We start from the raw sequence: 71,323 nt of genomic DNA on the forward strand, positions 1-71,323 counted from the left end.
ATAAGAGCATCGGCCGTATCAACCCACTTCGACAGTAACCTGGTCAAACTTAGGCCCTCCGACTTAATCTGGAGGGGGGTAGGCTTCGGGAAGGAGGTGACGACGATGGTATCTTGACCACTTGTCTGCAAAGTCTTCCTCTCAGCACGCCGTTCAACATTGTGTCCGGTGGACGGCAGCGGCTGATCTAGAAAAAATTCAATTAAAGCATCCGTGTCAACATACATGGACATACCAGAGAGCTCACATCGGAACGCCTAATGAACCGGCTAAGTCTGAGCCACAGGATAAATCTGTACCATGCTTGGCCTTCTTGGGCGGAGGACGCATTTCCTTGCCGGCAGCAGTAGAAGCAGTAGCGGCAGTAGCAGTCGAAGCATTAGCGGCAGGGGTAGGCTCTTTACTCTTACGGACAAGAGGAGATCCCTCCGCATCGGAGTCCCCCCCATTGGTAATGTCAACGATCACCACCGTCTCCTTTTGGGCTAAGGGGATGGGAGGTGGAGCTGATGTCGACGCCGTCGCCGCCGAAGACTTTATTTTCCGCGTTCGGCGCGGCATGTTACTAGCAACCTTCGCCTGGGCCGCCTCCACATTTAAGCCTTTCAGCTGCTGATCCATGAGATCGTTCGGCGACGTTCTGCGGTCACGGGCTAGAGCCTTAAGATGTAAATCAGCAACGGTCTTGTCCTTGGCAAGCCCCATTCTCCGGAGGATATCCTCAGACAGGTCCGGTCGAAAGTGGCCTGCAGAGAAAGCAAAGCAAGAGTTAAGTAGAAGAAATAAATCAAAGTTCAAGAAACAGAAACATTGAGAGCAGAGATGGGCCTCACACCAACCCCACTCACCCTGTGCCAGGCCCGGTATGAGGTCGACATGGCAGAGCAGCTCATCCTGAAGAATGATCTGCGTCGGGGGAATCCATCTCTTCGGCACCCCATTCTTCTCCGCCTCAAAAGCCTCATCGCCGACTTCTCATCCGCATTAAGAGGGACCTTGCTCAAGGCGTCCATCTTAAGCTTACTCCGGGTGACCCATTTCTCACGCTCTGCCTTACTCTCGCACCGCAAATTAACTTGGTGCTGGAAGGACCGGGGCAGCGGATAGTCATCCGGCACCTCAACGTACACCCACCGATCTTTCCAGGTCCTTGCGGGAGAGAAAGCATATCAACGGAGACGTAATCCGGCTCCATTTGCACGCTGTACCATCCGACGCGACCAGAAATGACGGCGAAGGTGGTGAAGCCGACGGAATAAATTAACCGTTGGGACCTCCCCCTTAAAGAGACAGAGCCGGACAAAGCCGACTATGGTCCTAATAGCCAACGGGTGCAGCTGGGCCACAGCGACGTTCATGGCTCTAATGATGGCCATAACGTAATCATTCAGCGGAAACCGGAGCCCGTACTCCAGGTGCCGGATGTATACGCCGGTGCAACCCGGTGGAGGGCAACAGACGGCCGACCCTCCTCGGGGATAACAATTTTGTACCCCCTACTGCCGAAGTAGAAATGGCCCTCGAAAAATGTTTCACGGAATAATGGCGAACTTATGGGTCCAAGCACGGTCAGGGCAGACCTTACAAGCGTCGCCGTGATCCATGATGTACTGCCTCCCCTCATTAGGACGAGTCCTTCCAACATCATCACCGTCATCATCAACATCATCATCATCCTCCCAATCCTCCAAAGCTTTTGGATCAACTTCGGGAGAAGGAGACCTAGGGCCCCCAGACCTTATCGGGATGGCGTCTAGTATCTCCTCCTCATCAAGACGCGACGGGAACCCCCGCGCACGGTTACTAGGTCCGGCATCGCGAGAAGACATGGTAGCAACAATTACTTAACAAAATAAGAGATTGAGAAAAATTTGTTTGTTTACCTTGAAAAAAAAGCACTAGCCGAAGTAACGACTCTGAAGATTAGAAGAGAAAGAAGCCCTTGAAAGTTTAGAGAGAAGAAAATTTTAGAGAAAATGAAATTGTTGGCCAATTTCAGGGACTAACTACCCTATTTATAGGGGAAAGCCCACGAAGAAGGACCAATCGGGCACACCCGTGAAACGTCGACCAATCAATGAAAGCGGACACGTGTCAGGCATGCAACCACGGAATGTCAATCGTTGCAACAGTTGAACGTCAATCAATGCAACAATGACCAAGCGTCTTCAACACGCCCCTTCATATCTCTCTGCCTATTCATCTCCCTCAACAAAATTCCTAAAGTATTTGTTCTCCGCCGGCCACATGATCAACCAAGCTAGGTAGCACCGTACGGGGCAATCAAAAACAACCTACTCTCAACCTGTGTCGGCCAGCGTCACTTTCTTTTCCACATCGGATGCCCTTTACACATCCATGTGGAGGGGGATATGGTACGGCCTAAGCGAACCAAGCCGAGGTAGAAGAAGCCGGGGCAGAAAAATTTTGTCTTACGCAGAATATACGCTCAACACACATCGTAGCCCATACCACGGCATAGACTACGCTGAGGGCAAATTGATGGGGCATATTCTGCACCTGGCCACCTGCTGACCGAGTCAACATATTGAGCAAGGTCAAAGATATCCACAAGCAAGTCAACGACTTAGACAGCCTAACCGACGCAAAGATGTCGGCTGTCTCTCTGGGTCCCAGTGGGCAACTAGCTAGCCGGGGCACACATCCGCGAACTCGTATTCAAGACCCCTCGGCGGCGAGTCAACAGGGCCCGCCGGCCTGCCATGGGTCCCTCGGCCGAGGGTAGATCAGTCTTTCCACCTGCTAGCCACTTGGCCACTTGGCCACTACGTGACAAAAGGTGAAAGTCTATAAATACTCCTCAACTCTCATTGAGGAGAGGATCCACAATTTAACCTAAGAATCACTATTCATCTGGTAATATATTCCTTATCTCTCTACAAAATATACTTCACCAAGTAACAACAACTTATCTCTTAAGTTTACTGACTTGAGCGTCGGAGTGAGTTCGCTCGGTGCAAAGCCGAGCCCTCGGTTTGTTCATTGTTTCAGGAGGCCGAGAGGAGGATTCAACCGAGGACGTCATTCTACAAGTACGGGTGGTAACAAATAACTGCTCTGGAATTATACCCGGAACACTTTCAAACCAATTCCAATTTCCAAACCCACTCGAGTTCGAGCTCAAATTGACTTGATTACACCCCTACCTACAACGATCTTCTTTTAATATTTTTGTATGAAAAATGGTCGTTGTATGAAATGGAAGGAGACAACTAGTAGACATTATAAGTTTAGCATAAGTGATTCGAAATGTCAACGTCCATATTTGGTGGTGGTGTTCCATGAACAAATAAAACTTGGTCAGACCGGCCGTACATGCACCCATGTCTTAAAAACGTCAATCTAAAATGTGCTATGCACGTATTTAACCATACTACTAAGCACATCGTCTATACACTCTTTGCTATAAAAGAATTTGTGTATCCAAACAACAATCAAACAAAAAAAAATCAACTCTAATCTTCCAAAAAGAAAAAAAAAATATCAATTTTGATCATGGTTTCTCTGGCATCATCCGTCTTGCCTCTTTTTGCATTATTTGGGCTAAGCTTAATCTCAACGGCTTTCGCCTATGGTGGCTTAAGCTACAATTACTATGATAACAAGTGCGATGATTTTGAAGATATAGTTGCAAGGATGGTTAGGAAAACATTTGAGAAGGACTTTACCATTGCTGCTAGCCTTTTAAGGTTACACTTTCATGACTGTTCTGTTCGGGTATGTTTTCAACAACTACACTTATATTTATTTTCTAAAATTTGTAATTCAGTCAGGTCGTATTGTGTTCATATTGATTTCAAAAGATTAACCTAACATTGAACATTTCGAATGTAGGGATGTGATGCATCAATCCTACTAGATTACCCTGAAAGCGAGATGAAAGCGAAGCCAAGCAAGACATTGAGAGGATTCAATGTGATTAACAAGATAAAGAGAGCCGTTGAGAAGAAATGCCCGCGAACTGTGTCCTGTGCTGACATTCTTACAGCAGCCGCTAGAGACTCCACTTACTTGGTCGGAGGACCGTACTGGTCAAACTACTACGGTAGGAAAGACGGTCTCTACTCCATTCGCCAAGAAGCCGAAGGTGCTCCCAATAGTCAAGAAAGTGTTACTTCCCTCATCGAGTTTTACCAATCCTTGGGCTTGTCCACCCTCGATCTTGTTATTCTTTCAGGTATTATATCAAACGCTGGTACTAAAATCCTGTGTCTGCCACTGTAATTAAACGTGTCTAATTATTCTTGTGTTTTTCTTATAGGGGCACACACCATAGGTAAAAGTTCATGTGGTTCATTCCTACCAAGGCTATACAACTTCAAAGGAACTGGACGACCCGACCCATCAATTTCTCCCAAATACTTGAATTACCTAAAAAGGAAATGTGGTAACCAAACCGTATATGCCGATCTTGACCCGATTACACCAAATGCTTTTGACAACACCTACTACAAGAACCTTCAAAAGAACATGGGCCTATTGTACACTGACCAAATTTTAAACAGCGACCATAGGACAGCCCGTTTGGTCGATACATTCGCGACACAACCCGAAACCTTCCCTAATTTGTTCGCTTCTTCAATGGTTAAGCTCGGCGGAGTTTTGGGTGATGCAGAAGAAGATGGTGAAATTCGTTACCATTGTAGCCGTATCAACGCACACAAAACTTCTAAACATTACTAAGAGGATAAAAATTCGTGTTATTAATTTGTTTGAATTGACTTGTTTTTCAATTTTTCATTTGAATTTATTGTTGTTATTTAAAATTCTAAGTGATGTTGATGAAGAGGGCCAAAGAAATTTTGTTGACCTCAAGTTGTTGTAATTGCAACATTTACTATCATTTATATGAAAACATTTTGATAACATTGTTGTCCTCGGAATGAAATCTCATTAGATATATACATAATGTGACCCTACATTTCCTTATGTCAATGATGGGCTTAAGTCTTAACTATGAGCTGGCCGTAGATGTCAACTAGCATAGTTGGTAAAGTCATGAGTGATGGTATTCATGACCTGAATTTGAAAGTCGTCAGCATCAAAATCGCCCCCGTGACTCCCTTTGGACTAAAAAAAAATGAGCAGGCTTAACAACAACATAAGCCCCAAGAGTAAAATATTTGAAGCCATTAGTATTATTACCGAGTAACACACGCATTTTCCTTCGAAATCATACCCGAGAATGAAGACTACTATCATCCATTTTGAGCCGCAAGCAATAATAAAAGGGGTACGAAAAAAATACATAAAGAGGTACGACAAAGCTGTATCTCAATAACTTATGAGAAACAGTCTATATAGTGTTTTTGTGTAGTCCAATATGCAAAGAAGTTACCCATCTTTATCTTAGTTTCATTTCATAATTAGTCAAAACCCAAAAACATAATCCACCTACAAAACAAAGTCACATTAAGACATTAACCTATATTGATAAGCATTCTAATCACGTATACAATTTTCCCAAAATTACACATTTTAATACTTAGATTAATAAATATTGAGTTGATCTTTAAACAACTTTCTCCAACAAGCCAATTATCCATGTAACACAAAACGTAACAATGAAGAATTTTTAACAAGTATTTTCCCATGCAACTTGTTCCATAATTGACCCAATATCACCATATAATGACTCAGGTACATCAGTAGAACAGTAATTATCCTCGAAGCAGTAATCAAAATCTGAGTTGTTAAAACAAGTCTCGAAACCCTGGTGGCAAACAATTTCTTCCTGTGTCGTTCCAATTTTATCAAATGTCCCTGACAAGTGCTGTTCTTCAAGCACTTGTACATTTCTTAAGGTTTCATTATTCCACAAGGAGTTTTCGTCGACAATTACATCACTCAAATTATTATTATTCGACTCAAAGCATTGAGTCGAGAACCCTGAAATTGGATCAACATTTTGTGTATTTGTCGAATTTATATTACAACTGAAGCTTATATTAGGTAAGTCGATATCATTGTCGGGTACAAAGCTTGATTGGTTAACCCTACTGATACCAGTGTCGCGAGTTTTGAACTGATTATCGACTGAGAAAGCTAATGAACTAGAAATAGTACCACTTTTGGGAACTTTATTAGTAATATTATTATTAATTTTGGATTTTTTAAGAGTAGAGGACAAGAGATTATGAGTGTTGGGATCTAAACCTTGAGCAAGAAGTTTTTTCTTAATGCAAGAATTCCAAAAGTTTTTAACTTCATTATCAGTTCTACCAGGAAGATGTTTAGCAATTTGGGCCCACCTGTTTCCAAGTATTCTATGTACTTCAATAATAGTTCTTTCTTCATCTTCAGTAAATGATCCTCTTCTTAGATCTGGTCTTAAATAATTTATCCATCTTAATCTGCAGCTTTTTCCACACCTTTGTAACCCTACAACATAGACAGCGCTATCAGATGGTAATACTGAGTCTCGATATCACCCTCTCATATATAACATGTAGGGTTTATGAAAATGATAAGACTCCACGTAAGGGCGTGCGGGAAAATGGTACAAATCTCAGTATTACCTGGTGGCACCCTATCATTGACAAGTATAATACTCCGTATTTCACAAGATTTTTGCCTAAATGATAATGCGCTCTAATTAAGGTTGAAGTAGCTAGCTATGTTACTCTGACACTTCACTTAACTGTCGTATCACATGTCTGACATGATACTTCGATACTTTAGTTTAGACCACAAAATAGAAAATTCCACACAAATTAAAGTAGTAGTATCCAACACTTCCAGGGTCAGACAAGACACAGTGTCGGAGGGTCTGAGTAACACAGGTAGCGTTAGTGATTATTTACAATTCGATACATATTTAACATCTAATTTTGTACTTGTTTTTTCATCTAATTTACAATTTTGTTCATCAACTACGATCGTAAATCATTAATAAAAAGGAAGAAGTAAAATAAGAAAATGGATAAATTACCGGCGAGCTTGGGAACAGAACTCCAAGAGCCATGGCCATGAGAAGTAATATGATTAACAAGTTTGTCATCTTCTTCAGGAGACCATAAACCTCTCTTTACTTTCTGTTTACTACAACAATGATGCCCCATTGCATTAATTCTTCGATCACTTAGTCTTTTTCCAACATAAATATATATAATTAATTATATAACTCAAAACTAATTTACATACAAAATAATCATGTCTCATCATTTATATATGCATATCATAGTCTGATCATTCGAGAAAACGACTTTCTACTATAGCATTATTTATTTAATTATATTTATTAGGGTACGTATTACGTAATCTACTTACTCCAATCTATATTATAATCAACATTTAGTACGTAGGTATGTTAATGTACCATGCAGTTGATCAAGTGTATAGTACAATACTCCTTCAGTCCCAGTCTACAGTCTCGCTCATTTTTTTACCTATTCCATTTTTTGATGTCTCATTCGATTATTTACCTTTTGAATTTAGGAATGTTTTTCATTTGATTATTTAATTATCCACCTTTTGATCCACTTATCATCCAACAACAACGATATCTATAAATGATTTTATCCTGTTTCCTTGATTTCTCTGCCAGATTTAAAGGTAAACAAATGACCGTAACAGAGTAAGTATAAACTGTTTAGGATAGATAATCCATGATATTGAAATAATGAGCTGGAAATTAACTTGGCGTTTACTCATAAAAAGACTATACACATACAAAATTAAGCATGGTGGTAACTTAATGATTACTCTTTTTATTTTTCTGGTTTCGTTTGATATACATTTTAATTGTATACAAGTTTTCACAAGGATACGAGATGCATGATAATATGATATGACTGTTATTTTTGTATGGACCAACGTGTTACGTTGTGCTAATTACTACCTCTGCAATCATATTGTTAAAATCACATTAAAAAATTAGTTTGTGTTTTTTGGGGTTGATTAGGACTTCAAACTTGGGGTAACATTTTAGAAAACTTATTTTTATAAAAATGGATTATAGTATGACGATAGTGGGAAGATTGAAAGACAATTTTAGTTTACTGGTAAATCATGTAAACGGGTCTGCATCACTCAATTTTAGGTAGTCTCTTATTCTATCAAAGTCGAACGGTTACATGTGAGAAACTGAGAATACATGGGTTTCTTCATTGGAATTGTTAATCAGATCAATCGTTAATCAATAGGCTCGATTGGCGGTGAGGATTTTGTTCAACCCGAGTGTAATTAGCTTTGCAACTAATTTGTACTTTGGACTTGGTTAGATTTTCATCTAAACAAATTTGAGTTTTGCATAAAGTAAAATTAGATTTAAGTTATATAGTTTATATCTTTATTGAGTGGAAATGTGTTGGCTGGCATTGGAGGACAAGTTAGTGGCTGATGGATACCGGTAGTGGTGGACGACATTGTGGCTTATGTATAGTGGTAGTAGCCGCCAGCCGGCACAAGGCTAAGGTGGCAGTTCACGACTTCACGCGTCCATCACCGTCCAATGATATCTGATGGTGGCCGGCAGTTATAATGGTGGTCACGTTTATGACCAACAACGATGGCCCGAGACGAGAAAATCAATAGAAAGAGTTAAACAAGGCTAGAAGTTAGAACCCTTGGTTTAAGTTTTTTTTTTTTTGAAGACAAAGGTCCTTAGTTTAAGTTTGAAATGTTCCAACATTACTGTATGTAATGAACATAAGAGTATAAAATAATCTATACCTTGCTCCGATTTGAATCCAGCACCCAAACAGTACACATTCTTAACAGGAAAAAAAAAAAAAAAAAAAAGACGAGAAGACGCGCAACTAAATTCACAAATCAAAGTACATTATTGTCCACATAGTAATCGGAGTACACGAGTGTGTATACACAGTAAGTGAAAACTAGAAGAGATGTTGGGCGTACAAGTTAAGATCACTTCTTCCCCGCCAAGTACCGTGGATATGTCTGAACAAATTCACCACAGCGAATGGCGCTTCACTTTGCCACATTTACACTAATTCAGTGGATCACTGCAAAAACATTGTTACCACTGACAACAATACAGTTAATTAACCTGATCGAAATAAGCAGCAAAAGGGTCAGACAGTAAATTACACCCTAAAACATTACCCAAGTTTGTCGGAATCCTGTACAATGTTAACCCTCTATTTTGCGTCTTCTGCTCCAAGGGTTCCAATTTCCAAAAAGGCACCAAAAATTAGGCCTCCCGGACATGAGGGAAACATCAAAATAGTTTTCGGTCACGTGAACTTTGAACTATACACAAACCGTTCATCAGAATACGAACTAGTTGAGACTTCCCATGATCATCAATCTTGAACTTAGAGGTACACCTTCATTCCTTAAAAACCCAGAAGGTAACCACTAGACCTAACACAACTGACCCCGGCCAGAAAAAATCCAACTCGTCTCGTACCCAAGAGATCCGAACCCAGTTCTTCTGGCCCCAGACTGACCCTTAAAAAAATCCACAATGCGACACCTGAAACATACCCATCACAAAAAAACCTTACCCGAATGCTAACATACCCGAAATGACCCAAGACTTGAATTAACGTTGATCTGCCATACCCAACCCGAGTGACACGCTTGTTAGGTCTGGCAACTACCATGAGATGAAAAGGCCATTATCAATTAACTTCTGACTGATTCTGAGGCAATTAGGCCATCGCCATCATCATCACAATGATTTAAACCAGTGGCGGGAAAAGGAATAGAGTATTGAGCAAATTCCATCAACATTCTCCGTTGGTGCTCATCTGTGTGAGGAAGACTGGCACGCAATAGCTCAACTGGCATTTCCCCACGTATAGCCCTTGCCGTTTCTGATCTCGTTATTTCTGAATTAGTCTGTGCCTGGTTTACTACAGACTGCATGATTGTGTCATATTTACTCACACAGTACTTCGTAAGTAGAGTAAAGAAAGCAGTGAATGACGCCTTCCAGAAGCTAAGAGAGGCCTGAGGATTAGAGTCGTATAGTAGTTCGGTTGCTCTATCTAGCAAAGACTTCAAGATGACAGAAGCGTGATCCCCAGCAGTGCTTCCAAGTGGGCGTAGTGGTGGCTGTTCTGTAGAACAGACAACAGCAGCGAGACAAGCACTTAGACCACGAAGATCCATGGCATTGACACAAGTTAAAACTACCTTAGCAAGCTTTGCTGTGGCCTCAGTAGCTTCAGGCTTTGTTGGAGGACCACCAAACAGAAACCTAAGATGGCGGAAAACAGCCATGCAAGCTACTCGAACTAACTCACTTGCAGCTCTGGGGGTAACCACCACCAGCTCAAGATACTTTGAGAGAAGTTTGCATCCCTTGGGAAGAGAAACGAGGCGCATGAATACAATATCGTCCCCTGGATCCACTGTACTCCCGCCAGTGCCTAAAGGATCAACAAGCTGAAGGGCCGCAGCCAAAGCTTCAAGCAAAACCTGTCTTTTGCGCCGTAGCTGGGACCCACCATCTTGGGGTGGATTATGTCGAAGAACACGGTCAATGTCATCTACATCCAGAATAAGAGTAAAAGCGTCTTCAACAGCAATTCTAGCAGAAAACATTGGTTCTTGCTCCAGAGACCTGTGTTCATTGCTACTGTCATTGCATCCTGGGGATGGAGGTTCGATTTCAAGAAGTGGGCGAGGCCTACGAATGGAAGACAAGGCAAGCCTTCTTAGAGTATCGACCGACTGGTGGCCGTGCTGATCAGAACCACTATTACGTACACGAGAAGGTACGTCCCGCAAATGCATTGGGGCAAAGTGAGGCTTAACCCTTGATCCTGAGGATTTTTTGGCAGCTGAGGCTTGATGGTAGTAGTCATCTATGTAGGGGTCATTGCTGTGAGAAGTATGTTGCAACTTCAATATACTATCTATCTCCTCTGAAGTCATATACTTGGACCTAAACTGAATGCATTCACTCTTCTGGGCAGAGTCAGACCCTTGTTGACTGAAACGATTATGTTTACCGCGCATTGACTTAGGTCTTTGGTGATCCCTCATCTCAGCTATACCATACATTGTGTCGTACTTTCTCAAAACATGTGAAGGCGCCGATGCGTGGCTGCCAATGAGCTGGGACTGCAGGAATGAAAAATGATCTAATGGCGATATCGGCTGACGGATTGCCTGTTGCAATAGGTGTTGAGTTAAATGTTGTTGAATTACACTATCGAGCATCCTAGAATGATCACCATGCAATAAACCCGCTTGGTTGCTCCACTGGTTTCGAGGTTGGTTACTCAACCCGTGGACCGGTGAGACACCGGGCATACTTCCACTGTAACGTAATCCATGAGCAGGGGAAATTCCTGGAAAATAATTACAGGAATCTGCGGCGACATTCATGGAAGGAATATTCAAAGGAAGGGAATGGCGATGTGACAAAGGTTGTCGGGCTCCATCACCGGGAAGAGGGAAAGAGGTGAAAGATGATAACTGTGGAGTTGATAATGTCTCACTTGGGAAGTGTTGCTGAAGATACTGCTGCTGTTGTAGTTGCTGATCAGGGTAGGACACTGCTCTGGGCAAAGGTTTATAATCCCCAGGAAGACTGGACGAATGAGGATGAGATGACCACACAGTAGATTCTGATGCACTATTCACATCCGATATAGTGTGGTCTAACAAGCCATCCCGCGACCATTCTGCAACAGATGAACCTGAATACAGGAAAGATAATGAGAAGCCAATAAACAAGGTTTGACAGCAGTATGACGTCAGCATGACCACTATTAAGGACAAAGTTAAACCAAGGGCAGACAAGTTTTCATAGCAGTGAAAACTAAAAAGATACAACAGATGCTCAAGTGAGAAGTTTACATAACACAAAATGTTAAAGCACGAAGGCATGGGTTTAAAAAGTTGGAAAATGTGACTATGAATGCCCAAGTTCTTCAAATTATTCTCAATGTTGCTACAGATGGGAAACCCACAGATTTAGAAATAGCTTGAATTACTATTCAGATGTTAGAGTGATTTAGTGAGATGCACTTTTAGGTGGCGGGCAATTTCATCGCTGCCTTTTGTTTTTGAGGAAAATGTAATGCAAATAACTTCCAAACTACTGTCACATAGTGTATCTATGCAAGGGTTCTCCTATTAAATTTGCTGTCATAGACGTACCGAAAACACACAAAAGTATACATCTCTCTCTATCATTTTCAATTACCAATCCCAACATAAGAGCATAATTTAGACCATGACAACACCATCCACAACATTAATATCATTGAAGCCACAACAATGGCAGAGAAAGCAGACCTCAAGGAGAAAAGGTTGGATTAGAATAGGACATATATTCAGGTGGGCATGGGAGACAAAACACTTGCGATGACACAAGGATCACTGTGAAATTGTGTAATGATCTGGGTTACATCCATTACACATAGAAAATACGTCATTTGAAAAATTATAAACTATTGTGATCAATTATTACTCCATCTCATTTCAATCGTCATTTGAATTGACTAGAAGTACTATTGACGATTTAGTGATAAAATATCATTATTACCCTTTGACTTATATCATGTGCATGGAGAGGTACCACATTGCCCTTACCGTGATGTTACTTAACTAGGGATAGTATAAGAAGTTCACTATTCACCTTTTTATTTTACCACGGTTTTTATTGCCAAACAATACTTAACATTACACATATTGCAAAGAACTACCCAAAGTTTGAAATTTTATCACATTACTTGATATTTATCAACGTTTGTCTTAATCTACTGAATAACCTTTTTCATAGAAGAGTAAGTCACTTCTGCTTCCTTGATTCACTTGGCCATGTGACTTATAAATGAGAGTGGAAAGTAAAAAAGAAAAAGGATAAATCAGGTTGGCTTAAGATAGTCATGTGCACAGGTTAAGTCACTGAACTAACAATTCTCTTCTTTAAGCCTAAAGATGGGCTTGGTACCTTTAGATAAAGTGTTGACAAATGTTACGGTGGTGTTCGACAAAAAAAAAATTGAACTACATATACAAAATGGCCAACCATTATGGGATGGACCAAAAGGGAAACGAGAATCCTATAAATGGGGTAGGAGTACTATTTTATACAAGTGGGTGATTTGGACGAGGAAAAACATTATGTATGAAATGATGGATTTTGATGGTTGGCCATCAAAACTTGAAGCTGAGCATGTTGAACAATAGTTGTACCCACTGCAATGAACGCGTAATATTGGAGATGAGATGAAATGCAGATCTAAACGATTCTGAACTTAAGGCACAGCTGGGTTTGAATCTTGTTAGTATCAAAACTGAGCTTCTGACTCACTTTACACATACAAAAATTGTGTCGTTGCATCTTAGTTATCATTAAAAAGGACTATAAAATCGGAGGGTTGTGTATACCTGGTCGTGGTGCTTCTAGCTTAATGGTGGTTGTCAAAGGTAGTATGACTTCTACACTGAACCAAGTCAGAAAAGAATTAACCCTACTATTACCTCCCTCACAAAAAATTGGTCCATTTGTCTTAAATGGTTAACCAATGTTATCCATAACTGTTAATTTATCCTAATATAGTAATATGTGTATAGATACAATTTAGTGATGTTCTATTATCAAAACACGGATTTTTCATATGTTCATTTTTAAAGGGTTAACTATGGTATATTGTGAAAAAAAATATTGGTCAAATTCAACATAGTTTCACCATCAAAGTCAAATTGGGACAACATAGATGGTACAGAGGGAGTACAACGCAAGAAACAATAACAGAATAGACCATGCAACATAAATTAAAAATAAACGGTAACCTCATGCAGCAATTCACGGAGCCTTAAGAACTACACAGGAATATTTTCAGACCTAAGTTGTACAAGCCTTACTTTCTCGTGACAATGAACCAGACCCTCTATCACCAATGACGCCTGGATTCCTTGGTCCTGTCACAACTCTGTTCAACTGTAAACAGAAAACTTTTTCTTGTAAATAGAAGGCATTTGATTATAAGTAACGAAATATATCCCCAAAATAGACGAAAGTATCAATACAATACACAACACAAGCACAGACAGAATTATCTATTAGGGATTTGATTACATCGAACAGCACTAGAGAATCAACTTCCTCCAACACCACTCCACATCCTTCATCAAAATAAATTGGTATTCCAGCTTATTTTTAAAACTTTTGTTCCATGTCCCTAATAGAATACACTCAAGACACGAATAACAAGAACAATCTCTAGTGTCTCAAACTCTCGCCTATGGCGGGGTAAGCACTATAAGAGCTGCGCAATCTTACCCGTGCAAGAAGTGCAAATAGAGAAGTGCTTTCAAAATTGTATTTACTGGTCTCAAGATATAAGAACCTCAAATAATTTTGTGAGTCAGTTTGCTTTAATCTTCAGATCATAAAGCCAAAGAATAAGTTTTTAGCCTCATACGGGAAGGCAATATACCATACCGCTATGAGATTGTGTTCCAAACTTATAACGTTCAAGAATCTAAGGGATTAATACTCAATAAGTGTAAGCGTCACAAGATGTTTACCTTCGAGAATGTTGTTTCCAAATCATCCATATCAGACAAAGATACCACACCTACATCCTGCCCCTGAAAAATCAAATTAATAAAGGAATTAGAAAGAATATTTGAACAAGGAAAATTGAATCACTACTGGTGGAAGTGGAACCAACTAATTAAACAACTTCAAATGTAAGCATGAGTGGTATATATGAAAAACGTGAACAAGGCTAGAAATTTTCACCACACATCAAATTTAACAAATCAATCATTGTAATTGCCAAAATTAATTTTCGTGTTACCTAAATTGGCCAATCTCGTAACATGCGTGTGCATCACCAGTACGAAATTTATCAATATTTAGAAACTTAGCCATCACCAATTCACCGTATTACAAAATATCAATTCCGGTCGATGTAACAGCTTTATTTCAATATTGTCTTAAAACTCAGTACAATGCAGTAGGGGTAAACATCAAAACCTTTATAACTTGGTCGCATATCGGTGTTACTGCTGATATTTAAAATTATCACCATCATGACCAAATTATACCAACAGTTCCAGTCTTCCAAAGGTGTCTAGGTCATTTAGTAGATCTTATATCCATGGGCCCACCTAAACGTAACATGTAGACTGAGATAGCACGCTATTCAGGTACCCATAACTTTCCCAATGATAATGAGTTCATCCAATATCAGAATCCCAGATCTATAAACCGACACTGTCTAATCCTATGACGCTCAAACTCGGATACAAGGATCTGATACGGGTACGGATCTGAATGTTGGATCTTTAAAATTTTAAAATCAAGGACTTGGGGACACGTTTTCAAAGGTCCAGGGTGTAAATTTGTACACGGTTATATTGTTTTCTCTTTCTTTCTTTTCTTTTCTCTGTTTTTTGTTCTGGTCCTTCCTCTTCTTCTTCCTTCTTCATCTGGTGACTCCAATCTACTGCCCTTTCCACGTTCTCGTCTTACGATTGAATAAATCTGAAAGTTTTTTATTTTTCGCACTGTATATGTCCTTTATATCACTCAAGTGCTCCGCAACGTCCGCCACCGTCACTGAAAGGTTCACTGGGCCACATCCGATTTAGCTAGGCCGTGTCTAGCCGATATTCCATGCCCGCACCAGGTCGAGTCGTGAGGACGCGGATAAGGCAGGGTGGTTAAACGAGTTGAGTATTACCGATCTAAAATGAAGTACACACGAATACTACTACATTATACAAGTACGACCACCTCCAACAGAATCTTAGTGATTTAAATGATTGAGTATACCCTTTTTTTTTGCTTAATTATTGACTTTAATTGTTTATTTGCTTGCTCGTAAATTAATCAGGTTTAAATAGTTGCTAAAATAGAAAGCAGCGTAAACTACGATTAACTAAACTAGTATAAATAAGATTAACCAGTTGACCGTCTTTAAGGATCGACTTTCAAGTGTGCAACAACAAACTTGGTCAATCGTAGGTACTATTAAAACTCACTTCACTGTATTACTTGCGCACTTCACATTCACATGGGTCATAATTGGGCCCAGCATGACCCTCGAGGACATATTTATGGAATGTGTACCCTTCTTCACAATTAAAAAAAAAAAAAAGGAAGGTCCACATGACAAGAGCAAGTGAGAGACAGGAGTTATGAAGCATGTGGATTTAAAAAATTTTACACCTTACGATTCAAACATCTCTTAATCTCACTTTTTGAAACAAAAAACTCTAAAGTTAGAGCATCCAAATAGAAACTCTTCATTGCCCAGGGGAGCTTCAATCCAGAACAAACTTTAAAACACGCAACTAGTTAGTATTGTCCAGTGGAACATTTTGCATATATTCAGCACAGTTACCAATAAAAATAAAAAATATGTCATCTTGATCACACATGTGCTACTATCATGGATTGGGCTAAGCAACACAGTGGCAGATAGTTAGTATTGTCAAGTGGTGACTAGAAACAGAAGAATACAAGGAGTTTCGAAGATTACTCTATTTCTGGATTAGTCAATGTATCAAAGAAAAGCTTGTTTGCGATACATTTTCTAACCGGATTAGTGATAGGAACTGCATAATACAGCACAACCTGGCAAAACTAACGGGATCATCACTGATAATATCAAAGCTGTTCAGATATCAGAAGATACATGGCACTAAACATACATGCATAGATGGAGTGTCACTGGGAACCATACAACTCAGAAATGCCGTTATGAATGCAATTTATGACACAATTGTAACATATTTTCTTCAACATTACAGAAATTTGTCTACCAAACAAATCCAGCCATCGTAAATAAATAGCAATCAATACTAGGAGTGATTCAGACTCTAATCTCCACCACCAGGTCCACCCAGGGAATTAAGCAGCCGAAAAGTCACGTTATCATTTTTTATACACGAGGAAGAACAATAACGCTATAAGATGAGTTCAAAGAATGAGCATAAATGCTAGACGGACACATACCCCATCTTTGTCAAACAAATGATATTCATCACTAGGCAATCCAGCTGAAGAAAGGTTATCTTCTTCGTCTTCTAACCCTCCTAACTCGACCTCCTCAGCCACATGTTTACCGAAAAACGCATATTGAGATGCATCAAAAAATGAATTATCTGCAATCATAACATTAAAATATAAACATCGCCCTCTCACATAATAAACAACTGTCAGCACATGTAATTTATCCAAGTCAACCATCATGTAATCGCTTTAACGTCACAATAACAAAACAACTGTCAGCACATGTAATTTATCCGAAAAAGATTACATTTTCTCGCGAGATTCGCAACAGATTCATTACACTTATTATAACCTGATTAATCAAAATCAACTTCTTTTGTATATAAACAAATTAATCAAAATCAAATCAACAAGCTCAATGTTTACTTAACAGCTACTCATCAGTAATCACACAAAGTTCAATCAATCAATCAATCAAACAGTCGATACGATGTGAAGTTAGGTTGAATCAGATTACAAAACAGAATAAAACATAAAATGAAGTAAATCAATCAAAATGAATTTGAATTATTAGGGTTTGAGTAGAAAACACTAGATCTAATAAAAAGAGAGAGAATGAAGAAAGAAACCTATGGAGTGTTGAGGGTGGAAGGAAGGTGAATCAATGGCGGAAAGTAGAGAAGAAGAAGATCCGGAGGATAATGGAGGTCGGCCATGGTGACGAATCCGAGCAGTCTCCATTTTTTTAATTTTATTTTATTTTTATTTATTTCTGGTTTTATTTATGTGTTTGGTGTTGCTATATTGAAGGTGGAGTAGGGGACATTGTTACGCTACTTCACACTTGAGCTTCAATTTGACTATTTTAAACACATGGCAATTTGCCGTGTTAGCTTATCAACTACTCTTTTGCTTAAAACCCAATAAATAGGTGAACCGGGTTTAATTTGGATCGGTTCTAGGAATGGCAATGAAATCCAACTCCTGACCAGATTCTGGGATCCAGATCCTACGGACCGAATATGGATCGCAATATTTAAGATCCAGTGGATAAGGATTTGGATATGGATCGTATGGTCGAGATCCAAATCCTACTCTTAGATTCATTTTTATTTCATTTTCTTAAAAAATGAGTTAAGTTAAACAAATAGTAAAGCTATATGCTTTGTTTTTTTTAATGTTCACAAATCAAACAATGATTTTTTCTGATTTTAACATTTTTCTGTTATAAAAAATACTTTTTAGTGTTATTGTAATTTCATATGACTTTATTTTTATGTTTTTAAGTTTTAGCTTTATTATTTGTATCTAATAGAAAAATATTATGTTACGTCACATTAAAATCCAAATATTAATATTTTCATATTTTAAAAAGGATTTTTCTTTTACTATAAAAAAGAATATGGATAGATCCTGATCCAGTCCAGATCCTGCGGATCCGGATATGGATATGGGAATTTCAGATCCTGTAAATATGGACCGGATCTGGATCTTATAGGATCCTATCCATTGTCATCCCTGATCGGTTCCGTTTGTGCTCGTCATTTCAAGTTTATAATATGACGCTTTTATCCAATGATGAAACTGGAGTTATAATAAATAGGTTAACCGAGTTTGATTTGGATCAGTTCTGTTCACGTTGGTCGAATATGACGTTTATCAAATGGTGAAAGTAAAGTTATGACTCGAGTTTTACAAGGCTTGATTGTGTTATGCGGTTTAAATTTGAGTAGGTAATTTGGTATACTAGTAAACTACTGTAATACTCATCTTTTGCAAATAGTTAGGAGGGTGAGAGTATATAATAAAATCATGGATTGTGGCTTGTCTTATGACCTGGTTTCTTCGATTTTAGATGAATTATAATGTATGGAGATGGAGATTAGTTTGTCAATGTAAATGGCTTTTTTCTATAATTGATGATGTATTCTTGCTTAGGAAGGTATCATTGATTTATTGATTTCTAATGAGCTAGTGAATTTGTACTACATATGTTAATTTTAAATTGGGGTTGGATTTCGTAATGCGAGTATTAATTACCAATAGCCGATAAAGAGGCTAAGTGGTTAGGAAAATTGATCTATGAGCTTCTTTAAGTTTTTGACCAATATCACTCACGTTTATGTCGGTAATGCTAATTTGACTAAGTTTAGAGACAAGTGTTTACCGTGATCGAAATACGAAGTTGTTATAAATAACACAGTTTATCTATATCTATCTATATAACATTATTAAAAGGCTAGTCTAAAAAAAGCCACGTAGACAATGCCACATGGGATGAAAAAAAGCCACGTATGCAATAACAATGTGACTTGGCAAACTAATATGACATGGATTATCAATTTATTATTATATTGCATTAATTTAATTCACTTATTTCCTTTACAAATCCATCCATATTCCATTAGCTTTAAACTTAATTAACTAAAAAAAACTACAATAAAAAAATACGCATTAAATATAAGTTAATAATTTCAAGATATTTCATATGGAGTAGTATTATATGTATTTGAAATAAAAACGAATACATGAAATTAAAAACGAAGAAGAATAAATGAAGTTGAAAAAAAAAAAAATTGTACCTATACAATATAGTTAAAAGGCTACTAAAAACATTTAATTTTAATTCACATGCCGATTTTTTTATTGGTAAATACTAATTCATCTATATTGATTACTTGATTATTTATTTATACAATATTATAAAAGTCTAGATTATGTTAGAAAGTTATCTTTAAAATTGTCACATGCTTATAAGTAAAAAAAAAAAAAAAAAAAAATATTAATTGCAAACACAAAAAATAAATTAATACAAACTCTTTATTTTCCTCTCATAAATTTGGTTATTAATCTACTTATTTATTTAACCTTTAATTTTTTTTATTTAATAGGATGGTTTTCTGGTTTTCTCTCACCATCATTATAATTTGTAGTTATCATAATTTTTTTTATCTTCCATTTAATTCACAAAATCGTTCCTCTTCTCTCGAATAAATTGAATAAATTGTTGAATTTAATCAATAATTAATAACAAAAAGTTTCCTATATAACTATTATAACAATCCTAATTTTCATTTTTATTCAAAAAGTTGGAAGGTAAAGTATACATACAGATAATTAAATGAATTCTTTCGCTTTTTATCCTTATTATGTTTTAAATTTATTAATAGTAAGAATGTTATTTAGTTATTGTTTTTGTGTTTGTATTTGTATTGAAATTTCAGGAAGATGACATACTCAGTTATCAATAACATTGCATGAAATTTATACTATCTAATTAAAAGGGTAGCTTAGAACATTCAATTTCATTTCACATGACATTTTCACACCCCATTAATTCTTATTCATTTTAATTGATTATTTAATTATATTGACAATATAACATGCATGGAATAATATTTGAATTTATAAAACTATAATCTATAGTTAAAAAGTAAGCCAAACTATCTACCATCATCTGAATGTCATATTTTAAATTTCATAAGATAATTTCTAAACCACTCTTATGCAAAGTAGATTTTGTAAAAAACAAAAAAAAAATAAGAATATGAATAAAGCAAATCTTTTATGTAACACCCCGTATTTTATTAAGTTGGATAAAATTCTTTTAATTGCTATTTTGAATTTAATTACATCATTTAACGATTTATATATATATGCTTAGCTAATTAATTAATTTCATCATAATTCGATACGTTAATTTTAATAATCATTAATAAGTTTATTTAAAGTTAGTTCGAGTTTATTGAAATTAGTTCGAGTTTATTTATTTAATAATTTCCGTTTCTTTACGAGTCCTTATGAAAGTTGTTTTAAGTAAACCCGAGATGGATTTTGGGAACAAAACCGTCCAATTAGCTATTTTGAGCTTATTTCACTAAATTAGCAATTTTTATTAATATCCGTTAGTTTTGTAAAAATCGCTAATAATTCTGATTCAAGCTGATATTGTATTATTTACGTTAACTAGCTGAGTTTATTTTATTTTCACTCATTAAATTTATTTATTATTGATTCCGTTTTATTACTGAAACTTTTACTTAAATCGGTTAAATTTAACTCGAAACGGTTTTAATAACGATCGAAGTTTCTTAACGACGAAGAAACGTATGTATAATAAATAGCAGGCTGGCAGGCTGCTGCCTCATTTCTTCATCCCTTCACGTCTTCTTCTTCCCTTCTTTGTTCTTCTTTTCCTTCGTTTTAATTTTGAACTTCAAAATTGATACTCGATGTCTCGTTTGTCATCCGTTTTCAACTATTTTTGTTCCATAGCGCTCCTTTCGTCGTTCTCGTCAATCCGTTGTAAGTAAAATTCATTTTCGCCATGTATTTTTACAAACCCATTTATATTTTCAGCTTTATTTATGATAAGACGGTTGTATGTACTAAAATAGACGGTCTGGTAGAAGATTAAAAAGGTAACGATAACGGATTACTCGATATTACTTGTAAAATATGTTTATTTCGAATGCTGGTTAGTCTGTTTTATAATTGAGACGATGTATAATTATATATAGGGATCCTTATGGATGTTCATTAGTCAGTTGTATAGTTGAGACGGTGTATACTGATATGTGGAGATGATTGAGACGGTGTATACTGACCTCTAAGGATCATTTGGGATGCTAGCTAGTAAGTGGTATATTTAAGACGGTGTATGCTGACATGTATGGATTGTTTTGGGTGATAATTGGTGTGTTTTATAGTTGAGACGGTGTATACTGACATGTAGGGATTGTTTTGGACTAATTTGGACTCTGTATTGGGGCGATTTTTGTAGTCTTTAGGGTCTGTTTTTGAGTTGCTTTATACTTGTGGATTTCCGCTCTAAAACCGTTTTAAATGCTGACTTAGTTGGCTCAGCTAGGACTGTTTTTAGGCGCGAGAATGGAGTCTTAAGGGGACGATTGGTACTGTTTTTTGGGCGGGGACGAGAGCTGTCATCGTGGGTTTTCACTTTGCATTTGAGGACTGGAGTTGGGGTCGAACTTAGGCATCTTTTGGGTTCTGTTTTGGACTGATTTTTGGGTCAGGTTATGAAGTAGGGTGAAGGGTGGCTATGGGTAGTCGGGTGGTGGTCGTGTCGGACTCCCCGTGGCCTAGGCCGTGGCCCCGGCCGTGGCCTTTGCTAAGTCACGAGTTTGAGGCGATGTGTAGTTGGTGGTTAGGCCGAGTTTGAGGTTGTCATAATAACTTTTGAGCCGTGTCCATAAATTGTTTTGACGCTAGTTTGGTTTATTTAAAATATAATTAAATTAATTTCCGTCTCATATTTTATATAACGATAATTCGTTAATATCGTCCTTTCACATAATTATTTTAGGTGACTCATATGTGGTTGAAGATGAAGAGTAATTTTGGATTTTAGAAGCTTTCTCAAGTTATTACTTGTCTCTTTGCTAGCGTAAGGTAACTATTCCGAGTTACTCGACGAATTAATGTCACATTAGTAGTTGATGTTGTGTTTGGTGTTTGTTAAGTGTTTAGGTGATTGATAATGTGTTACTTTCGTTTTTCACATGATAGAAATTGGAAATAGCATGAGAATGACATTGTGATACATTTTGTAATTTGGGTCAAAGTAGGCCAAGACTACGAAATTGGGCCGTTGACCGAACGAGTTTGGTCAAACTAGGTTTAAACCAAAAATACCTCGATTTGACCGATGACCCGTTGCGGGACTCGGGTCGAGGGTTTGTCTTTGAGGTGAGATTGGTTGTTATTGGAGGTTTTATGTTATGCCTTGATATTTGTAATTATCATTTCACATGTTGGTTGTTGGATGCTTTGGATGCCTTATGCTTGAGTCTTGTTGCCTCTTTGCCATTTTAGCTTGTTCTCATGAATTATGAGATTTAACGGTTAGCTGGAATTTGGATTATTATTGATATTGGAGATATTGTTGGATTGTCAGCTGAATATGCTCTTGCGTAACCTTTCATATACTAGGGTGTGTATGATCTTTTGTGTGTACAAGTTTGGACTCTTTGTCCCTTTTATGGTTAATTGGGTATCCTACTTGTCTTGTGTGGTGTGGGCTAAAGTATTCAAGCTGAGACTAGCTGGGACTAGGTCCTAGGTGAGTATTTCGGCCTTCATCATAGATAGGTCATTATAGTCTTTGACGAGTGTATGTTCACTGCTTAATAGCCTCTGTGTTCCTGACTTGGTGGGTTTATATCCAAGTTGGGGCATGACCTCGTTACTTATTTTGAGAGTAAGTGGTCAGCTTAAGTACTAGCCAACCCTTTGGTGGACTCCTTAGGGTACTCACTTTGTTTTAGAAAAATTGTGGGTCTTGGGTGCGGTGGTGTGTATCCGCATGTCTAGGTCTGCTTGTGATTTTAGGCTAGGGTTGTGTTGTGTCTTGGCCATGTTTTGATAGAACCTCGAGCCAAGATACCGGTTCGATTACCTTCCCTACCTCGTGGTATAGACTCGAGTTCTGAGTGACTATTGACGGGACTAAGAACTTATGCCTGTCTTTGATATATTGCCCTTTCTTGTTTGATGATTCTATGAATCATAGAAGGTGAGATGCAAGCCGACTATGGTTGATAGAGTTTGGATTCCTGGATGTTATGTGATTCACATGATAGTGTAGTATGAGTCGGTCTAGTATTCACATGCTAGGACTATGTGTTGTTATATTGTTGTTCACATGATAAGCACGATTGTCTAGCATCTATATGCTAAGGCATTGTGTGATTCGTATTCATATTCTTATGTTTACATGTTATATTAATTATGACATTTCGTACCGGGAGAACTCGGAGTTACTCCCCACTCGACCGTGGCTTTCGTATTTGTATAAAATGCGAATGACAGGTAGGTGATGCATATATGGGGTACATGGACGAGCTAGCGAGCAAAGTAACCTTGGAACCTAGATTAACTTTATTATATTGTGACCCTTAAATATTTTTATGTCACATACATTTTAGGGACATATGTCTCCCTCTTTACATTTGGTTGTATAATTTGCTATTCGCGACTTTAGCGATGGTTATGTTATGAAACTTCTAGTTAGTGTAACACCCCGTATTTTATTAAGTTGGATAAAATTCTTTTAAATGCTATTTTGAATTAAATTACATCATTTAACGATTTATATATATATGCTTAGCTAATTAATTAATTTCATCATAATTCGATACGTTAATTTTAATAATCATTAATAAGTTTATTTAAAGTTAGTTCGAGTTTATTTATTTAATAATTTCCGTTTCTTTACGAGTCCTTATGAAAGTTGTTTTAAATGAACCCGAGATAGATTTTGGGAACAAAACCGTCCAATTAGCTATTTTGAGCTTATTTCACTAAATTAGCAAAGTGAAATAAGCTCAAAATAGCTAATTGGACGGTTTTGTTCCCAAAATCTATCTCGGGTTCATTTAAAATAACTTTCATAAGGACTCGTAAAGAAACGGAAATTATTAAATAAATAAACTCGAACTAACTTTAAATAAACTTATTAATGATTATTAAAATTAACGTATCGAATTATGATGAAATTAATTTGTTCCGGGTGTAATTCCAGAGCAGATATTCGTTACCACCCTTGGCTTGTAGAATAATGTCTTTGGTTGGATTCTTCTTTTCTTTACCGTTCCTCTCGGCCTCTCCTGCAACAACGAACGAACTGAGGGCTTGGCTTTGCGCCAAGCGTACTCACTCCGACGCTCAAGTCAGTAAACTTAAAGGGGATAGACACTAGAAGCTAGTCACATTCATTCCCAAACAAAAAAAAAAAAAACCCAACAAAAAACCCACCCAAAAAGCTAAGAAAATGTCGAAACAACAAGATGCAGTCGTAACCGACGAAACTGCATTTTACCAAGATGATACTTTCAACAATTCTGGAGTCATACAGCCCTCCACCGGCGGTGTAGTCCAACCGGAGTTCGGGATGCCATCGATACCCGACACGCCGCTGCCAGCCAACCAGGTCACCATCATGGGACATGTGGTTGACATAGCAAAACTGAAAATGCTCCTAGACCTAATTAGTAGTACGCCTGCTCACACTGTCACATCGACAAGAGCGGCGGAAACTGTCCGGGAGACCAGGGCCCAAAATGTGACTCCGAGAAATTTGGACGGAGCACTAGGAGAAGCTGACCCAGCCAAGCCGCCAGGGGAGCCCAAAGTGGGCGCGGTAGACCTAAGTCCTTCCCGCACTCGTGGGAGGACAGCGTCCCCGCCGCACGAACGAGGCTCACCCCGAAGAAGCCAGAGGAGTCCGACTCAGCAAAGTTGGAGAAGAAGTCCAAGTCGAAGAAGGAGCCCCTCCCGCTACGGGGGGAGGAGCCAGGTTAGGGACCCACGGAGCCGATCGCCGCGTGCCGTTCGACACGTGGTTAGGCAACCCCTCAACGCCTACGTCCTCGAAGTCCCGGTGCCGAATAAACTCAAGCTGCCACCTCTGTCATACAAGGGAGATGGTGATCCAGTCGACCACGCTGAGGCCTTCGAGTCTTACATGTCGGTATGGGAGCAGCCCGATGAGGTCTGGTGCCGAATTTTCCCAACAACCTTGCATGGGATGGCTCAGAGCTGGTACAAAGGGCTTCCTGATGGCTCGGTGTACTATTACGCCGACCTGAAGGGCGCTTTCCTAGCCCAATACTCCTGCAATAAGAGAAGGGCCGTAGAGACATCTGACCTCCTGACTATCAGACAGGAGGGGGGCGAGTCTCTCCGGAGCTATGTAAAGAGGTTCGATGGAAAGGTCCAGCAGATTCGAGAAATTAACCCCGAGCCGGCGGCGCTTCGCATCGATGAAGGGCCTCCCAAGGGGAGCCTTAAAAACGAGCTCATCAAGAGCGGAGGCCTGGGCCTCGGACGCCGCCGAAAGTTGGCCGACCAAGCCATCAAGGTGGAAGATTACCACAAGACCTGGCGGATCCCCGCGAAGCCGAGCAATCGAAAAAGAAGAGTCACAGCGGACGACGTCGGGACGAAGGACGCCGCGACAACAACGGCTCGCGGTCCGACGGTCGACGCCGTGAGAATAACGATCACGATCGGACAGATCCGACCGGAAGCAAGACTCAAAGCAGTGCCGGGTGGAATTCGAGAACGTACCACCGCAGGCGGTATAGTGAAAAACCCCTCTCGTCGTATCGCCCGCCGAAGTCTTCGCCCGAGCAAAAGCGAGGGCCAGAAGTGGGAGAGACCCCCCAAGCCCAAAAGTGACGGTGATACGAGCCAGTACTGTGAGTACCACGGCCACACCGGCCATTTAACCAACGACTGCCGCCACCTGAAGAATGCTATAGAGGAGCTGATCCGGAAGGGAAGCCTCGGCAAGTACGTTGCAAAAGGCCAAAAGACTGACGCCAGCAATTCAGATAGGAAGTCCGTCTTCGAGCGGATAGGCGTGATTCATGTTGTCATCGGGGGCAACGAGAACGGAGGGTCCGCTCATGGGCACAAGCGGCACCTAAACGAGCTATATCAGGCCATCAACTTTGTGCCCAACTCGAGGATCCCCTCTGCAAGCATCCCCGATATAACTATCGGAAGAAAGGACTACGAAGGGGTCATCGCCCCTCACAGCGACCCGCTTGTAGTCAATTTGGACATATCCAACCACCTGGTCAAGAGGTGCCTGATTGACACAGGCGCATACACGAACATCATGTTTAGAGAGTGCTTTCTCGGCCTCGGCCTGAAGATCAAGGATTTAAGCCCCTGCACCAACCCCCTATACAGCTTCTCTGGGGCCGGGCTGGTACCGCTGGGATCAATTAAACTCCCGGTGACGTTCGGCGAGAAGAACGCGGCTAAAAATATCCTAGCTGCGTTCGTCGTCATTGACGGCTCGTCCGCCTACAACGTTCTCATAGGCCGAGTCACCCTGAGCGAGGCTGACGCAGTGATGTCCATCCGGGCCCTAACACTGATGTATGTCTCGGACCGGGGGGAAGCGCATAAGCTCGTCTCCAAAGACGAGAAGGATGAGGTGGTCAACGTCCAGATAGCTGCCCGAGGCTGCAACATGCAATCCCTCAAAGAGGCGAAGAAGTCCGAAAAAGGAAAAAGCCCGTCCTTACAGCAGGGAGGCGACCTCATGGATACGACTAGTGGCTGATTGGGGGGGGATGTGCCTGCGATGAGCCGTTAGGGCATTGGTAATCTTGTAAAATTTATGTAGCTACGGAGGTGTCCAAAATAGTCAGGGACACCCCAACGCATGTTTTTACCTAGTGAAAAACCACCCGCGCTTCCATCAAAACAAAATTTTCCCATCGCTATTTATCAAGAAATAGACGCCGGCTCACACTGTCATACCGACAAGAGCGGCGGTCTATATCAAGAAACAGACGCTCTCACACACATCATACCGACAAGAGCGGCGGTCTCTATCAAGAAACATGACGCCACATCACATACCGACAAGAGCGGCGGTCTCTATCAAGAAACAGACGCCGCACATCACATACCGACAAGAGCGGCGGTCTCTATCAAGAAACAGACGCCGGCTCACACTGTCATACCGACAAGAGCGGCGGTCTATATCAAGAAACAGACGCCGCTCACATCACATCATACCGACAAGAGCGGCGGTCTCTATCAAGAAATGTACGCCGCTCACACTCGTCATACCGACAAGAGCGGCGGTCTATATCAAGAAATGACGCTCACACTGTCATACCGACAAGAGCGGCGGTCTCTATCAAGAAACAGACGCCGCTCACACTCGTCATACCGACAAGAGCGGCGGTCTCTATCAAGAAATGACGCCGCCACACCGTCATACCGACAAGAGCGGCATTCTCTGTCAAGAAATTAGCGCTGTCGCAGTCACCCCAAGTAGTAGACGCCACGGCAGTCACCCCAAGAGGTTTGATGCCGTCGCAGTACCCAAGTGGTAGACGCCACGTAACACGCTATCAAGAAACAGACGCCGGCTCACACCGTCATACCGACAAGAGCGGCATTCTCTCAAAGAAATTAGCGCTGTCGCGCAGCACCCCAAGTAGTAGACGCCACGGCAGCCACCTCAAGAGGTTTGATGCCGTCGCAGTACCCAAGTGGTAGACGCCACGTAACACGCTATCAAGAAACAGACGCCGCTCACACTGTCATACCGACAAGAGCGGCATTCTCTCGTCAAGAAATTAGCGCCGTCGCAGCCACCCCAAGTAGTAGACGCCACTAGCTCACCTCAAGAGGTTTGATGCCGTCGCAGTCACTCCAAGTGGTAGACGCCACGTAACACGCTATCAAGAAACAGACGCCGCTCACACTGTCATACCGAAAGAGCGGCATTCTCTCGTCAAGAAATTAGCGCCGTCGCAGTCACCCCAAGTAGTAGACGCCACGGCAGTCACCCCAAGAGGTTTGATGCCGTCGCAGTCACTCCAAGTGGTAGACGCCACGTAACACGCTATCAAGAAACAGACGCCGGCTCACACTGTCATACCGACAAGAGCGGCGGTCTCTATCAAGAAACAGACGCCGGCTCACACTGTCATACCGACAAGAGCGGCGGTCTCTGTCAAGAAACCAGTGCCGGTCCACACTGCCCATCCGACAAGAGCGGCAATCACCCTCATAAGGCGGATACCATGACAAGAATTCGCCATCACACACTACACTCGCAAAAACAGACGAAGTGTCTTGGAAGCGTTGAAACACAGTTGAGATACGCACTCTAAAACGACCACGGCCAAACCGAGGCGGAAACAAAAGGGGCGCTCAATTAGGAATACAGGAAGACAATTCTGACAAGGATAAGATAAAGACCTCGGCCAAGCCGAAGGCGAAAGAAACGAACCATTATTAGAAGATAAGTTACAAAATTACAAGTGAAAAGAATACGGACGACGGCCGTCCCCATAGGGATAAGCCGAAACACGACCTACCGAGATTGTACAAAAAGAAGACACCGATACAGAAAGATTTTCGAAATTTACTCTGCAGAATATACGCTCGGCATACATCGGAGCCCATACCACGGCATAGACTACGCTGGGGGCAAATTGATGGGGCATATTCTCGCACCGCCGACCAAGTCAACACACCGAGCAAGGTCAAAGATATCCACAAAGAAGTCAACGACTCGGATCGCCTAGCCGATGCGAAAGCGACCCATCGGCCTGCTAGCGGGTATCGGCATGGCAACCCGCCAAATGGGCACATATCCGCGTACTCACATCCAAGACCCTCGGCCGGCCTGCCGTAAGTCCATCGGCCGAGGGTAGAACGGTCATTCCACCTGATAAGCCACTTGGCCACTTGGCCACTACGTGACAAAAGGTGAAAGCCTATAAATACTCCTCAACCTTCATTGAGGAAAGGATCCAACTAATCCACAACTAAACCTAATATCACACATAAACTGGTATTATCTTCCTCATCTCTCTACAATATATCGCTCTAAATAACATACAACTTAATCCTTTAAGTTTACTGACTTGGGCGTCGGAGTGAGTACGCTTGGCACAAAGCCAAGCCCTCAGTTCGTTCATTGTTGCAGGAGAGGCCGAGAGGAACGATAAGGACAAGAAGAATCCAACCCAAGACATTACTCTACAAGCCACGGGTGGTAACGATACTTGCTCTGGAATTACACCCGGAACATAATTAATTAGCTAAGCATATATATATAAATCGTTAAATGATGTAATTTAATTCAAAATAGCATTTAAAAGAATTTTATCCAACTTAATAAAATACGGGGTGTTACAGTTAGACCTTGTATGTTTGACACCTTCCAATTTGGATATCTTTATAACAGGTTCAGGTTTTAAAAATTACAGGTTTTTACCCAAATGAACCTATTACAAACATATCCATGCAGTTTTATTCTAGATTTACGTGTTTACTTTTCCGCGATAAATGAGGGTGTCACATTTTACATTCCATTTCTCATTTCCTCCATATTTATGTCTATATTAAATTTCATAATAATGAGACAAATCTATAACTCAATAATCTAAATATAAAATATATAAATCTAATTAAAAGGCAAGCAAAACTAACTATCATCATTTACATGTCATATTTTAATTACATAATAAGACAACATCTTAAATAATTCTCCTGTAAAGTGGATCTTGTAAAAAAATAAATTATAATAATAATAATAATCAAGCAAAACTTATACATTTCATTTCTTTTTATTCCTTATTAATGTTTATATTAAATTTTATAATAGTGAAAAATGATGCTCAAAAGTCGTGAACCTTGATTGATATTTATGCCTATATTAATTTTGATAATAATGAAAAAAGGTTGCTCAAAAGTCATAAAACGCATCCTCAATTCTTTATATATTTTTGATGGAAGACAATTTTTATAAGCCAAAATTTTTCTTATCTCTATCGTCAGTAGAACTTAATGTATCATTAAACTTTCCTATTATTCTATTAACATCAAGCCAAGTGCATTAAGGTTTTAAAATTATTCACTAATTTATTTACTTTTTATGTAAGTTCCATTGGGTTATGAAATGTTAATCACATTTTCAATTTCATCGTTTGTGTTTGTTTTGTTCTCATTTAGGGGATATCAAGATTTGTGGTGTTGAGCTATTCAAAGGTAATACTCATTCTCTACGACTTCATTCTCATTCCCTTTTTCTTTCACTATTTAAGAGGGAACTTAATTTAAAAACGATAATATTGTATAAAACAAATTTCACAATTTTGTTGGTTAATTCAGACTAATTATTGAGTTACTTTTTTTATTATAGGGTCGATTCGTTGGAAAAGAAGACTATATGAAGAAGTAAAATACTAGGATAGCTTAAATAACTATATATTGGAGACTAACTACAAGATTGACGACATCAACGTGAATGACTAATAATTTTTTTTTCTTTTTTTTTTTCAAATGTATATTTTTATTTTGGTATTTGTTTTTTTTTTTCCCATCATTTTACCTTCGAAAAAATAGCAATATTCACCTACTTTGGCTTATTTAATTTATCGATTTTGATCTTTATGTTAACATGTAAATGCCCGTAATCTTAGTACGCAATAAATGATGAATTATTCATAAGGTGAGCTTACTATATGTTTTGATATTTTATAAAATTTCAATTAATACAAACACTAGAAACATCACACTCAAAACAAAACATCCCGTGAATTTCACGGGCCACAAAACTAGTTGTGTTTTTGAATGCTTGTTTGGTTACCCTAAATCTTACTCCCTCCATACTTCAATATATGACGTTTTACCAATTCATAAAAATTTCCTAATACATGACGGTTAAAATGGTGGAATTTAAAACTCCCTTAGAGTTTACAACTCCTACATAATGGGGGAGTTTAATTACCCACCCCCCTCATGGTCATTGGAAACTCCACATCCATTCCGCACCAAATTTACTAATTTGCCCTTAAAAAAATAGAAATTTATATTAAATAAAGGTATATTTGTATTTATTGATCAAAATCACGTGAATTGAAATAATGTAACCAAACAACCCATGAGAGTTTAATTCATGGGAAAAAGAAATTCCCACATGGCAACCAAACATACTTTTTGCAATTCATGTGAATTGTGATGTAATTAAATTCATGTGAATTGCAAACTAACACATGAATTTAATTCCTCCATCAACCAAACGAGGTCTTACTCGAAATTAACATTATTTTTACTCGCATATTTAAATATCACGTAGGTTTCATTTCTTATATGCTGTTTACTTAAATTTTGAGATTTTTTCGACTCAGGAGTTCAAAGTTTTTTTTATTTTTTTTCATTTAAATAACCGGGATATTACGTAGCCACGTTAATAAATTAGTGTAATAGAGTGCCAAAATAATAATTATATTTCTAAAATGAAAACTGCACAGTTTTGCCAACATTCACTTTATTTACAATACAATTATACAATAAGTACATTGAAATAAATGTGTGCTTAAGTCAGTTATATTGATATTAGTCAATACGTCGTTAATATGAGAGTTAATCCGCTTTTACATGACTGAAGTAGAGTTAGAGAAACTCGAAGGCACCGGAATCAAATTATGGTGTTGTTTGGCCTTGATTATGTAAAATAGATTTTTTTTTTTAAAATGAATTTATTCACAAGTTACTTTTCGGAACAATTCCGGTTGTTTGGCCAAACTTTTGTAAAAACGTTTTTTTAATAAATATTTATGTTTGGCCTAACAATTTCCTACTTCTACTTTTAAAGTTAGTTATCAACTTTTGGCTTTTAAAAAACACTTTTAATCCTCCCTAATTTATAGTGTTTGACCTATTTTCTACTTTTTCAACTGCAAAAGCACTTTTAAAGTTAGGCCAAACACCACCTATAACTAGTCCAGTCTAAAATTAACAAAGTTGAGATAATCCTTTAAATTAACAACCGATCCACCAATACCCCACTTGCAATAGAAGGTTTGTCAATGGTTTGTAAGATGACATGTCCTCTAACTTTGAGGTTTGTATTTCTAGACATAGGTGTTGAGGTTTGTAGTTAATAAGAGTTACGAGATTGTATGTTGATTTGTAGTGAGAGAGTGTGAGAGGAGGAATAATATTGTGGGCCACATTATGAACCTTGAAAAGGTTTATCTATTGTTGGGATGAAGTTTGTAGGTAAATGTGTTTGTATATTAGTTTATGTGGCATGAGAACAAACCTCTTAAAGGTTTGTCTATTGTTAATGCCCTTAGGCCCTAACGTTATTGATCTTAGTTGGCTCTTCAGCTTAACAATCAACCCACCAAACCCCACCGTTATTGACATAGGCTGGTGCACAACGCTCGCGGAGTGAAGTTGTTGGATTCGCACGTTCAGGCCACATTTTGTGGACGTGACAATGTTTCGTTTTGCCAAAGTAGAGTTTTTCATGAATGGTACAACTCATTGAAGCTATCTCGCCAAACTGGAAAAAACATTTTAAATAATGTATTTTTCAAGTAATACATGATCAACTAATCTTCATTAATCTGCATATCAATAAAAAATCATTTAAGCCGGCCTGAGTTTGACCTCAAAACCCAATTTAACCGCCTCTTATGAAATGAAAATGGCAATGAGTTGCACTTAGACTTGACAAAGCTAACCCGACCCGGTAATATTGATACGAGGTCCGAATTGATCCAAACTCGAGCTGATAGTCCTAAAGTGTCCCGACCCAAAGTAACCCCGATAAATCGAAAGTGAATCGAATGAATTATTGAAGACAAAATCCAGGCTTCGCTAAATGATTCAAAGTGACCCAGAACAACCCGAGTTGAAATAAATAATACGGAGTAATCCAAACCGGTGCAATCATATCTAAAAATAATCCGATAAATTGTTGATCCGAAAATAACCCGAACGGAATACCCCCGAATGACTTAGGTCTAGCTGTACTTGTGAAGCCCAAAGCAACTGAAAAGTTAAAATGGAGTAAACAGCCCAAAACAAAGTCCCTAGAATGTACTTTTGCACCATTATAAAATGAGGAGAAATTAGCAGCAGCAACAATGGCGCCCACGGCCCGTATCAAAGGAAGAGGAGGATCAAACAAACAAGGAGCAGGATCGAAGATTAAGTGTGTTAAAGAATGGACTAATTGGAGTTTAAAGAAAGCTAAAGTTATTGTTCATTATGGTTATATTCCTTTGATTATTTTCATCGGGATGCGTTCTGAGCCTCGTCCTACTCTTTACCAACTTCTTTCTCCTGTTTAATTTCTGTGTTGTGTAATCTTATCGTCTTTCGATTATTATCGTTGTCGTTATCGTTATTTGTCGACATGTAATTTGGTTTCGAATTGGAGTTTTATGGATGTTTGACTATTTTATGTTAATTAATTGTTGATTTTATTATCTTCCGAGTTTTGATCGTGTATGGTTGTCGAAGATTAACGCAATTACAGATGAAATTGGCACTGTAGGATTCTGGAGCTTTTGGAATTTACGATATGATATTAGGTTAAGACCTCTTCGGTAAAGCGGTTCTAGAAATGCAATATGCTAGATTCGTATAGCTCAACTGCAGCGCAGAAAAGCTTAGTATTTACAATAGCATTTGACAAGTATTCACACTGAGGGATTGTATCATATTGCGTACAGTGTATCGCTTTTCATGTGCTTAGTTTGTCGACTGCAAGGCCGATTTGTGAGGATAGGAAGACCCTAGGAACATTAGGTAGCGCAAGACGCTTTCGGAGGCATTCCAATGTCTTTGTTTGGATCTCGCAGTCGGATCAGCAGTGTCGTCTCTGAAATCATTGGAAAGTTCAGAAATATGGCCTAATTTAGGTAAAGATGGTATTGAAACAAACCCGATCTCCAACCACAATCTTGTACACGAATAATAGGTACTCTTTTGGAGACGGCTTAAAAAAGTCGATATTCTCAAAACCATTCCCCTAATGCTAGATATTGGTTTCTGTATATACAATGACATTGTCAATATTCCTTTACAGAAGTTCTAAACTGTGGTGTGCTACAACTTCTATTCCTGAGCTAATACATCGCATCTCAACTCATCTAATAGATAGACGCTTTCCCGATCCCTAAAAAGTCGCTAGCAAATTCCTCATCGTTTTTGGACAACATCTCTTCCAAACTACAGTCTACATTCCTACCTCTTAATACAAGATATCTGGGTTTTATCTTCTTCTCCAAAGAATAGCTGAAGTACCTTGGATAGTACGCTACTTCTTTGATCGACTTCCCCATGGTGTTCACCAGGAATTCCAACTTCGGTTTTAGGACTTCTTTGATGCTGTAGCCCAGTAGAGGGGAAAAACGTACAACCATTGATGCGATAGTTCTCTCTGATAACCCCCATTTCAACAAGTACCTTAGCCTATTTATGCACATAAAACAATCAGTTGTCACTCGTCAGATATCGTTACAAAATCTCGTTTTTATCAGGTGTAAAGGGAGCCACGAGCGCAGTATTTATGCTTGCAAGTTAACTTTATTACTTGACAAAACATCTTTATAAAATTAACTTTATTCAAGTCATGGCAGCTTCGAACTAGAATGCATAAGTCACATACGAACAGTAATTACTATGACTTATGAGCCTCACCTTGGCATTACCGTGTTGTCAGTATCCGACATGAAGAACTCAGGGTACTTCTTTATAACCCGACAATGTTGTTCTTTAAATATGCCCAAGCCACCGAGAAACTCCAGTTTTTTGTGAAGGGTTGTAACGTCCCGAACAGTAAAGATTTCAGGGCAGCGTGCCAGGATCTTACCAATACTTCCCGTGTCAAATCCCATGTCTTGCAAGAAAGTAAGCATCTGAATGGCAAGGAGTTAATAGTCAATTTACGAGGATAAAAACAAACTTAGAAAAACTAATCACTGACAGTATACTAGGCATAGAAATTATTCTCTCCGTCCCATTTATATTGTCCTCCTTAGACTTGCTTAATTTCTACCAGGATTTTCCCACATATACAGTTGTTTTCAACTAAACTAAAAAAGATAACATGAAAATAGTAGTTTTAACAAAACGAAATGACAAATTTGACCATCTCGCCCCTCTTCATGCAGTTAAGCGACAGTCATGCAGGAAAACTAGGCCATCCCGCCCCTCTTCATGCAGTTAAGTGACAGTAATGTAGTAAACAGCCAAAGAGAGGAAGACGAGGTTACCGTCCAGAATTCTTCTTTTCTTCGGAGTAGAAGCTGAGGACTTGTAGCTATGACTTTACCCAACTTATTGGTTCTTACACCTAGCTCATCTAATTCTTCGACCATTGGTTTCAGCTTGTCAGCTGAACTGCCCAGCAAGAGAGGCCAGTTGATAATAGCTCGATCGATACTGTCTTTTGGTACCTGCAACAAAAAGATTTCTCTCATTCCAATCAAATTAGGAGGTTACAATAACAATCTCAGACTGACATCACATTGAGTGCCATACCTTCTTAGTTTCCAAGAGAGCGGCAATTTCTTCATAATTTTTCTGGACACCGGCTGAAAGAATCCATGGATATTTCACCAACATTTTACCAAAATCCTTGCCCAAAGCTCCAGTCTATAAGGCAGAAACACAGCCGGCAATTTAATCTCAGATATTCAGAAGTATGGTAGTAATAAAGAACATAAATGCTAGTATGAGTTATCCACAAGAAGATAAAAGGATTTGCGGAGTTAAGAAAAAAGTGAAAAACACGTGTCCAACATCAGTAGCATCTCTTTGCATTGGAAGAGTGGAATGTATTGGCCAGTTAGCACAGGCAGAACAGTGGTAGAAAGATTTCACTAGCAATATGAGATGTAGTTGGATAATAGGTAACTACCACGTAAGATGCATCGCCAAAAATTCAAGATATACAGGCGAAAACCTAAATAGACTACTGGCATCATGCTCTGAACCAAGTCCCGATATCAAACACTGAGGCAAGTACCTTTTCAAGGGTCCATGATCTGGCTTTAACGACTTCTTTAATGTCGAGGAAAAGAAGTGGAGGATATAAAAGGAGGACATTCCCCATGCGATCTTTTGGAACCTCAACACTCTCCAGAAAGTTGACTAGCGGTTTCATATGGTTATCCACTGATAAGAGAAGTAGACGAGGAAACGACTCAATGAGATACCTAAAAGAAGCATCATAACATCCTAACATATCCAAGCCACCACGTCTTGCATCAATCTATAAGAACACACAAAGAAGTTATCTTACAAAATTGAAGGAGGTAATTATGCAATTGTAGTTACAAACTACAAATATAAGGTTGATGATGAAATGTTATAAATCACTGACTTCGTGATCATGACTAACCTTTTCAAAAAATGATAAAGTTTGCTGAACATCCTCATCCACTGAAATTGATAGGTGGAGCATCATACGGCGAGCAAGTTTACCAACTAATTTCTCATCATTGGAAGAAAAGAAGATTTCCTTGACATATTTAACCTATCAAGAAACACATAATAAGAACCATTTAGAAAATCCACAAAAGTCAAATATGGCAAACTTTCGATAAAGTTGTGCCTGAATTTACAAACTACACTCACGCAGAAACATTAACTTCCTCTCTGAGAAAGGACTCAGATAGTGCCAGCACACACATACTACAGTTCAAATGGAGCCAAAGAGTCACTGTTCTTTAATTCTCAATTCTGATGAAATAAAGCAAGATGGTATATTATTAAGAAGGTTGCACTTTTTCTCATTATGAAGGTAGGAGCTAATCTTGCAATTCTTGAAACAATTTCATTATAGGTCGGTCATTCTTAAACAGCCTCTTTGTTTTGTTAACACAAATGTAGCGTACGCCCAAACTTCGACCCCTTCCTCTAACTCTCAATTCGAGGGAGACCTAGAGTCATCAGTCAAAAGTTGTTTGTTGCTGTTGAAAGTCTGACACTTCCAAGTACTGCGAGTAGTAAGCATCAGAAAGACCGCAAAAATTTGCGGGTAGACGTAAACTATTAAAGTATTAAGGCAGCATTTCGCACACAGGCTCGACCACATTCCTAAGATACCGCTACAGCCAAATCTCAATTAAACCAACAATTTCCACTAAGCTATAAAGATTAATTTTAAGTTGGTTCATCAGAAATTCGTGTACCATAGATTATCAGATCCATAACAGTATCCCCAAAATCCTTAACTCGACACAAGGGGCTGGCAGGATTGCACATGACAGGTCAAAGCACCCTCCATACCCGAAATGTCAAAAGCAAAGGCTCAAAGGCTACATGTTCACACTTCAAACGTAATTGATAATCGAGCAAAGCTTCCTCAAGGCTCAAACTTCAAACCAACCTTAGTCCTTGATAATTCAAATCAATCTAACAACAAAATCTACTTCCGGCAACGAAATTGCAACTAATTCCCTATCATACTAAACCACTTGGGAAGAAATTCAATATACAAGGTCACTTATGAGTAATACTAATATCACCAATTTAATACAATCACATCAATGTAAGTCTAAATTACCTGAAACAAGAACAATCATTTTACAAAAATGACAATTAAAAGAAATCACAAATACTTTGTGACTAGGCTGCCTTACACAAGTTTATCATAAAACATTAAAACCGATTCTTTGATTAACTACTTTCCCACGATATGGGTTATGTTTGTATAAAACCGTCTTACACAAAACTAACTCGAAATCAATAAAGGCAATACCTTTTGAATAAGGGAAGATAGAGAATGATTAGAAAGAATTCTAGACAGATGAACAGCAGAAGAAAGACTCAGCCCAACACTTTCCAAATATGGTATTTTCCCATTATCACCCTTCTCTCTAGCAATACACTTGACCTTCTCCTTCAACGACAACAAGGGCAAATCCGTCATTTCACCCCCTTCACCATTCTTATGTTCCCTCATCCATGAACTCCACAAAGAAAGCTCATCCAAATCCCTAACCCCATCCCTCAACATCTTCCCATATTTACGTGATTTCGAAGCGATTTCTAATGATTCCTCCTTCGAAACCCCGGCTTCGAGTAAAATCTCTGAAATACCCTCTAATAGCTCTGCCTCCTCGTCCTCAATTGGGGAGGAATTGGTGGAAGAGGAGCAAGTGGGTAGGTAGGGAGGGTGGAATTTGAAGGGTATTTTGGTAAAAGATATAGTCTTTACATGGTGGTTGTGGTAATTATGGAAATTGATGAAAATGGTGTTGTGAAATTGGGGATTTTTGTGGGAAATTGAGGGTGAAAATGGAGGAATTGAAATTGGAGTAATTGACATTGTTGTTGTTGCTGGAGATGATGATAACATTATTGTTTGTGTTGATGTTGTTAATGGTGTAGAAAGAATTGAGCTTTAACTTCCATGGATGAACTGTGCAAGTTCCTTAAACCCTAACTAAACCTCCCCTCTTTTAGTGTCCCTTTATTTCGAACACAATTTCTACTTTTCTAGTGTAATAACTCGTTTTACTTATGTCTTCAAATCTTTAATTGATGTTTTTATGCTAATTCGGTGTGATGGGATTTCGCCTAAAACTAACTCTCTTAAGACGTAATTGGGTCAAAGACGTAATTGGGTCAAGTATCACCCAATCTTATCTTTATTAATTCAGAAGACAATACTTAATCCAGGGCGTGCCACGTCATTAATTCAACTTTTTTTTTTTGAAATACATGTTATGGTGGGACCCGTTAGTGTGCAATTTATTTATTTCTTCAGAATTTCGTCTTAGAACAAATACTATGAAATAATACTATGAAATAATTTTATACATTCCGAATAAATGAAATTAATGGCATATAAGCGAAATGAATTACAAATTGGAATAAATGAAACTAATTACAAATAAATGAATTACATAATTTTAAAAAAAAAAAAAATTACATAATTACTCCCTCCATTTTTTTATATATGACGTTTTGCATTTACGAGGTAAGCCTTTGACTTTAATATTTACAAAAATATATTTGTTCAAAAAATAAAAAAATGGTACCATTAAATTCCTTACGAAAAACTCTTTCATATGAGTATAAATATCATAATATTTAGTCTTATATTTTAAGAGATATTGAAAAGAGAAGGGAGTATCGCGATGGGGGAAAGTGGCAAATAAGCCCCATACGTTTGACACTATGTGCAAATTAGCCCCACAACTTTCGACGGGTGCAAATTAGCCCCATAAGTTATACATGATGTGCAATTAAGCCTAAATACAAATTTTCAAGCCATTTTCTCACCGGAAAAAATTAACATGGCGCCGGAAAGATGATTAGGATTGAGTAGATAATTAAAAAAGGAAAATAACAATTTTAAATAAGAAAAATTGCCAGAAATGCTAAGAACTCGATTGTAGTACAGCATTGTAACAAAATTTGACTATCAGAACCCTATTGACTCTAAGTAGCTCGAATGCTCCATATAAAAATGACGGTAGTAAGTAAGCAACTTTAGCATGAAAACAAGTTTCCAAAGCAGCTGTGAAGATGAAAATAATACCACAAATAGGATTATACATTCAGTTGTACCATAAGCATGGTACAACCAAGTATAAGAATCCGAGCTTACGTGTATTCTTTCTGAGCTAATTTAAATTTCATGTTTTTAATGTGTAAATGAATGAACTCAATACTTTCTAATAAAGCTCATATTCTTTAATATAAAGCTCGGATACTTTGACACAAAGCTCAGGTTCTACACCGTACAACATATACAACTGGTTGTATAGTCCATAAATTGAAATAATACTGAAGAGAATACAAGCGGAATGTGAGAGATGATAGGATAGAATTACATGTATATGAAATTTCAGAGTTTGGTCTCGATTATACAAATAAGAGAACAGAATAATTAATTAGGCAGGAGCAAGTTGAATATCAGAGAGATCGAGTGGAGCAGCAATAGGTAGTTGTATTAAGTGGGTTTTTCTTAATTAAAATTGTTATTTTTATTTTTAATTATCTAACTCAATCCTAATCATCTTTCCGGTGTCATGTCAATTTTTTCCGGTGAGAAAATGGCCTGAAAATTTGTATTTGGGCTTAATTGCACATCATGTATAACTTAAGGGCCTAATTTGCACCAATCAAAAGTTGTGGGGCTAATTTGCACATAGTGTCAAACGTATGGGGCTTATTTGCCACTTACCCGCCTCGGGATGTGAGAAAGTCATATATAAAAGAATAGAGGGAGTACGTGAAGGAATTACATTTAATTACGGGATTGAATTACATATAATGCGAATAAATTACATGCATAATTTTTAAAAACTAGATAGTACGATATATTTTTTTTAAAAAAATATCATTTGTTATTTCCTCTTAAACCATTGCATGTGAACACGTATTTGTAACAAGTTTAAACATTAATTATGTAGATTATTTAGACCAACTAGATAAGTACAATAGAAATGCAAAAAAAAAAAAAATATATTCAAAAACATTAATACCGGCCCAAATACATACCCGTGCAATTTTGCACGGATTTAAAACTAGTTGGGTAAATAAGACAAAAGCAATAGTGTCTAGGGAATCACAAATAATTTGTCTTTATCCACCCAAGAGGGTTTTAATGACCCGTCATAAGCTCACAAATGAGAATTTGTGTTTTAGGACACATTTTACTTTTTTTTTTTTCATGGACTCGTTGTCATAATTTTTTCCCTACCTTGCCCTTGTTGTAAAACACAAACAACCCAAATCCCCTTTTCTCCTCTTCCTTCAAAATTAATCAGATTTCATTAAATGGTTTTTCTATCATGTGCCCAATGGACACATGATAAGATGTCAATTAAGGAAAGTATTACATCAATATATCATGAGATATGGTCATTTTTGGTAAACAGCGGATTAATTTCAGCATAAGCAGATTGCAAAAGCAGATAATAAATGGCAGATTTTATCAGAGGGTTTGACTAGCATATTATAATTAGCAGAATTGATTTGAGTGTTTGGTAATTGGCAGATTACGATTAGTAGATTGTTAGTTTTCTTTGTAAAATGGAGAAAAATTTCCTATTTTACAATATGCTAACCAATATCTTTGGGGTAAGTAAAGATGTTGTAAAACAACATATTGACCCCAAATATGCTGTTTCAATATGCTGTTTACTAAACACTAAAATTAGCATATTGATTGGTCAAACATGCTAAAAGCCTTGAATATGCTAAAATTTGGTCAATATGCTGTTTACCAAACATCGTCATTGACTTATAAACTCATAATTACCACACTTAGATGATTATTGTTGTAATACTTTCCTTAATTGACACCTTATCATGTGCCCAATTGGCACATGATAGAAAAACTCTTCATTAAATTATTCAATCATGAACCTATATTCTCATATTGATCAAGTGATTGTTCTAACTTCATTATGTAGACTTTAACTTTGTTTGTATCAGGTTAAAAAGATAAATTAAATTAAGAATTGAGGCTTATTTAATTTATCGATTTTGATCTTTATGTTAACATGTAAATGCCCGTAATCTTAGTACGCAATCAATGATGAATTATTCATAAGGTGAGCTTACTATATGTTTTGATATTTTATAAAATTTCAATTAATACAAACACTAGAAACATCACATTCAAAATAAAACATCCCGTGAATTTCACGGGCCACAAAACTAGTTATACTATCATAAAAAAAGGTGATATTGAATGTTTGATGAGATTTCAATAAGCCATACATCCGGATGATTTTAAACCCTTAATTATAAGATCCCCTTTAATACAATGTTAGAGGAATAATTCATGTGGACAACTACTATCTTAAATTTGAGCAATGATATTGTCCTAAAGAGGTGTGTTATGACCTACATCTGCATGGCAAGGATGAAGAATATTCGTCCTTCTTAATAAATCTTTGGGGAATGCCAATGCAGGTGTATGATAAAGAGGTGTCCGTTTTCTCTCCATTTTCTAAAAAGAAATGAAGAGGCAAATTTTTATAAATGGTTTGGATCGTATTTTAGAGTAACATCTAACGGTTTTAAATTTACGCAAAATAATAAAAGAAAAATAGGAGTGAAGGGGGAAATTATTATTTAAAGAGATTGTGAGAAGAAATGGAGAGAAAAGAAATGAAGAGGCATTTCCAATAAAGAGCATGAAAATTGGCCACTTTAAGAAAGTTCATGATTTACCTTTTATATATGCTTTCATGAAATCGATATGGACACAAGGCTTATATAATTACTATCGAGAATGACTTTTGGAATCCCCCTACTACTAAGAGAATAAAAATTCTCAAAAGTTTTCCCTCCAAACTCCACCTACTTATATAAGGAAATAAATAAAACTTTCCCATAAAATTATAATCTTTTTCCTAAAGCATGACTTTTTTTTATTAAATTCTAGATTATAATTATATAATGGTTTAATAAAAATAAAATAAAAGGAGTATAAAATCATAAAATACAAAATCGTTAATTTTTTTTTGAAAATAACTTAATGCATACTTAAACTTTATAAAAAAATAAAATAATATTATTAGCTACATGAAAAAAACTCATTAAGATAACTTAAGCAAAGTTATAAAATAAAATCATTAACTTTATGTTAAAAAAAAATCATGACATACTACATTTTTTTCCTCATATTAAAATACAATTAGGTGAAATATGAAAATTTGAAGGTATAAAATTTGGAATGAATCCTCCTATATACTAAGAGAATAAAATTCTCCAAAGTTTTCCTCCAAAAGATATTAAGCTAAATAAGAAAACAAAAAAACTTCTTTCTTTAAATTATTATCATTTCATCAAAATATAACTTTTTAATCAAATAATAGTATTTTCTTTGAAAATATTAATTATAATATTTTAATTAAAGAAGATAAATTCACTATAATTTTATAAACTGTAAATTTCTAAACGTTTGTTATGTATTAATTATTATTATATATGAGAGAATGACTTGACACATTTTGTATAAAATAAAATATTAAACTGATATAGTTAGCTTCATCACAAAAAAAAAAAAAAAAAAAAAATCATTAACATAATTTGAGAAAATTTATTATTTGTAATCATTAGTTTTATGTTAAAGAAAAAAATCATTAAACATATTTTATAACTTTACTAAATTCTCTTGAAGTTCATAATTCATTTTTTTCTCATATCGAAATACGATATGGTATATGAAAAATATGAAAAATTAATAATGTATCAATTTAAAATATTTAAATAATAATAAAAAACAAAACCTCTATATATACCGCAAATATGCGGGATTTACACTATTAAATACCAATAGTATAATTGTTACATTTTCTAATATTCCTATCTAAAAAACCCGCGCATTTGCGCGGGATCTATACTAGTTTTCTAAATTAATGTGTAAGTTGTCTTCATGTATTCAAAACGGGAAAAGGACTTAATGTTTCACAAATTTTCATTATAGACGGGAGATATCCGTTTATAGTTATAGATGGACAAATATCCACATACTTTAAGCGTAAGACAAGCAACAAGTTGTATGGTGGGACCAACAAATATCACCGCTTTAGGCATATTTGACCCGTTTTTCACTTTAAACGGATATATCCGTCTATAATGAGACTAATTGTCAATGTTTAGACATGCCTCGATGCACCAAATAATTAGAATTTAAAACATTCTGAAGCGGTAATTCAATATTCGTGGCATTGCCATTGATGCATAAGTTGGTTTGGTTTGTCGATTTTCAACTAAACCAAGGATTATTACGCCTAAATGGAGGATGAATGTTGATGATTTAAGTGAAAATACCATTAGGAGTCGTTTGGTTACGTACGATAACTTATAATGGCTAGGAAAGGTTAGAGCAAGTCCAATGGTTTGGATTACGGACTTGCTTGCAATTTTTTAAAATTGCAAGCTAGTAGCCAAGCCATTGAAAATGTCCTTGTAGAATAACTTTGTTTAAGCTACTAGCTTCATTAAGCTAGTTGCTTGAAATTGCTTAAATGGACCTACCACAAAGAAACAGCCAATAAAAAGTTAGTATCTTAAAATGTGGGTCCAATTTGGCTTGTGAAAAATTAAGCCAAACCATTGGAATGCATTCTTAGCTCAAAAAATTTTTAGCTTAAAATTTCATATGGCAAAGGTAAGCTAGTAGGTACTAGCTTACCATTGGACTTGCTCTTATATCACATGGATTTTAGAATTAATGTGAATTAGAAAATATTGCTTGGTTAGATGTAAGCATTATAATTCATATAGGCAGCTAGACATTCTCACTTAGGTAAGCAACTTCCTTTATTACGAAGGAATTAGAAAATATGGGAAGTTTCAATTCACGTGGATTGGCGTAATCAAACAACCGACCCATTTTACAATTCACGTTAATTAAAATTCTTGTGTAATTTAATGGGTAACCAAACTATTCCTTTAGTATAATTGGGGTTTGGCTCAAAAAGGTGGACTAATTCGGAATTCACACTAATTTAATGATCAAACATTAAAATCGTTTTTTATATTCGGGCATTTGATCTTGGTTATCTCGTCCTCGGTAGACCGCAATGGCTGCTATCTTGGCTCCCTTTGGTTTTTGTCACGACCCCGTGGACTGAGGTGCCTTTGGTTTTGTTTTGGGCACGACGATGGATCGGGGTCACTGCATACTTGGAGAAATGATGCGGCCCTGGTCGAAGTCATAACCCGGTTGATCGGGGTGCATGTATTTTCGCGGGAAGAGCGGTTTATGTTCGTTTTCATTTATGTTTTTCGGTTCTAATCAACTTTTGATTTTTTTTATACATATGAGTAAAAATGAAATTATGCTGAAAATCTTTCCTTATATGTTTTTTAACGTGTGTCCTTAAAGTAAAAAGTTGGCACAACATAGAAATACAATAAAAAAAATATTTATCGTTTTCACTTTTTATCCTCCCAAAAAAAATCATCAGAAATTGGGAAAATGCAGACGGTGTCCTCGAAGTTTCACATTTTACCCAAAATACTCATTTTTTTTGTTCCGAAAAAACTTAAGAGGCGTGTCTAGAAATTCAGAAAGTGATGCTCCTAACTTTTTGCACGTATAAAACTAGTTTCATCTTAGAGTTGTGTTGTTCTTATTTGAAGCTTGATAAAATAGGGTGATTAGGGTCGATTATTTCTTGGATTATTAGAACATTATTTGTGTATTTGATCATTATTTGTTTTGCAGGTTTTGATGATCCTATTATCTGTACAAGAACCAACGGCACTGTGTAATCTCGATCGACGAATGACTCCATCAAGCAACATGCAAGTCATTCCACTTCATTCTCCTTCGTACGGCATGCAATTGCTTTAACCATTGGTACTCCGTATTGCTTTTGTTGTAGCATAATTTGATGTTTGTTGGATCACTGCTTCATCTTACTTCCTACTCCGTCCCTGTCATTTATTTACCTTTAGTTTTGGCACAAAGACCAAGGAGAGGACCATTCGTGGGTGTTGTAATTGCGTGACAAATGGACAATAAGGATGCGTTTGGATAGGGGGATTTGGAGGGAAAGGAAGGGGAGGGATTTGAATGGATGAGAAATCCTTTGTTTGGTTAGCAAGATGGAGGTAGAGGGATTTGGAGGGGAGGGAAATTAGATCCCTCCATTTCCCTCCTCCAAGCCAAATTATTTCCCCTCCAACAAAGGCAAGATTTGGAAGGAAAATGACCACCACCATTCTCCCTCCCCTTCCCTTCCCTCCCTTTCTCTTCCCTCCTTCCCCATCCCTTCCCTTTCCCTTCTATTTTGATATCCAAACAAGGCCTAAATGATGTGGATGATCAAATTTCCCTTAAAAAATACCCTAAATATAGAAAGGTAAACAAATGAACGAGACACCCATAAATGGAAAAGGTTAAACGAATGACCGGGACGGAGGGAGTATGAAATAATTGAAGGTTTTTGTTGACCATTGCTATATACTATATGAATTTTTATCAGCTTTGTCATTCTCAATTTTTATCTGTCACTGTTACTGTGTTACTGATTTCCCCCAGTAGGCCAGTAGTACAGTTAAATAGTTATACTACTCTTCGCATCTGTACATTTGCTACTCTATGAATTCTAGTGTGGCCTGTGTTGCCCCGACTCTTCAACACGGGTGTCGTGTCTGATACATGCCACGGCCATTTTCTGCTAGTTTTTCAATTTTTAGGTCTAAAGTGAAGGGTTGAAGTGTCGGTATCATGTCGGACACGCAACACGACAGCTAAGTGAAGTATCAGGAGTAACATAGAGTGTGGCTTCCATTTGACCAGTAAAGGCATCCTTATTTGTAGTTAGTGGCGAAAAAATTCGGGGACAAACTAGAAATGCTATAGGTTAAATTAGAAACAATTTCGTAAATTCTAAATTAAGGAGTTGTTTGGTTCGTCGTAAGAATTACTTGTGTTTTGGGGCAGCTAAAAACTTACTTTTGTTAAATTAGAAAAATTCGGGGACAAACTAGGAATGCCCTATTGGCTCTTACTAAAGAACTTCTTCCATTTTGAAGGATAGTTCGTAGATAATTTCAATTCATGTGTTTTTGAGCAACTAAAAACCTACTTTTGTTTGTAAGTCGCATGAGTTGTAACTAATGTGTTTTTTCCACTGTCGACGGGCGGGATGGAGCTAAGCACAAGCTGACCAACGGCCTCAGGCAAGCTTTTTGGGAAAGAGTAATTTTTTTTACTAGAATTAGAAATATAGGTAAAATTGATCGATAGGCCCTAGGTAGAATTAGAAATATAGGTAAACTTTGGTTGTCGACAGGGTGCAAGAGTACCTGAGTTTTATCGGGAGTTATGACGAGAACATGAGTAATCTGCTCATAGAGCTTAAAATATTATGTTCAAAGAAGCAAGACATAGATGCAAAAGTAACGGAAGGGAAGGAGAGACTGCGACTGATTACAAGAGAAGCTACGAATTGGGTGAAAAGTTTGCATGAGCTGATTGAGAGGGAAGAAATGAAGGAGCTTATGAAAGAAGACCGTGTGGCTGAAATTGCGGTGAAAATGATGGAACCACGCTTTATGAAGAATCTCTTGAAAGAGGATAGGGAGATTTTTGACATTATAGTTCAAGTGGTGAAGAAAAAGTGTGATAGAGAGGTTGGCGATGGGGAAGTTGTTGATGCTGATTATAAGAAAGTTGCCAAAATAGCGAGTCAAGTGATGAAAGATACCGCTGAGGAGGTTATGAAGTTTATAAAAAAGGATGATGGGGCTGTTGCTGCAGTTAAACTGTTAAACGAATTCGATCTTGAGAAGCTCAGGAAAGATAATGACGAGATGGACAAGATTTTGAGTAAAGCCGAGGGTATTAGTAGAAAAGAGATTGAACATAATGATGGCGATGAAGAGGAATTACTACTCATGAAACATGACAAGGATGACGACGTCCAACCAGTTGACACAAGTATCGTCAAAGAGAAAGTTGGGATTTGGCGTAAACATATGGGGAGCATGATGGCCTTCCTGGATGATGAAAATTTTAAGAAGAGCCTACCAGATGGTGCAAATTTAGGGTTGCATGTGATGGATGCTTTGAATAGTAGTTTGGGGTCTGATCAGATTGAAGACAAAGCCAGACCACACAGGTACTGTGGCTGCTGTTTCATTCGTTTCAGAGCTGAAATTATGGCCAAGGCTATCAACTCTTTGATTCAGAGCTGTCCTGTGGGGCCTGTGACTCGGCTTAAAAGAGCATGTGAACTTGAAAACATTTCCAATGACTTCATGGAAGGCTTAGAATCTAGAGAAGAACTTCTGCACAAAGTTTTGACAGCTTTAAAAGCTGATCAAGTTAATGTTGTTGGTGTATTTGGGATGGGTGGCTCAGGTATATTTTCTATTCATTTGTTTTACTTCACATTTACGGTCCTTTGTTTTCCTGTTCCTAATCCCTTGAGTGAATCGAGTATATGACCGAAGTTGCACCTATAGTTCTATATATCTTACCATCAAATTTGCATATAGTTTGAAAACATTGGTTAGCTAAATTTAAATGATTATTGTTATGGGTGCAGGAAAAACAACGTTGGCAAAAGAAGTTGCCTATAAAAGAGGTAGTGAGATGTTTGATAAAACAGTTGTGGTTGAGGTTTCAGAAGCTCCAAATATTAAAGGCATTCAAGATCAAATTGCTGAAGGAATTAACTTGCCGTTGGATGATGTGCACACAATAGCTCAAAGGGCACTCAGACTCTATAATGGACTGAAATCGGAGAAAAAAAAGAAAATACTCATAGTCTTGGACAACATATGGAAGAAAATTAAGTTAGATGAAGTGGGGATTCCTCGCGGAAGTACAAAAGACTTTTGTTGCAAACTCTTGATTACAACAAGAGAAAGGCAAGTATGCAGGGCCATGGATATTCAAAATTCTAATATGTTTGAGGTGGGCATGTTGAACAACAAAGAAGCAACAGATCTTTTTGAAAATCAATCTGGAAAGAAAGTAGATAGTGGAGATTATAAACCTTTGGTAGATAGATTGTTAAGGAAGTGTGGAGGCTTACCTCTTGCAATTGTTGCAGCAGCCAGTGCTTTAAGGGGTAAAGATTTGCCAACGTGGTGTCAATTTGCAGAGGAGTCAGAAAAACCTATCTCAACTCAAGTTAGCACCGAGTACCGGGAGACATACTCAATTCTAGGAACAAGTTACAAGCTTATGGAAAATGAAGAAAAAAAAAATATTTTTCTTCCTTGCTTGTCTTTCCCCTCTTGATTCAGCTGTATCCATCGATGACTTGATGAGATATGGCATTGGGTTGGATTTATTTCAGCGTGTGAACAACGTATTGGAAGCCAAGGAACAAGCAACTGGATGGGCTAACGAACTTGTGTCTTCATCTTTATTACTAAGCGATGAATCGAATGGGCAAGTCAGGATTCATGACGTTGTTCGAGCATCGGCTATTATGTTTGCTGAAAAAGGTTATTTTGCTACCTGATCCCTTTTCATGTTTATAAAATTTAGAAGAATCTCCAACTTGCACATTGTGACATAAGAGTTTGGCGTAGCATGAGAGCGGAAAAAAAAGGCAACTATAACAATTTTTTGAGTTCACATATATATATACATCTTTCCTAAGGAGACAAAGATTTACTATTCTTTAGTTTTATATTATGGTGGAATATAGCAAAATGACTCACTAAAGGTGGTAGTGATTCTTTTTACTATGAAGTAGCGATCATTCAATGCAGTTGAGACGTAATTTTCAATTTGGGTTATCGAGAAATATCCACTCTTTGTATTCTGTTGCTTAGAGAGGCTGTGTTCTCATGTACATTCTAACGCCTCGCCCCGTCAGTTGAGGGAGGCATTCTAACATGGCGGGTAAATTGATGTCTTTTTTTAAAAAAAAAATAATTTTAGAGCTTATCAAAAGGTTAGGCTTTTTACTCATTTGAAATAGAAGATTTTTGATTGATTGTGGATAACGATTTGCTACATCCGACAGGCAAGGATCGTATGACCCTGGTTGAAAGTATTCCTCGTTGGATGTGTGAGGAGACTTTGGCGAAGTTCACAGCCATGTCATTGCTGTCCGGCCATGATTTTTCTTGTCTGAGTGGGGTAAAGGCTCCTTTGCTTGAGATCTTGCTATTGAAAGGTGATGTATCATTAACATCTCTTGCTTCTGATTTCTTTGGAGGAATGACAAATTTGAAGGTTCTAAGTTTGTCAAACATGAACTTTAAGCTGGGATTACCAGAATCAATGGGACAACTGGAGCGTCTCAAAACATTGCATTTACACCATTGTCAGTTGAAAGATATTAAAATAATTGGTAGGCTGGTGAACCTTCTTGTTCTTAGTTTGCGCGAATCGAGTTTAGAAGAGTTAGCTAATGAAGTTGGGGAGTTGTGCAAACTTCGGTTATTGGATATGGGAGGGTGTAAGGGTAGGATTAGCATCCCAGCTAACATCTTATCGCGTCTCTCTCGTTTGGAAGGGCTTTACATGTTCAATAGTTTCAATGATTGGGCATACATGAATACAGAAGCCAACGATGGAGAAGTAGATAACAAGGCACATCTGGCTGAGCTTAATAAGTTGTCCCACTTGACTGTGCTTGAAATGGAGGTACCAAAATCTGAACAAATTCAAATGTTACATGACAGCCAACTCGTCGAACAACTGGGGAAATTCAAAATACATGTTGGCGGTTTTAATAAATGGGGTATGGATACATCACAGTCATTCCTTTGTTCATTGAAGTTGGAAAATATAGATACAAGTCGAAACAACTGTTTAAAAGCTTTACTTAAGAAAATTGATTGTTTGCAAGCAATAGGCTGTGGAAATCTCACTGAAAATATTGTCCCTCAATGGGATGAAGAAGGCTTCCAGGATTTACACTCTTTAGATCTAAAATACTGCGAATATGTCAAATTTATAATCAGCTCAAGCAAGCAGAATGAATTCATGGCCTTTGCGAATTTGAAGTTCTTACGGCTATACGCTATGAAGAACTTAGAGATGATTTGTAATGGGAAAATTCCAGCAGGAATATTCTCTAACATACAACACCTCATTCTAATGAGTTTGCCCAAGTTAATGTATGGGTTACCTCTAACTATCCTTCCACTTAACTTGGCAGAGGTTGATATTTATGATTGTGAATCTTTGAAATTCATTGTTATTGATGATCCATTTGTGTCATCTGAGAAGGTTGTAGTACAAGAAACATATAATGTTGGGTTGCATCTATTAAAATCACTTAAGCTCGACAAGGTCGCAAGTCTGTCAAGCGTATTGGGGGGTGCAGAGACCTTTGATGAAGGTGCGCAAGCAAACCAACCTTTCTTCCATGCCAAGGTCTGTGGGAATACTCTCTTTATGCTTTATACACATTTGTATGTCGTGTAAGTTTCTTAAAATTTGATTTACCCTGGTAAACTAATTATGTTTCAAAACTACAATTGGAGAGAGTGTCCAGTTCACAAGTCCGAGGAGGTTCCATCCCAAAACCAATTGACAATGGGAGGAGTAGCCCCTTGGGTTATAAGCTGGATCACTCTTCTCTATTTCTCCGATGTGGGAGACCTACATGTGATTCTTCACAAATGACATGACCGGAGGTGGCCAATAGTTGAGCGGAGTTGAAGCTTTTGGGCGAACTTTATTAACTGTGAGAGGTAACCTTCTAATTCCACGAATAATAAAATTTCACCCAAAAGCTTCAACTCCGCTCAACCTATTGGCCACATCCCATCATGTCACTACTCATTACCTAGTATGCCCACCATAACATAGGCAACTTAATATTCTACACTTACAAGAGTCTTTGGATGTGTAGCTTATTATCATATAAAAGACTAAGTTGGATCCAAGGGCAAGGAAGGGGTGCTTTCTAGGATATGGAGATGGAGTTAAGGGGTTCAAGATTTGGTCTCCGTCACGAGGGTCGTGTTATTATTAGCAAGGATGTTACCTTTGATGAAAAATCTATGTTTATTTCTAAAGGAGTGTCCGAGGGTGTTGAAAAGGATAATAGTCTCAAATGGTTTGATACATTGATGTGAATCAGAATTTAGTTTGGTGGTAAAGGAAGGAAAGCAAAGCGACTAAGTGAGGTTGAAGACGAGAATTTTGTTGGCTGTAGTTTGCAAAGTGAAGTTCATCTAGGCCTTTATACTACGGAGTATGTCAGTTTTTAAATCAGGGGTGCATATATGTTTGTTAGTTTAATTGCGTTAGTTTAATTATGTTAGTTAACTAATTAAATCCCAAATCCCTTTTAATTAATAGCTTTAACACTGTTCCTGTATCCTTGTGGGTTCAACATTTCACTTGAGTTGGTGCATGAAATGTGACATCTTGTTAGTTAGCTAGGTGGTAGTGTTACCGTGTTTTTGCACTTGTTAATATGCATAAGCTCATAGCAGTGTCGAACATCTAATCTTTTAATATGTGACAGATCATATTTCCATTGCTTGAGACATTGCGGTTGACCTCTAATAATAAAACCACTACGCTCTGGAGTAAAGCATGCCATGTCTCTGGCTTTCAGAACCTGAAACTTGTGGATATTTGTTTTTGTGCGGAATTGGAGAGCCTCGGCTCCCCATCTATATTTGCTACACTTGTGCAACTTGAAGAATTGTCAGTAAGACATTGTAAAAAGTTACAACAAGTCATAACGAAAGAGACACAAGTGGACGAAGTTCGTGAACATGCCATCACATTTTCCCTATTGAAACAGCTTTCCATGGGTGGTTTATCCAATCTTGAAAGGTTCTATGGAGGAACTTATAAACTTGAGTTCCCTCTTTTGAAATCGTTGACCTTTTCGGATTTTCATAGTATGATGGCTTTTGACGGATCAGAAAACTCCACAGCATTATTCTCTGACCAGGTAATTGTTTGTCAACAAAACGTTATCTTTGGTGCGCAGTGGGTAAACCCACCGAGTATACGGGTAGCCTGGAAACCATGTATATCAACTATCAAGTTAGCCACCCGAGAGTGGCAGGCTCAAAGTCTAAAAGTCTCAAAGGCATAGCCTCAGGCCATAAATACTCCACAAAATCGCTTTTGGGGAGGCTTGAACCTTAAACCCTGGAGATTTACCCAAGTTTTAGCCACTAAACTCCACCCTTGCGGGTGGCGGCTGGCAGCATTGTTTTTGTTATTACATGTAGCTTAATAAAACATTGTTGTTAATCAATTTGCAGATTGAATTTCCGTGCTTAGAGGAACTGAATGTGCAGAATGTTTCAAACCAAGTTGTGAGCTTGTGGAATTGGTGTACATCAGATGTGCAGGGAAAAAGTGGAAGTGAAATCATCTCTATAAACCCCGTTCCAAAATTGCAAAAGTTAACACTTGGTCAGACCCGTGGATTGGCTTCCATTCCACCCTTTATCTCCCATAATTTGACTCATCTCCTAGTGGTGCAATTCTGTGATATCAAAATTCTGTTCTCGACTGTAACGACAAGTAGTGAGGTTCTATGGACATATTCCCAGCTTGTGAAATTGGAAGACCTGTCTATTGATGGTTGCGATTCCTTGGAAGAATTGTTTGAAAATGAAGACGACGATGGAGCTATAAGTTTATGTGGGCGGCTGTCAAGCCTAATGTTGAGTAATGTGCCCAAACTGAATATGATACCACTGCATCTACTGACAAATCTTCGCTCCCTATGTTTAAGTGATTTAAGTTGGACTTACACATTCACAGCTGATCTATTTATTAGAGGTCGGGAACAACTGCAGCTACTTCAAAGTCTTGAGATTATCGGTTGTCAAAACATGAAAGTAGTACTCATGGATGAACTGGTAGGGGATGGAGCAGACAGAGTTTATGTGTTCCCACACCTTAAAAACTTGATTTTGGAGGAGTTGGGTATAACCAATTTTGCCTCAAAACCTAACACCGCGTTACACTTTCCATCACTCGAAAAGGTTCAACTAATGCGCTGTAATAAAATGCGGTCATTTTGTTCAGGACCCTTTATAGCTCCAAAACTAGAAAAGTTGCAGATATTGTATTGCCGCAAAGTAAAGTATTTTCTGTCAGAAAAAATGAAAGATTTTCAAGAGTTGCCGTCTTTGGAGAGTGTGAACATTGAATCCTGCCCAATGCTGTTGTCAATTTTATCTGTCCCTTTGTCAGCACCCAGATTAAGTGAGGTGAATCTAAAGGGTTGCCGCAAAATGAAGTGGTTTGCACTCGGAAATCCAAAACATGATGATATTTTGGAATTGCCGTTTTTGGAGGCCGTTTTTATTGATAGCTGCTCTAGCATGAAGTCCTTCTCACCTGGAGGAATAAAAGCACCCGAACTAAGTGAATTGCAAATTGACGAAAGTGATTATTCAAAGCGTGCAAATGAGGAGCTGGAACACTTGTTAGGGAACCTCTACCTGTGCCCCACAAGGTATCTACTCTATATTTTTTCATGTTTTTTTTTTTTTTTAACATTCGGGTCTATTTTTTTCCGATAGCATGGAAGGGGGATGGAGTCGAGGGGCAGGAAGAAAGGGGTAATGGAGCAATGGTGTTTACCTTTTAAGATAGGTACTCCCTCCGATTCACTATGATCTTCCACATTACCTTTTGGGGAGTTTTTAAGAGGAAGGAGATTTGTGGTGGAAAATGGAGGACAATGAAAATAAGAGAGAGAATGTGGGGTCACAAGTCATAAAAACCACAAATAATAGACTAATAAGGAAAGTGGAAGAACTTAGTGAATTTGCCATTTTCGAAATTGTGGAACATCTTAGTGAATAGGAGGGAGTACAATATTAGTTTGTCGAAGGGATTTAGTTTTTTACCCCAATCCAAGTTAATAACAAAAAGGAAAATTTCCACTTTGGTTCCCTGAGGTTTGGGCTAATTCCACTTTGGTGTCCGAGGTTTAGATAATTCCATTTTGGTGACCTGAGATTTTGTTTTATTTCCACTTTGGTGACCTAAGTTTTGAATAAAATTTCATTTTGGTGACCCAAAACATGTAATAGTCATCTTTTTTATCTTAATTAATTACATTCGAAGTGAAATAAAGTGCAAAATAGGATATTAAATTAAATACAAAATAGAATAATCAACATAATATTGCAAAAAAATGCTTGATTTATTATGCTCAAAATATATTTATTATACTATAAAATACTAAAAATGTTATGTATATCCATTATCAAAGTGAGAAGTAGTCCAAACCTCAGGGCACCAATGTGAAATTATGCAAACCTCATGACACTAAAGTGGAATTAGGCCAAACCTGAGGGCACCAAGTGGAAATAATCCTAACAAAAATCAAAGAAAATATCCTCATCCCTTTCTCGTTAAATTACTTGATTCAAAGAAAGAGTGAAGAGATATTGACTGTACTTAAAAGGGAAGGAATGAATAAAGTACCCTTTTAATTTTTAACGATTAAGCTTGGCGCTTGAAATGAAAACGAACAGAAGAGGGACTCGTCAAATACTCGGTAGGATATTGAAAACCAGTAGAATGATGTACTGTGTAGTTCGATAAAAACAGTTTTGGGAGTTTTTTTTTTTTGTGTCAAATGAGGCGCCAGGCCAGTACGATATAGGGGGAGGGGGATCCGAATCCGTGACCTATTGTCACGATACGGCGATACCTATTGTTTTTTTTTTTCCCTGGAGACTTGGTAATGATTGAATGCAAAAGTCATTTTTAAAAAGAGTCCGATAAGTGGCTATTTTAATTAATAAATAACGGCTTTGTAATAGGATATCGTAGGATTATCTTACGGAAGAGCCGGTTTGTTTTCTTTAATCTATGTTCATGGAAAACGATTTTTAATGCTTCAAACAGAGATGAAGATGAATACATGGACGATGAAGATGAATACACGGAAGATGAAGACATGGACGATGAATTATGGAATGAAAGTAATGAAGGATCAGAAGAAGAACAAATAGAGGAGATCATGCGGGCTTAGATCAAACATGGACAGTGATTACATGGATATCTGGACTCATTGACATATGAATTCGCGGGGAGCTTTGTAAAATTTGCAAAATATTGCGTACCCTTTTCTTGCGGACGAATATTGTTATTTTTTGGGGGAGAATTATTAATTGTATGTACAACGCGTTCCTGTTATTAAGTGAAAGCGCCCTAATCTGCCTGAGCTTTCCGCCATTTGAAGGATTTCAGAACACAAATCAGTCACTAGTAAACTGAGCAGCTGTTCTTGCTCTCGGTTCCTCAGAAATGTCACCATTATAAGCTCGTTCCAAAAAACAAATAGAGAAACTGATTCAGCCTACAAATTACAGATCTCTCTGCATGAAATTATTTTGAGATACCCGGGTTTATCAAGTCTCTTCCAAGTCTAAACCTATAATGTTGTTAAGCACATGTATCAAGAATCATATAATCCACAACAAAAAAAAGGATTCATCTCTTCATCCAGCATTGGAAGGGGAATTTACATGTGCACGACTTTAGTCGTAGCTTCCTAACATCTAGCATTAACAATAATACGGAGTACCTATTAACTAAATACGGCTATGTTAACATAAACGGCTGAAACTATTATAGAGCTTTCATACATGTTCTTTTCCCTGGGAGTTTTACCTTATCTTGCCCCCGCATACTACCTGCATTTTTATATTTGCCCTTGCGCATGGACAGTCATCTTTCCGAAGTCACACCCAAGTGTACACCAGTTGATAGTTCGTTTATCCTGTTAGGATCGTCTTTTGGAGAATATTTTGACCGTATGTTCCATCCCGGAGAAACGCTTTCAAGCTATTGCATGATAACATTAGATAAACGTTTAAAGATCATGTTTGATCCTCTCTCCACGCTGGTGGCCACCAGCGGGTGGATCCTTGTAACAGACCTTAGAATAATATTTTATCTTGATATATATCCAATGCATCAATAACTTTCTGTAAGAACAACTTTCTGTGAAGCCGGTACCTGTGATTATTAACAATTAACAAAGCAACAATATGTTAATAATTAGAGTTGTAAAATAACTCTACATGATGGAGTACCCCAAAAATGGCAAAGAAAATATTTACTCTTTTTTATGTGTACTTTTTTTTGGGTGGAATGTAAGTACATATTAAGATCAAAATCATTTTATGTGTACTTATAAATACGCTTTTTTATATGTTATTCCTTTTACAATTTGTGGCAAGTACTATCAACTCTACAAAATATAAATTCTAGAGGAGTTTAACGCGTTTGCTTGAAAGGATTTAGTGATGCATCTATGAGAGCTGTGTTAGTTACTCTGTTTAGTTTTCACTTTTCAGGTTAAGAGGATTTGCGCGAGTGTCGCTACTTTTTGTAACATAAAGTCACATATCTAAGGCTGGCTTAAATTACATGATTAGGCCTTAGGGAAGCTTTGTGAATTGTAATGAATCCAATGCAGTTTGATAGTTTGGCCATTTCAAGGAATAGGAGAAGTGGTTTGGGTGTAATATCTTCAAATATAAACAGAATTTACAGTGTAAACATAGTAAACTATTTCCATACTATCATGAGTAGTGACAGAACAAGGCGGGCGGAGGCTAAACAATGAAAAAATTGAAATTTTAGTCAAAATTTTGGAATTTTTTCTTATTTATCCTTTACTCAATTGAATTAGTAGTTTGTCCCCCTCCAAATTTTTCGCTCCCCTAACTTCAAATCTTAGTTCCGCCACTGATCATGAATATCAACTTAAAAATTGTACCTACTTGATTTCGTGGATCAAATACTGGTAACAAATATCATTGTACAGTGACCAAAAGGTGAGTTTTTCAAAATCACTGGGAATGACAAAAGAATTATGTGAAATATACTTGTAAGGTGATTAAAAAGTTGTTCCAGGGATGAGTTGCATGAAGCTAAAAGCAATAATAGATAGTGAACAAACATACTTGATAGCAGCTTCGAGTGTTCTCCGAGCATCTGGTGTTGAAGCTGTTGAACAAAATAAAATAAATGAATATTTTTTTTTTTTTGGGTGTTGACCAGGTTAATTGGAATATTTGAAACTTTAGGTCCTTGCCAATAACAACAATAAAAACATTACCCCATTTCCTGAAGGGCTCCGCAAATAGCAGGATAAGGAGGGGTCAGAAGGACACGAGTCAAACAACTTTACCCAATGCCAACCACCAACCAACGTTACGAGGTTGTTCGGGATGGCCCGTAATGAAAATTGTGTCAAAAATAGTATCGAATGACTGTTACTTCACAACAACAAAAACAAAAATTACCAATTTAGTGAGCCATTTTGTTTATTCCATCATAATCCAAAACCAAAGAATATTGAGTCGTTGGCTCCATGGAAATAATGGGATAAATCTTTAGGTCCTTAACTGAACAAAAATTTCATAACTATGGTCCTTGTTTAGACCTTCCCTTGAGACAAACTCTGACTAATAAGGCTAATACTTCGCCAATACATGACCTATTCAACTTACATGAGTAACATGACCCACACATAACACGAACATGCCACTGTGCGATTTTCAACCGCGACCGGAATAGATTACACAAAAAAACTTCTAGGCTCTCAGAAAAAATTATAAGATGGGAGAATTTTTTTTTTTTTTTTAAATTTGTGAGGATATTAGATATGATCGGAACAGCACATCACCTAGAATCCGTTCATCCTGCTTAGATGTTGTGGGATATCTGAAAAGAATTTCTTGGCATTGTTGTTGTAACTCCTTTGCTGCCTTTCTCTCCTCACTAGGAATTGGAGGAACATCTCTATCAGACCAAGTAGGCAATGTTCTAGCCGCTGCAATTACTGCTCCATCAACAAAATTACCCCCATCTACAGCTATTTCACCTGCACGAAGAGGGAAGCAACCAATTTAACAAATGTAGAAAAATGGGAAGTATTATTACAGATTTATAGTTCCATTAAAACAAACACAAAAAATGAGGGCAGTATCTTACTATTGTGATAATATTCTGTTGGAAGGCCAGTTATGTTGAACACAGACAAAAATGTCTCCAGATGAATCCTTGAATCTCCGGTGAAGGAGATCACATCCCAAGGGTTCTGAGGACAAAAATACAGAAAACTGTGAAAGATGATACAACAACAACAACAACAACAACAACATTACCCCAGTGCCTCAATGGCTCCCGCAAATTGTGAAAGATGATAATGAAAAAGAGAGATATTTTGCTTCATAAATGCACACATTATTTTTGCTCTCCATGAACCACACAAAGAGTCTCCAAGCTATGTTATTTTGACACTTCACTTTAGCTGTGTATTGCGTGTCACTACTCCGACCTTTCAACAAGACATGACATTCGACACTTCATTTTGGTCAAAAAAAAAAAATGAAACTTTTCGCATAATCATTGTGTTCAAGACTTGACATCATGTCACATCCAACACTTGCAGCCAGTCAAACTGTTTCCACATACTACAAAACAACATCGGTTTAGCAAGTGATAGTTGCATATAAGCCTTCAAGTGATAGTTGCATATAAGGTTTAGCAAGCTTTAGATTCTAAACCAAAAAAAAAAAAAAAAAAAAAAAACAGAAAAAAAGAGTTCAATTTGATGGATTAAAATTTCAGATTGTTTAATTAGATACAGATTTAACACGATTCTCTTAGATAGTTCAACCAAAGTTGCCCACTGGTGGACACCATGACTGCTAGTATGCAGTTTTTAACTTTTAAGGGCACAAACAGCTTCCTAAACGAGTGGATCCCTTGGGACACGGTTGAACACACATAAGAACATGTCCTGAGAGCGCTCGATGTCTTTCTATTACCACTTATACAACTCTAACTGACAAGTTCAACACTTGTCCAAAAGGATCGGAGCATATACTAAAGATTTATCTTGAGAAAAAAGGGGGTAGGAGTTAAGAGACACGGCAGTAAAAGATGTAAATTCTTAATTTGCGCAATTCCTATGAAGTGGCTAAGATCATAGCATGAAACTCTAAGTTCCTTTATATAAACTATATAATTTTTGTCACGTGCATAGTTGTCAGCAACAACAACAAAGCCCTGGACTGTTTCAAACAAAGATATTCAAGTTAGCATACATTTTGCGACTACTGCAATAAAATGTTAGCATCATTTTGGGACTACTGCAGTAAGGCTTTGTTGTTGTAATTGACCATCCAAATACTCCAAAACAATGTTTACAACAACATCAAAGCCATAATTACAAATTAATTTGGGGCCGGTTGACACGAATCATCCTTTGAAACCGTTTTTGAACGATTGAGGACCTAAAAATAAAATGAGATAAGGGTGAAAAGGGAAGGTCACCTGCTAATGAAGACGATATAAACTTATAGGTATAAAATTTAAAAACTCGTTTTTCTTTTATAAAAACTTGCATACAAAATACAAATTATTAGATTTTTTAAAACAAGTGAAAATGAAAGGTTAATTATAATAGTAATCAATAAGTGGAAATATAGTGTAAAAAAAGTCTATCAACTTTAGAAAGTGGGCATTCCTATAAAGCATGATGATATAAGAGTTTTAAGTAAAAAGGTCTGGGGAAAAAAAGACGAAATCTAAAGTTCGAACTCTATTGCAGAATTTATTTTCTTTTCTGTCCTTAACTTATGATAGGTTGGACAGAAAATGATCTAATTGTGTCTCCTAGTATGAATCGACTGACATTGTCACGTCTTGACAAATATTTTCTAAGAAATGATCATGTAAAGAAGGACTTCAGTTATTTATACTTCCAACAGTTACAATCAGGCCAAGTGGGAAAATAAATCATAGAAAACAGCAACAATAATGGAAAACCGAAGTAAGAAAGGAGAAACTGAATTTCACTAAGTGAAAAAAGAAAACATACCGAAATTGATAGCTGATGTAACAAACAACTTATGGTATAATTCCTATGGTATTTGACAAATAAAGAAAACAAAGATTCAGAGTTCAGACACAATGATATTGATCCCAGAAATTACCACATGTGAGGAAAATCCATATCGCTGCATAAGCATTTTATTCTGCTGTCCATCCATGTAGTTCACAGTCATCTGAGGGTATGGAAAACATAAGTACAATCACAAAAAGCATTTTTTGTGGGGAATTTGCATGCGCAAAGTAAATATGGCATAGCTATGTACAACTTTACTCATAGTAATGATAGAAACATAGAAACTATTCCATTAGTGAAAACTTATTTGAACATTGTAGAATACTGATTACAAAAAACTACAATGACTCCTTTTCAATTTTTTGATGACCGAACTTTTTATCATTCTATATCAAGAGAGAGAAAAGTCAAAAATAGCCTTAAACCGTGAAATGTCCAATCGGGAGTTTTATAAAGGGAGGGGAAGAAGTGTGAATATTTAACCAAAACTAGAAGCACAATCAGAAATTTATTTGTTTCTCCGTGGCTGATTGCCTTCCTTCGTCTAAAAATACATTTGTAATTACCATCAAGGGAATAAGCTTAAAGTGTGATCCTCTATCTATAAATATGCCAAACATTATCATCTGGTTTAATTTGATAAGAGTGAGTAAAAAAATACACAATTTTTCCAATAGTCCGGTTAATCTATCAGCAGCGTGCTACCATTCAAACAACCACCAGCAACATCTGCTTTATGCAACTCTACAAGAATTATACAAAGACTTTACCTCCTCCCCTTTATTAATCTTTTGCCCAGGATTAATCATAACTTCAAGCATCCTATCTTTAAAACGCCAGTGGAAGAAACAATTCGGTTGAAAAGAATGATTTAACATGTCTGCACAATATAAGCACACAACATCTCAAATTAAAAGCAAGATAACTAACAAAATAAAGTATTCACGGAAGAAAGCGTATTACTTTTTAATTTTTCTATTCTTTCGTATGTCAGCTGATGATTAACATAAACATGAGTCTGAAATCATAACAAAACCTTAGTGACTCGGGTAGCTAACATGAATAAACATGTAAACCGACATTGTGTGATGGGAGATCAATAAGTGAGAATGTGAGATAGACAGGAAAATATGATAGTAAAATGGAGCAAGAATGCAAGATAGGTAACTGTGACAGGAAGAAGGAGAAAAAGAACCAAAAACCGAGGAAAGCCTTTTGAGTGAGAGCTGTAAGGATATCTAAACCGGAGATATAAGTGTGAAGGAAATTTTGATTAAAAAATAATGCAAAGCATTGGGGAAGATAACAAAAAAGAAATTCAAATGAATAAAAGTTAAACAAGTAAGCAAACCAAGATCAGGCTGGTCAATCAAAGTTGAAACTGAGATTAATATCATGCCTTTACACTAAGGCAATGATGATAATATGTATAGCCTCTTGGATAACATAACGGCTTAAAACTTGACTCGACCACAAAGCATGTATTCTTGGAATTCTTCAAGAGGCTAGACAATTTTTTGAGCTAATAGGAATAGCAGTTAAAAGAGGTCTTAAACTCACCAGCATAAGGAACCAACATGTTTGCGTCCTGAACTAACGCACCAATCCTTATCTGCTTATTTATGCATCGCGTTTGTGCGATACCAACAGCCCACATAAATCTTTCAGGCTCACGTGCCAAACGCTTTATTTTCAGCGGCGCAGCAGAGTGCTGAAGAAGATTAACTTATTAGGAAAGAAAACGAATGCATAAATAACATGTAGCGGTAAGCAAGTAATAAAAATTACCATAAAAGTTTTGGAAGGGAGAAAGACAAAGTACCCAGTTCTTTTCCCAGAATTCTAGAGCACGGTGTTGTTGTTCTCTCATCAATAATTCCAGACTTTCATCCTGCAACTCCAGTAGATCTTCCTGTGACAAATAAAAGGCATATAAGATTACTGGTTATTACAGCAAAACCATGTGCATTAGCAAGTTTAATCGTTCAGTCGGGATCCCAACTTAAAGTAGCACATCTTTCGCAGTATATGAGCAAGACGGAGACAAGAAGACACAGAAACATCCACTTTCTCAAAAGAGGGGGCATCTATTGATATGGCTATGTTGCTTTCTCCACACACTGCTAATAACAATCCCCATCATCCGGATTCCAAACACAATGGCCTAGAAAAAATTTCGTATGATTTTTATTCCAAAAACAATTACTATCATGAACTGTTGTTGCATTAATTGTGCCACTACTTTAACAATAGGATGCGACTCATTAAGTACACCTGCATCTTCGCAAAGATACTCCCATTGTGACTGATATACCATTTTTGTATTAGTACTCACAAAGTCGCAATAATATGGGAATATAGGGTTTCCTATCATGAACTGATTGATACTGAAAATACCTAATACCCATCCCTTACACCAACAAACTATTTTACATAGGTTAACTAACGATAGTAATCCTACTGTACAGAATGCTGCTGGGAAATTCGCAAAGCAATAATAGAAATTATAGAATAAATGGCTAATGCGGAATTGTGGACATCTGTTTGAAGCAATCACACACATAGCTCAGATATTGAAAACTATTGCAAAAAGCCGGACTAAAACCTGATTAAGTTAATTGCTGACATCTGTCTGCAGCAATCAAGTGTTTTAATGGTCAATGATGGAAAGTTGACTTTTTCGCCAGGTAATGGGTTTGGGAGAGTTGGACATGAAAAAATGTTCTAAAAGGAAGGAGTTTGCAAGAAATTAATTAAAAAATAGTGATTCGCAAACGCGTGCTTTAATAGGTAAGTAATGTTTGACAACTGATCTTATTATGAAAACAAAGGGAGTAATTGTTTTCAAATTGTACAAAAATATGGATATAAGTCTGTCCATTGTGAGAGTTGTGGAAGCAGATGAATGTGAACAAGTCTAACTGAAAAGCGCTTGTGGCACTTACAAAATACTCGATCCCATTCATATTATCCCCATTTGACTTCCAACGGTCAATCAATGTCAACACTGACGGACTGACCACTGATTTCTCAAAAATATACATGGATGTACAATGTCAAAATATAGTCCCCAACTTTGATCATCTACCGGAGTAGATGATTGCAAATTGTACTGCAAATAAAAAAGATTTAGCTAAAATCACAGAATTCCGAATGTAAATGGAGTTGCACAAATAAAGGACATTTGTCTTAAGTTCATAATCAAACCTCTGTTGCCAGAAGCAAGCTAGTGCACTCATCAATGCTTGGCAAGAAGTCACCATATAACTGCCAGAAGTTGTCCTCCTGATCGAAAGCATATAATAGTAGGCATGCAAACCTCAAGTCCCAATCTGTCTGTCAGAAAAAAAAAAACAAATAGTCATGACAAGTAGCAGTGTACGCGAAGGGTCACATAAAAGCCTAGTCAAATTATAGGATACCAATAAGCTTGGCTATCAACCAAAAATACCTCTGGATTAGTTGAATTTATGATATCGAATATGGGATGGCCAATAGGTACAATATCTGGAAAGAACATCCATGGAAGCTTTTTACTTATTGTTAACATAAGCTCCAGTGGTACCTCCATGATCATCTGTGAATTGTCAAACACCAAGTGCAGACTGTTTATATCAAGAAATATGTGTTGGACAAATGCATGATTCCTTGATTTCGAAATATCATCACTTCATTCTAAAACTCTATTAATTTCAAGTAGCTGGTTAAGAGCCTCTTTTCAGAAAATGACAGTTAAGTTCTTAATTTTATGTTCAAAGCAGCCTCCGAATCAAACTCGGCCAATTTACAATTGTAGCATTGGTGCTGTTACTATCCTAAACTTTGAGATCAAAAGCACGATATTTTCCAAAGACCCAAACCCAGAGATAAAATATAACTCAGCATAAGTACATTGGAAGTTTTGAAATTCACCATTAAACATCTGATATATTTTTCTCCAATAAGCCACGGAGTGACTGAACATCACTTAGACAGCAAACACAAAAAACTACAAGTTGAAACGTAAAGCTAAATTGCAATTACAAGTCTTTTAGTCATGTCCTCATAATGATACAAGATCTTGGAAAAATTCAGAACCAAAATTGGGAATGGTTCACTCAATAGGATACAAAAACTGCTGTTTTCGAACAAACAACACAAGTCTAAACCTTAAACATCCATTGGTTGCATTTTAGGGAAATACTAATGCATTGTTTCGAGCTAAACCATTGATTTTAATGACGGTTTCCCTTAAATCCTATTCCCCCCTCCCCAAAATACCTCCATCCAAACAAAGGGGTAGTGAAAGCTGAAAAACATGAGAAAACCTGCACAAGCAGCATAAACGCAGGGGAATTAGAAAACATCTTACACGAGCACGACGAAGGGGCTCAACATCTTTGGAAGCAAAAACTCCAAAGCCATTAGGGCCTTCTCTGAATTCAACACCATAAGCTCTAAAACTTCGAGCATATCCTATCTTGTAAAAATCCGGGTCTGCTAGCTCCATCTACATAATCCCACAAATTCCAACCAGTGAAACAATACTCCCTTCGTCACAATCATGTGTTCACATATGATTAAAATACCCATCACATAGAATCAAAAAAACGTAAACAAATGATTTGGACGGAGAGAATATAATCCATATAATCCAATTGACATGCCCATTTATATTTCTACATTAACTTTGATTGCCCAACTTAACCGTCTTCATAACAGATTTCTTAATACTTGATGCAAAATTAAAGACTCCCTCCGTGCCAATCATTTGTTTATCTTTCGTTAGAATTTTGCTCACCGGTAATTAAAAAAGGTATCGACGTCCCAGGTTCGAATCCTCCCACCCCGATATTGCACTGCCTTTGTGGCTCATTCGACTATTTGACACCAAAAAAAAAAAAAAAAAAAAAAAAGTAAACAAATGATTGAGGCGGAGGGAGTACCTGGGAAGGAGTATCGGAAATGTGGGAAGATTGACGAAGCGGAGAAGAAGCGGTATTCGCAACAGCTTTGGTGGGTGTAACAATAGTATCAACATTGCAACCAAATGTTGAATTAAACGACTTTCTTGTTGATGGGAAGCCATTGATGAAACTGTGAACCTGCAAATTTGAATTATAATTAATGAACTGTAACAAAAACAAATTCATCGTGCATGAAAGAGGAAGAATACCTGAGTATTTGGAGGGAAACAATGAAGAGGATGGTGGAAAGGAGTGCACGAAGCCATGGCAGTGTTAACTGTGATAAACCGAGGTACCAAACATTATCCGCATTTTAAAACACCTGCCAAACGGATCGGTCGGATCGGGTACGGGTCGGATTAATTGGGTCGGATCAGCTCGGGTGCATCGCAATTTTCAGTTAATTCGGGTCGGGCATGTTTATTTCGGGATTCAAGTCTGTTTTAATATATTAGTCGGGTTGTTTTTGAGTCATTTCAATTCTTTTTTTTTTTAGAGAAAAGAACAATTCATTAATATAACGACATACGGCACTCACAAAGAATAATTATAATCAAAAACAAATCTAATGGAAACCAAAGAAAAATAATTTTCTTATAAACTAGGGATCTCAAAACAGTATCTTACAATTCGGCTCGTCCTATTATCGCTATCTTCCTCTAACTTTTGAGGGGATCCTTCGTTTGATTTATGAGATAAAATTTACCTCCGACTGGTTCCAAAGATCGTTGACAAATCACTTTTACCCTTTATGAGAGGACAATCCAGACGCTAGAAGATATGCTGAGAGCATGTGTCCTAGAATTTAATGACAGTTGGGAGAAACAACTACCCTTGATAGAGTTCTCCTACAACAACAGTCACCATGCGAGTTTGGGTTGTGCACCTTTTGAAGCACTCTACGGAAGAAAGTGTCGAAGTCCAGTATGCTGGGATGATGCCAGCGATCATCTGACATTAGGACCTCAGACTATTCAAGACCAGATTGAGCAGATTAAGATCATCCGAGAAAGGCTACAAGCAGCGCAAGATCGACAGAAAGCCTACGCCAATGAACACCGAAGACCGATCGAGTTTGCCGTGGGAGATCATGTTTTCCTAAAGGTATCACCAATGAAAGGAGTAAGACGATTTGGCCTAAAAGGGAAGCTCGGCCCAAAGTACATCGGACCATATGAAATCTTGGAGAAAGTTGGCAAAGTGGCCTATCGATTAGCGCTACCACCAAACCTATCAAAGGTGCATAACGTGTTCCACGTGTCCCAACTACAGAAGTATAGAAGCGATCCATCACATGTCATTACACCTGACGTAGTCGCTATCGAACCCAACCTCCTTTACTCTGAAAGACCGGTGGAAATTCTGGCCCGAGAGACCAAGACACTCAGAAGGAAGTCGGTACCTTTGGTCAAAGTTCGATGGCTAAGTCAAAACCTCGACCATGCTACTTGGGAGACCGAAGAGTCCATGCGCGAAAGATACCCCGAACTTTTTGATTAGGTAGTTTGCACCTCTTTAGTTATCGTGAATTTCGAGGACGAAATTCTTTTAAGGGGGATGTACTGTAACACCCCGTGTTTTTTTAATCGCATATTTACATAATTAATTACGATATTATAATCTTAGAAGAGAAAATTGAAATTTCTTTCAATACCTTTTTAGCCTTCGAAACAATCATTATATAAGTTACGACATTTCATTCGCGCGTAACTTTAATCCATCTTCGTATTTTGGCCCCTATTTGCTCATCCGGACTCCGATTGAGGTGAAACAAAAGCCTAAATTTATTATTTTTCCGAGCCCGACACCATAGTAATATTTTCATTAGCCATTAACAACTTTAAAATCTCAAACCTGCTCGGTTGTGCAAAGAGCCTTCATAAAATCATGGTGTTTATAATCAATTATATGATGACCTTGAAAACAAACAAAGGTTTTGTTTTTACCTCCCATATTTAAGAAATGGCAGCAGCTTGTGACTCTTTCTTCCACCCCAATACATCCATTCTTATGAGGAGTCTAATCCTTCATGAGCTTTTGTTTCTTTCTCCACCCTTGTGCATGGACTAGACCTCACTCTTACACAAAACATGACCATTGTCCTTTGTGATGGTTTCCAGTAGCATGCAAATGATCCGTGAACTTAAACACATGGAGTGAGTATTTTGACATCCTATTTAAAGCACCTAAGTTTACTTATTTCACACCTTGCTCCACTTAGTTGCATACTCACATATTCCATATCCCACAAAGCCTAAGTTAAAACTTGTATACTTTTCATTCCCTTTTATTTCCTAACTCTTCCTTGATTATAATTACTAGGTTAATTAAGTAGATAATTTATTACTAACTTGTTTGTTATTTTGTTGTTATCATGGAATCAAATTAGAGGAGGAAGAGGAAGAGCATGTTGATCTAAGCATCTTTGATTACATTCAAGACCCGGATAACCTTTAAGGTAACCTAACCTAACCCTCTGCCTCGTAATAGTAGAATACTAGTAATCTAGTTAGGAGGCAAATAGACATATCTTGGTAGGATAAATCTTTCTAACTAGTGTCATATATGTATTTTAGTGCAACATAATATTGCTTGTTACATGCATGTTATTGTCCACCTTAAATAAATCACTTAAATAAATTATTATATGGAAAATTGACAATGTGCCAATCATGTCTATAAGCTTAATAAATGTGTCATCACCTCACATGAGAAATATGCCTTTGAATAAAAATTTTACTATGCACTCACATGTTAGACCCACTAAAACAAAGTCAAAATGAAAAATTGTATGTATATGCTAACTTTTATGGAAAATGATGAAACTTCTTATTTGCACTCATCTCGTTTCATGCATGATATGGAGTTGAAATTTTTATATGTATTACCTTCTGATTTATAGGATTTTTGGGCGTAGATCTTGTATCAATACTATTTTTATTCTATTTTATAAAATTCCTACAAGCCTGAATAATGTATGAAATTCAGTAAATTATGTACCCTTTTAAAAATCATAAAAAAATTACAGGAGTTCAATTATATTATGAGGAATAATCTGGCGAAATCTTGTAAGAAAATACTTAGTTTAGGACCCCTTTTCGAAAATAAACAAAAAGACCGCTCTATGGCCTAATACGATTTTAATATCTTAAATTTATGTGGTGAAGTTACTTTATAAAAATAAAGTTTTATTCAAGTGTAATACAGCAAGGATAATATACAAATACCTTATTAAAATAATTATATTAAATTATTCATTTTTGAACTAAACTACCTTGCTTAGTTATTTTAATAACTGTTTTAAGAGTTTAAGTAAATTTTATTCTAAAAACCGTTTTAGAAACAACCTTTAAAGATCTTAACAAGTGTAAACGTGATTCTTAGCAATTTTGATGAAATTATTAAATTTTGGACTCAAATGCCTTTGAAGGTTTTATTTTAAAATACTTGTCTTCACCTTTAAATTTTAAGTAAATAAATATAATAATTATAAGGACCTTATTTGAATATTAAATAAAACTTAAGGACTTGTCTCTAGTCATGCCTTGACTAATTAAAATATTAGTTAAGCTGTGAGTTGACTATGACGACCTTGGTTAACCATTGACAAATAAATTAGTCAAGAGTTACTAAGTCAAAGTAAATTTATACTTAAAAATAATGTATCTAGCAATTCCAATCCTTGAATAACGAATTAGAAATAATGAATACTTTCTAATATATTACTTGAATAAGATGTTCCAAATCTCAAATACACTACCCGATTAAGATTAATACCCATGAAATTCTCATGGAGTGAAAGCGTTTTCCACAGCTTGGACTAGGGCCTGCGGGAGTCTGTAAGTCCGGTATCATCTTACCGCCATGTTATCCTAGCTGCCGAACATGCCACTTAAATGGGACCTCTGAATCGATATGCTATTTCCGGTTATCTTGGGTATGCCCCTTGAATGAGACCTCTGAGCCAAGTGCCGTTGTATTGTCGATATGTTGGGATGGTCCGCATATCGATGTATCATCGTCTCTATGAGACATCTGTGAGTCTTGCGTGCTATATGTTGGGCGCTACCTTGGTAAGTTTTAGGGAACGACGTGTCGGAAGAATGCTTAGAGAGCTTATGCTATACAAGTACGGACAGCACATCCCGAAGCTGCGTGTGGAGGGATTGGCGCTAGGATAGTAGTCGACCAGCTGCCACTGAGGAGCTGCGTGTTCCAAGAAGTTGTGGAGTGGGTATATGCGCATATATTGACAGGAGCTTGATCAGCTTTACTACCTTTCAGATATCTTGGCAATTATTATTTCACGGTTGCGATCATGTGCAGACCTTGACAGTTATGATTGTCTTGGTGCCTCGAAGTGCATGGAACATGTCACTTAAATGGGACCTCTAAGTCCATTCATTAGCCGTCTGTTCTTCCCCACGATTCTGGTTGCTAAACCAAGTCAATTTAGTCGTCCGGTCCTATTGAGCACTAGGGGTGAGATGTAAACCTCCTAGTATCGATATGATCGACGGGATTGATGCTCCCACTCGTACTCAAGGTGAGATGCAAGCCGTGAGTATGCGTGTGACATTAGTAGTCACGTCCCGTGCTTCATAAGAAAATAAATATTTTAAAAAGAAATGACTACAAGTTTTTATCCGCATAACATCTACTTGGATTTACCATATGCCGATTTATATAACATGTTGTTGAACAATGTCTTTATATTTACATATTTATTATGTCATATGCCAATATGAACCAATGTGTTACTTCATGTACATATCACATGTGTGCACGTCGATGTTGTAATGTGACTGGAGTTGTATGCCTAATTGCATTACTAATATTCTCCATGATAAGAGGCCGTTGTTAGAGGACGGTTAGGTTACTCCCACTAAGTGGGGCACTTTTATTTTAATGATGTTTCAGGTAACATGGATCTTGAAGACTTGGACTTAGGAGGGGACTGTCGAGAGAATAAAACATCTTATGTTGATCTTTCATGAGTTTATGTAGTAAACTTTTATTAAAGTCAGACCTTGCTTTAATTTGTAATTCGGATATCAGACCTTGTTTTATGTTCTAAACAACCAGTTTTATGAATCAACTCATTATGAGTTGACGGTTTTAAATTTTACTGATTTTTATGACTTATCTTTCTTTCCGCTTTTGTTAATTAAGTCATTAGAGAAACTGGGTTGTTACAGTTGGTATCAGAGCGACCTTGAGACCGTGAATAGTAATTGTGCGATACATTATTATTTCACCTATCGAGGAAGCATTCGGGACTCATGACTTTAGGGTAAAATAAAATGTAATAACTAGAACTCTTAGATCACTAAAATGAGAGAATCACTAGCTAACCTTTACGATGAATAATAAACGAGGATATATGTTTGGGAGGGTAGAACTACCTGAAAGATCCTAACCGTCATAGGGATCAATGTTTGTGCTACCTTCTGCATGCTATGTGTTAATTTCTTGCTTGAATTGTCTGATTAACTATCTAACTTAGTATGTATACTCGCTATCCCTAGCAACTTAGAATGGACCCCAACCTAGGAATACCGCCGTATTAGAACCTGACTTGAATTTCATCTAGATGGTGAGATCAAGTAAGAGACCCATGGAAATGACCAAGGAAGAAGTTGCAGAAGTAGAGAGGAAGAAGAGATTCAAGAAGTGGCTCAGGGATCACCCTAACAAGATAAGAAGGATTAAATCGGCACACCAAAATCGGACTACTAACTAGGAAGATGAGGCCAATAATTTTCACTTCACCCGCCGGGAGAGGAACCCCAAGCTAGAAGCTGCTACAAAGAAAA

At 37.5% G+C, this 71,323-nt stretch overlaps 6 protein-coding genes and 1 long non-coding RNA gene across 7 annotated transcripts; 3 read left to right on the plus strand and 4 right to left on the minus strand.

Moving 5' to 3' along the window:
* The first annotated feature begins 3,516 nt into the window (after positions 1 to 3,516).
* LOC141640903 (peroxidase 7) lies at positions 3,517 to 4,704 on the plus strand. The gene is made up of 3 exons (XM_074449585.1): positions 3,517 to 3,738; positions 3,856 to 4,198; positions 4,283 to 4,704. Exons 1-3 carry the CDS (start codon positions 3,517 to 3,519, stop codon positions 4,702 to 4,704), a joined length of 987 nt encoding a protein of 328 aa, XP_074305686.1.
* Positions 4,705 to 5,596: 892 nt separating this feature from the next.
* Positions 5,597 to 7,082, minus strand: LOC141640912 (uncharacterized). Its single transcript, XM_074449593.1, has 2 exons — positions 6,953 to 7,082; positions 5,597 to 6,402 (listed from the first exon to the last, which is right to left on the minus strand). Exons 1-2 carry the CDS (start codon positions 7,080 to 7,082, stop codon positions 5,597 to 5,599), a joined length of 936 nt encoding a protein of 311 aa, XP_074305694.1.
* Positions 7,083 to 8,763: 1,681 nt separating this feature from the next.
* LOC141599490 (protein PAT1 homolog 2-like) lies at positions 8,764 to 17,817 on the minus strand. The gene is made up of 5 exons (XM_074419516.1): positions 17,548 to 17,817; positions 16,922 to 17,070; positions 14,482 to 14,544; positions 13,816 to 13,891; positions 8,764 to 11,639 (listed from the first exon to the last, which is right to left on the minus strand). Exons 1-5 carry the CDS (start codon positions 17,657 to 17,659, stop codon positions 9,613 to 9,615), a joined length of 2,427 nt encoding a protein of 808 aa, XP_074275617.1. The 5' UTR covers positions 17,660 to 17,817; the 3' UTR covers positions 8,764 to 9,612.
* Positions 17,818 to 34,225: 16,408 nt separating this feature from the next.
* On the minus strand, positions 34,226 to 38,721 carry LOC141599498 (uncharacterized). The gene is made up of 7 exons (XM_074419528.1): positions 37,992 to 38,721; positions 36,630 to 36,764; positions 36,255 to 36,500; positions 35,768 to 35,881; positions 35,500 to 35,682; positions 34,925 to 35,142; positions 34,226 to 34,696 (listed from the first exon to the last, which is right to left on the minus strand). Exons 1-7 carry the CDS (start codon positions 38,589 to 38,591, stop codon positions 34,375 to 34,377), a joined length of 1,818 nt encoding a protein of 605 aa, XP_074275629.1. The 5' UTR covers positions 38,592 to 38,721; the 3' UTR covers positions 34,226 to 34,374.
* An 8,142-nt stretch (positions 38,722 to 46,863) lies between these two features.
* Positions 46,864 to 55,868, plus strand: LOC141599508 (uncharacterized). The gene is made up of 6 exons (XM_074419539.1): positions 46,864 to 48,080; positions 48,268 to 49,177; positions 49,705 to 51,065; positions 52,168 to 52,605; positions 52,925 to 54,132; positions 55,539 to 55,868. Exons 2-6 carry the CDS (start codon positions 48,919 to 48,921, stop codon positions 55,663 to 55,665), a joined length of 3,393 nt encoding a protein of 1,130 aa, XP_074275640.1. The 5' UTR covers positions 46,864 to 48,080; positions 48,268 to 48,918; the 3' UTR covers positions 55,666 to 55,868.
* A 207-nt stretch (positions 55,869 to 56,075) lies between these two features.
* Positions 56,076 to 65,818, minus strand: LOC141599516 (protein PLASTID TRANSCRIPTIONALLY ACTIVE 14). The gene is made up of 13 exons (XM_074419550.1): positions 65,717 to 65,818; positions 65,487 to 65,645; positions 64,913 to 65,050; positions 64,013 to 64,138; positions 63,769 to 63,897; positions 62,384 to 62,473; positions 62,122 to 62,272; positions 61,332 to 61,441; positions 60,650 to 60,721; positions 58,641 to 58,746; positions 58,333 to 58,530; positions 57,608 to 57,650; positions 56,076 to 56,654 (listed from the first exon to the last, which is right to left on the minus strand). Exons 1-13 carry the CDS (start codon positions 65,771 to 65,773, stop codon positions 56,576 to 56,578), a joined length of 1,458 nt encoding a protein of 485 aa, XP_074275651.1. The 5' UTR covers positions 65,774 to 65,818; the 3' UTR covers positions 56,076 to 56,575.
* A 1,905-nt stretch (positions 65,819 to 67,723) lies between these two features.
* LOC141651728 (uncharacterized) lies at positions 67,724 to 70,559 on the plus strand. Its single transcript, XR_012546908.1, has 3 exons — positions 67,724 to 67,775; positions 67,897 to 67,965; positions 70,428 to 70,559. It is a non-coding gene; the product is annotated as an uncharacterized LOC141651728 (long non-coding RNA).
* The last annotated feature ends 764 nt before the right edge of the window (positions 70,560 to 71,323 follow it).

This window comes from Silene latifolia, chromosome 1 (assembly GCF_048544455.1).
Source record: "Silene latifolia isolate original U9 population chromosome 1, ASM4854445v1, whole genome shotgun sequence".
NCBI lineage: Eukaryota > Viridiplantae > Streptophyta > Magnoliopsida > Caryophyllales > Caryophyllaceae > Silene > Silene latifolia.

Bases quoted from the DNA above. Each gene is read 5' to 3' on its own strand.
- LOC141640903 (XM_074449585.1), top strand. From the start codon at position 3,517: ATGGTTTCTCTGGCATCATCCGTCTTGCCTCTTTTTGCATTATTTGGG. The intron at 3,739-3,855 runs GTATGTTTTCAA...TTTCGAATGTAG, and splicing joins TTCATGACTGTTCTGTTCGG to GGATGTGATGCATCAATCCT. The intron at 4,199-4,282 runs GTATTATATCAA...TTTTTCTTATAG, and splicing joins CGATCTTGTTATTCTTTCAG to GGGCACACACCATAGGTAAA.
- LOC141640912 (XM_074449593.1), bottom strand. From the start codon at position 7,082: ATGGGGCATCATTGTTGTAGTAAACAGAAAGTAAAGAGAGGTTTATGG. The intron at 6,403-6,952 runs GTAATTTATCCA...TCTATGTTGTAG, and splicing joins TTCTGTTCCCAAGCTCGCCG to GGTTACAAAGGTGTGGAAAA.
- LOC141599490 (XM_074419516.1), bottom strand. From the start codon at position 17,659: ATGGAGACTGCTCGGATTCGTCACCATGGCCGACCTCCATTATCCTCC. The intron at 17,071-17,547 runs GTTTCTTTCTTC...TTATGATTGCAG, and splicing joins CCACCCTCAACACTCCATAG to ATAATTCATTTTTTGATGCA. The intron at 13,892-14,481 runs GTAAACATCTTG...TTCTGTTTACAG, and splicing joins TGGAAACAACATTCTCGAAG to TTGAACAGAGTTGTGACAGG.
- LOC141599498 (XM_074419528.1), bottom strand. From the start codon at position 38,591: ATGTTATCATCATCTCCAGCAACAACAACAATGTCAATTACTCCAATT. The intron at 35,882-36,254 runs GTACTTGCCTCA...TCTGCCTTATAG, and splicing joins GATCATGGACCCTTGAAAAG to ACTGGAGCTTTGGGCAAGGA. The intron at 35,143-35,499 runs GTAACCTCGTCT...CTTGCCATTCAG, and splicing joins GAAAAGAAGAATTCTGGACG to ATGCTTACTTTCTTGCAAGA.
- LOC141599508 (XM_074419539.1), top strand. From the start codon at position 48,919: ATGAAGAAAAAAAAAATATTTTTCTTCCTTGCTTGTCTTTCCCCTCTT. The intron at 51,066-52,167 runs GTCTGTGGGAAT...AATATGTGACAG, and splicing joins AACCTTTCTTCCATGCCAAG to ATCATATTTCCATTGCTTGA. The intron at 54,133-55,538 runs GTATCTACTCTA...TGCTTCAAACAG, and splicing joins CTCTACCTGTGCCCCACAAG to AGATGAAGATGAATACATGG.
- LOC141599516 (XM_074419550.1), bottom strand. From the start codon at position 65,773: ATGGCTTCGTGCACTCCTTTCCACCATCCTCTTCATTGTTTCCCTCCA. The intron at 61,442-62,121 runs GTGAGTTTAAGA...TATATTGTGCAG, and splicing joins CATGTTGGTTCCTTATGCTG to ACATGTTAAATCATTCTTTT. The intron at 58,531-58,640 runs GTAAGATACTGC...CTCTTCGTGCAG, and splicing joins AACAGAATATTATCACAATA to GTGAAATAGCTGTAGATGGG.